Source organism: Musa acuminata, chromosome BXJ2-1 (assembly GCF_036884655.1).
Source record: "Musa acuminata AAA Group cultivar baxijiao chromosome BXJ2-1, Cavendish_Baxijiao_AAA, whole genome shotgun sequence".
Lineage (NCBI taxonomy): Eukaryota > Viridiplantae > Streptophyta > Magnoliopsida > Zingiberales > Musaceae > Musa > Musa acuminata.
In genome coordinates this window covers 31,997,170-32,069,258 of record NC_088338.1, presented here as the reverse complement: position 1 = coordinate 32,069,258, position 72,089 = coordinate 31,997,170, and the positions used below count along the sequence as shown (strand labels likewise).

The 72,089-nt window shown below is 38.1% G+C and overlaps 1 protein-coding gene across 4 annotated transcripts; it reads right to left on the bottom strand.

The window, feature by feature from the left end:
• Nucleotides 1-23,713: 23,713 nt before the first annotated feature.
• LOC135581533 (GCN5-related N-acetyltransferase 9-like) lies at nt 23,714-45,144 on the bottom strand. 4 transcript variants are annotated; one of them, XR_010481832.1, is made up of 8 exons: nt 44,820-45,144; nt 44,639-44,710; nt 38,749-38,836; nt 34,072-34,204; nt 33,932-33,970; nt 33,647-33,704; nt 24,682-24,770; nt 23,714-24,064 (listed from the first exon to the last, which is right to left on the bottom strand). XR_010481832.1 is itself a non-coding variant. In XM_065093843.1 (7 exons), exons 1-6 carry the CDS (start codon nt 45,052-45,054, stop codon nt 33,651-33,653), a joined length of 621 nt encoding a protein of 206 aa, XP_064949915.1. In that variant the 5' UTR covers nt 45,055-45,144; the 3' UTR covers nt 23,714-24,064; nt 33,647-33,650. The 4 variants fall into 4 exon arrangements, 3 of the variants coding, with proteins under 3 accessions (XP_064949915.1, XP_064949914.1, XP_064949916.1); XM_065093843.1 differs by lacking the exon at nt 24,682-24,770; XM_065093844.1 differs by lacking the exons at nt 23,714-24,064; nt 24,682-24,770 and adding an exon at nt 24,795-25,349.
• Between the last annotated feature and the right edge of the window lie 26,945 nt (nt 45,145-72,089).

The window sequence follows — 72,089 nt, the reverse complement described above, 5'->3', positions numbered from 1 at the left end:
CTTCAGATGTATCCAAATCTTCGACCCGAGTCTGATGAGCCAACTGGCCAATAACTCCATTATGGTCCTTCAACCACGGACACGGACCAAAATGCTTAAGCAGGAGTTAACGTAGTATACTCATCATGCCCTTATAAGCTAATCATACACATTGCCCACTTCCGATATGGGACTAATGGGATGTTACAATATCCCCAACTCAATTAGCTTGATGAGGATTAACTCAGTGGTGGCTCCATTGACCATCCACGGGTAGCCCTTTCCTACTCGAGCCCTCCCACCCTGCCCAAATGCTAGGAGCCTGATGGACCCGAGTCTGATGAGCCAACTGGCCAATAACTCCATTATGGTCCTTCAACCACGGACACGGACCAAAATGCTTAAGCAAGAGTTAACGTAGTATACTCATCATGCCCTTATAAGCTAATCATACACATTGCCCACTTCCGATATGGGACTAATGGGATGTTACAATATCCCCAACTCAATTAGCTTGATGAGGATTAACTCAGTGGTGGCTCCATTGACCATCCACGGGTAGCCCTTTCCTACTCGAGCCCTCCCACCCTGCCCAAATGCTAGGAGCCTGATGGGCTAACTAGCCTATCAACTTCGTTTGGTTTAATCCACTGACCAAAATTCTTAAGCTGAAGTTGATAGTAGTACACTCATCAGACCCTTATAAGTCAATCTTAGTCTTGCCCACTTTCGATGTGGGACTAATCAGGGATGTTACAATCACCCCCACTCAAAGACTTGACGTCCTCGTCAAACCCTAACATAACCCAGATCAGGCCCTAGCATAGTGCATGTGAGGCGCAGCTCAGTGGTGGCTTCACGTCGTGACGAGTCCTCTGACTCTGTCTACGGGTAGCCCTTTCTTAAGCTGAAGTTGATAATAGTACACTCATCAGACCCTTATAAGTCAATCTTAGTCTTGCCCACTTTCGATGTGGGACTAATCAGGGATGTTACAAAAGGAGTGCCTTGGCTCACCATCATGACTCTCTAGCCCAAGATCCGATGAAGGTCTATTTCTATATCTTTTAGTAATGAGGCTAGGGTTAAGATCCATGTTGATTTAGGAAGAGAAAAAAATATAAAAATAAATATAATATATGAGTTATGTTCTAATGGATTGAGCAATGGTATTTAAACTTTAAGAAGTTGGTCTTTGCTCTAGTCTTAGTTCCCAAGAAACTATCCTTATTTTTAGGCAAATTTAGGGATAAACCAATCTCTCTACCAAGGTCTCTCAGAGCCATATTCATCTGGATGATTTCTTAAATGGTCAATGGATTTAGAAGAATTCAACATCTTATCATCCCTAAAGCACCATAAAAGTTATGCGTTAGCTGACTTCGTCTTGGAACAAAGTTGTTTGGAAACTACTAAATCGGATTACTAACCATAGATGCTTTATATGGATGGTTCGATAATGGCCACCAAGGGCAAATAAGGATTAATTTTGTAAAGTTTTAAAGGAGAAATACTCTAGTATCTGCTTTAATTTGGATTTTAAGTTGTTGACAATGATGTCAAATATGAAGCCTTATTTATTGGGCTTCGCTACTGGTAAGATTTCTCTATGACCAACCTAGTGGTTTATAGTGATTTAAAATTTGATGGTTAATCAAATCAATAGTAGTTATGAAGTCGAGACTCTACCATGGTGATGTATCTGATAAAAATAATAGAAGATAAGAACAATTATTAAAGAAACTTTATTAAAGAAGTGAAAATGCTTCATTGAAGAAATGAAAAATGCTTCAATACATTAACATATTCCCTCTCCTATTTATACAAATTAGGAGAAAGGATTTCCCTCAACAGAATAGAGAGATTTCCTCATATAGTTGGGGAAATCTTATCTTCTATCATGCCCCCGTAAGATGGTGCTCTTGATAAGGATACCAATCTTGGATCGATGCAAAGAATGGTTTACAAGCGAGAGACTTCATGAGTAGGGCAAGAGCAGATCACTGCTATTGTTGCGATTGTTGTTGCTGTGAGGGCACAAGCGTTCCCTTCGTTCTCCTTAAGTCCGCCCTTTGTTCTCCTTAAGTCCACCGATTGTTGGCAGATCAGCGAAGGCTACCGCGGTGAGGAAGATGAGGATTGACCGTGGAGCCTCTTAGGAATGTGGCTGCAGCGGCATTGGTCGCTGGCCGAAGACAAGGGCAAAGCTTCACTTTTCTCAACGACATTGGTCATTGGCCAAAGGCAAGAGCGAAACTTCACTTTTCTCACTGCTCTAATATCATGAAGAAGATAATAGATGATAAGAACAATTACTGAAGAAGCTTTATTGAAGAAATGAAAAATACTTCAATACATTAACATATTCCCTCTCCTATTTATACAAATTAGGAGAAAGGATTTCCCTCAATAGAATAGAGAGATTTCCTCATATAGTTAGGAAAATCTTATCTTCTATTATACCCCCGCAAGGAGCTTCTGACAAGGATACCAATCTTGGATCGATGCAAAGAATGGTTTACAAGCGAGAGACTTCGTGAGTAGGGCAAGAGCAGATCGCTACTATTGTTGCGATTGCTGTTGCTGTGAGGGCACAAGCGTTCCTTTCGTTCTCCTTAAGTCCACCGACTGTTGGCAGATCAGCGAAGGCTACCGCGGTGAGGAAGATGAGGATTGGTCGTGGAGCCTCTTAGAATGTGGCTGCAGCGGCATTGGTCGCTGGCCGAAGACAAGGGCGAAGCTTTGCTTTTCTCAATGACGTTGGTCGTTGGCCAAAGGCAAGAACGAAACTTCGCTTTTCTCACGTTGATAGAAGATAAGATTTCCCCAACTATACGAGGAAATCTCTCTATTCTGTTGAGGGAAATCCTTTCTCCTAATTTGTATAAATAAGAGAGGGAATATGTTAATGTATTGAAGCATTTTTCATTTCTTCAACGAAGCATTTTCACTTCTTCAATAAAGCTTCTTTAATAATTGTTCTTATCTTCTATTATTTTTATCATGGTATCAGAGCAGTGAGAAAAGTGAAGTTTCGCTCTTGCCTTTGGCCAACGACTAACGTCGTTGAGAAAAGCGAAGCTTCGCCCTTTTCTTCGGCCAGCGACCAATGCCGCTGCAGCCACATTCCTAAGAGGCTCCACGGCCAATCCTCATCTTCCTCACCGCAGTAGCCTTCGCTGATCTGCTAACAGTCGGTGGACTTAAGGAGAATGAAGGGCGGACTTAAGGAGAACGAAGGGAACGCCTGTGCCCTCACAGCAACAGCAATCGTAACAATAGCAGCGATCTGCTCTTGCCCTACTCACGAAGTCTCTCGCTTTTCTTACTGCTCTGATACCATGATGAAAAGAATAGAATATAGTTGGGAAAATCTTATCTTCTATCAGTATCTACTTAAGACCAAGTTGCTAACGGTTGATTTGCCTAAACCTGAAATAATCCAAGTACCTCAAGAAGAAACTCTAAATTGGTTTCAGGAACTTATTTAACCTCCAAAAGCCAAGTAATAGAGAAGAAATTATAATTCCAATGGGTAGATTTGGGAAAAGTGGTCACCCTAGCATTTACTTACATGAACAATATAATCATCTAGTTGAAGATTAGTTTATTTTCGACAAACCTTTTGATAGCTTGAAAGTTCTAGAGGATATAGCATTGGCATAACCTAGTCAATGATCAATTATTCCAAAGATCCTATATTTAATCATGCTTGCAGTGTCTTTGCCTAGATGAATCATAGCTTATTCGAGGTTCATGAGGGAACATCTAGAGAACACATCAATAGTTGATCCATTGCTTACAAAAAAAACCTATAACATAGGTTTTATTGGCTCATTCTTAAGAGAGATGTTGTTGTATATATTCGAAAGTGTGATTGATGTTAATGTAATGCTTGAATCTAAAGACTACTTTCTATAAAACTAACTTCGATTAGTTCTGTCTAGCCTTTCACCAAATAGACAATAAAAATTTTCAATATTCAAAATTGATTATTTCATAAATGGGCCAAAGTGGAGCCCCTAGCTACTCTAATTGAAAAATAAGTTGAATAGTTTGCATCTTAGAATATAATCTCCAAATTCATGGTTTTAAAGGTCTCCCAGTATTGCTTTTTAGTTCTACTTCATCGTACACTTACAAACAAATATATAGATTGAGATTATTAATCAAGCTATTTTAGAAGGACTAAAGAAGAAAGTGATCAGAGCAAAATTAACCAAGGTTAATGAACTCCTAAATATCCTATGGAGTTACCAAACTATGACTCAATCCTCTATAAGAGAATCTCTCTCACACATTATGGATTGAAGTGGTTATTCCCTTTGAGCTTATCATCGTAATAGCCCGAATCATCAACTATAATGAAGAAATATCAAATTAAAGATTGAGAACTAACCTCAACGGATAAGACTTGAGCAAGAAAACATTTAAGAATCCTAAACTACAAGTGTGTTATGATTAAGTGTTATAATTGAAGGTCTAACATGAGCTCCTGAATCTTAGTGACACTTATCGAGATGTAGCGTAACTTACTCTCAGGGAAAGTTTATGTCTATTATATCTCCGAAGAGGTTTGGAATGGACCTTATTGACTTTAGACTCAAAAGTTTATATATTCTCTAAACATAGGGAATAAAATACCTTATAAAGTATTATTCTTGAAGGGAGTCTGGTTATCACATAGTGTTATCATAAAATTATACTCAAATTTATAAAATAAATTACTTTTCAGCAAAAAGGTAAAATAATTACATGATATTAGAGTCCATTATATTTTACCTAAGAAAAAAAGAAGTTTCCAATACAAAAATAAAAAAAGAAACAAAACATGGAAGGTGTCTCTAGGGCATTGGCCGCTTAAATCAGTATGGATTGCACGGATCCATAGGTGCTGCAAGTCCATCTCTTAAGACTTAAGAAATTAAGTGAGTTATAGTCAAAAGAGAAATAGCCATAATTGATGAGAACTTCGTGGTACTCGATGATCCCCTTGGCTTCATATTATGGCCAAAGAAATTCCTCTATGTGGAGTTGGTGGGTTTATTCTTCATTGTGGTAAGCGAGGATGATGTTCTTGAAATGGGCTTGAATAGCTTCTTTAGCCACTCTTTTCTTCTCTTCATGCTCCTCAAATTGAAGTTGATAGACATTGAGTTGCAACTTCAAATCCTTATGCTCCATATGTTGGGTCCAGCACATATGTGGGCTTGGACAATTGGACTTTTGGAGCTCAAATCAATAATTAAGAGAGATAAGGTTTGGTGAAGTATGTGCAGTGCAGCGTGCAAGAGAGTACACAGTGAACGTATGTGGTGGCGTGCAGAGAAAAGAGGAGAGAGAAATAAAGAGTGAAAGTAAGGTTTCTGAGATTTCTGCTTGACGATCGGTGGCCAAACGTTATCAGTTTTGGTCTAAATTTTATGTGGAGAATCCTTGCAGTAAACTCTACAATCCTAATGGTGTTAATCTACAGTTTACCCTCTCTAAGGTACTTTCTTGCTATATCCATTTTGTGAGACCTAGAATTATCTTACGAGGAGATCCACCTTATGCGATGAAGATATGCTATGCTAGAGCCAAGATCTATATTCTTGATGTTATTCTGATCCTCTAGTTATTCTAGAGAAGACCGATTGTAAACCTATTATCATTATTATTGATAGTGGAAGTTTGAGGTGGACTACGATCCCGTGGTTTTTCCCACATTGGGTTTTCCACGTTAAAAATATTTGGTCTCACTGTGTGATTGATTATTTGCTCTATTATTTATGCTGTGCTGGTTGATATTTACATTTGGATATCAAGTTGGTATTTTGATGAGGAACCCATTTTGATACACAAAGAGGGAAAAGAATATTCCGCTTTAACAAGTTTTTTCCCAACAAGTGGTATCAGATCAACAGATTATTTGGTGCTAGTTTTTCTTGTATGATTGAAATGGAGTATGATGGTATGATTAAATTGAACTCATCAAATTATTCCACTTGGAGGCGTCTGATGGAAGATTTGCTCTATTACAAAGATTTGTATAAGCCTATTGAAGGAAGGCCTCTAGTGGACGTTGGTGACCTCATCGAAGAAGGAAGCCAAAAGTGGATGTAGGTTAAGATTGACCGAACCACTCTAAATCTCGATTTGTATTTACATTCTGCTCTTTATCTTAACTGCAAACTACCTCTGTTGCTTTACATCAACTATACTTTCGTTTGCTCTCGAGTTAAAGATCTTTCTGAAATGATTTTCGTACAAAGTCTTTTTTGAACCGATGAAAGTTTTCTGCTGTACTAATTCACCCCCCCCCCCCCCCCCCCCCTCTTAGTGCTCTTGATCCTAACATTTAGTATCAGAGCCTCATGATTTCTCATTTGGATTAACACCCAAGAGAAATAGCTCATTTCGGCTTTCAAGAGGGTCACTCTCTCATTTGTCCTCCCTTTTTCAATGGGACGGACTACACTTATTGGAAAACTCGAATGAGAGTTTTCTTACTTTCATTAAATTTTGATTTATGGTATATAGTCGAAAACAGATTTGAAATGTCTTCTCTTCCAATGAACAATTAGAATGATTTGGAGAAGAAGACGTTTTCTTTAAATGCTAGAGCTATGAATACTCTATTTTGCGCCTTAGATAAAAATAAATTTAATCGGGTTTCTTTGTGCGAAACGGCCTTCGATATTTGGCATATTCTCGAAATCGCACATGAAGGTACGAATAGAGTTAAGGATTCTAAGATTAACCTTTTAATGTATGATTTTGAACTTTTTCATATGAAACCAAGCGAAACCATTGTTGATATGTACACCCGTTTTACGGATGTCGTCAATGGTTTAAAAGCTCTTGGTAAAACTTTTTCGAATTTTGAACTTGTTAGTAAAGTTTTATGCTCACTTTCTAAAACTTGGGATTCAAAAGTAACGGCTTTACAAGAATCAAAAGATTTGAATCATTTTCCTCTCGAAGAACTTATCGGGTCATTGATAACCTATGAAATGACGTGCAATGCATGTGAAGAACTTGAGAACCACCTTCCAAAGAACAGGAAGGATTTCTGACTACGAACAATCGAAGACCACTCGAGCATAAGCTCAAGTGATGGTGTACATGAACATGAACTCACTAAAAAATTTAAAAAGTTAATGAAACAAAAATTAAAGAACAAAAAGAACGGAACTACTTGCTTCGAACGCAAGAAGAAGAACACAAAGTGGGATGAATCGAGCTCCTTCGAAGATGAGGAGAAAATCAACAAAGGCGAGATGGCAAACTACGCCTTAATGGCTTTCAACGATGAGGTAATCGAAACTCTCTTAATTTATTTCAAAATTACATGATGCTTTTCATGATGCTTTTTTTTATTTAGTTTAAAAAAAATTATTTTTTATAAAATTACATGTTTAATAACAAAATAATTTTGGTTTAAAATGCATTATGCTCAATGAAACCATGATTGATGAATATGCTTTATGTTTAATGATTTCTTTGGCTTGTATGAATATTTTGAAAATAAATGAAATCATGTTTGATTTGAAAGAATGCATTAGATCATGCTCAATGAGTTTTCCTTTCAAAATTATGGATGATGAATCTTATGATTTATGGATTATCGATTTTTACCATAATGAAAGTTGCTTATTGATCTTTGTCGTAATAAATCTTGCACTTTCATTTTTAAACAATGATATATATTTTCAATTGGTATAAATGAAAAAAGACATGCTTGAATGAAATAAGTCACATGAATTGAAACAACTAAAAAGAGGAAAGGTTTCTCCTTCAAAAATTTATTTTTCCGACTTTATCAATTTTTTCAAAAAAGGTGATTAATGAAAACATGTATATTATGCTTTTATGAATCCCATGGATTATGTAAATGATTTGAATTTAATGGGTTTTATCAAAATCATGATCTTGATTTCTCATAATTTATAACTTGAAATCATTTATGAAACAAGATCTCCTATTATGGGTTCTTATATCTTCTTATTGAGATTTATCCGTATGAATCATTTTTTTTAATTATAATTTTTATGATTCATAATGAATTGAGAGATTTTATATGCATGAATTAATATCTTGTTCTCCTACAAGATTGAATAAATTATATCTATATCATGATCTTCTAAGAATTCTTTTCGTTATTTATTTAAGAAAAGATTTGTTAAAATGAATTATGCTTTCTCTTGAATTCTCAGAATTTTAATGTGAATTTTTTTTTATTAATCAAGATTATCTATTATAATTCTTTCTTTTCACTATTTGAGGTATTAAAAAAGAATCATAATATGTCTATTGATACTCATGATTTATCTTCACGATCTTTGATATTTTATCTCTCATGATATGTTTTTTATGTACAATTCCTTGTATTCATAAAATATTTATCTTATCATGCAATTAATTCTTCTTGATATTCTTTATGTGATGATATGAATGCATGAAATATTCATGAATTTATTTTGATACATACAAATGATAAAAGAGGGAAAAGTTATGATCATGCATGGTAGGATGCAATTTGACAAATTAATACCATCATGATTTGAAATGTTTATGATTTGGAATGATGCATGCAACACTTATGCTTTTATTGTGATGATATGTGTGATGCATATGATGTGTATCATGATCAAAATGTTGATAAATGCTTAATGTTTTAGTATCATGTATGATATGCTCATTATGATGAATGATTTATTTTTTGGTATCGTGCATGAAAAATGAAATGTAAGGTTTTGAAATTGTGCATGTTCTAATTTGAAAATATAATGATGCACAAATAAGAACAATTACTTACCTTTGTCATAATCTGATAATTGATATAAAGGGTCTTCCCTTCTTTCTGACAATCACAAAGGGAGAGATAAAAGATGCTAGCTCGCACAATTCAAGAAGAAAGCAAAAAATTATACTTCTCAAAAGAGAAGAAAGAACTTGCTTCTTGAACATCTCAAATTATTAGCTTTCATGTTGTAAAACAATGTAACATTTTGTTAGCTTGCATTTTTGCAAAGGAAGCAAAAATAATGGCACTTCTCAAAAGAAAAGAAAGAGCTTGTTATCTTGAACATCACTAGCTTGCCTATCTTGAGAAGCAAAGAGTTGCTATCTCAAAAGAAGAAAAATTGCTATCTTGCACATCGTAAAGAAAAGCAAATTTGTAAACTTACACAATTCTAAATTATTGCTAGCTTGTATGTTGCAAAACTTGCTTTCTTTTTCAAACACTTGCTAGCTTGAACATTGTAGAACAAATATGCTGAAGTTGCATATCTAGCAAAATTTACAAACTTGTAAAACTCAAAACTTTTGCTAGCTTGCATCATTATAAAACTAGAGATTTATGATGCAATGTATTGAACTTATTCCAAACACATGAATAGTTGGAACTTCTTATTTTTGTTGATGACAAAGAAGGAGAAGTATGGTGATATAATGCATGATTTGATCATGACATGTTGCTTGGATTTTTGAATCCAAGAGTTTCTATCAATACGGCATATTGATAGGGGGAGTTTGTTTAAACTCCGGGAGTTAAGGTTAACTCCATCGTCGATTGGTTGTCATCATAAAAAAGGGGGAGATTGTTGAATCTCGTATTTTGATGATGAAACCAATTGATATTTGTTTATATTTTAATATGTGTTTTGAGTGACGTAGGATGCTTTAATCAGGATGAGATAATTAAAGCAGGAAAAATCATGTTGTGTCGGAGGAAAACATGTCAGGAGATTGGACGTCGGGCCAGTGGATCGGTCAACGTATTGACAGAAGGCTTCGGGACATGGATTCGAGCATTGGGCCAAGAAGAGCTGATATTGCGCCAAGGATATCAAAGTTGCGGAGTCAACTGGCCGATTGGGCAATAAGCCGCAAGAGAGGACGATGCACCGAAGAATCAGACGAAGCGTCGAGGGACCAATGACATGTTGGACAATATGATTATTGCTTAGTATTAATTGTCTAGATCGAAGTGTGTTTTACATGTGTAGGATTAACTATAATGGCAAGGCATGGAGCAAAATGAAGTCCCGGAGTCAAGGATGCAATCACATTAGGAGTTCGAGAGTTCGTTGGAAGTCCGGACATTCATCGAAAGTTCTGGAGGAACCAGCCGAGAAGTCTCGGGGCTTGCTAGAGAAGCTCATCGGAACTCGCCAAGAAGATCGTTGTGAAATCCAAGAGCTTGCCAAGAGTCCACCGGAACATTGCCGAGAGATCATCGGAAGTTCACCGGAAGATCGCCGGAAGCTCGCTAGAAGAATAGACTTACGGACTTTGTTTAGCTTAGAATATGTCTTAGGAATCATAGTTAGCACGTAATTGGGATTAGATTTGGGCCAACCTAATTAGGGGCGAGCTAGGCCCATGTAAGAACTGTGTTGGGCCCAATAAGAAGCCCAAACAGTGCCCCAAGAAATCTCATCGTCATGACACAGTCTTTGAGGGTGTGTCAAACGGTGGTACCGCCCCTAGTAGGGTGCCAAGCGGTGGTATCGCCAGTTTGGACAGTGGTACCACCCAGCACTATACCCCAGGCAGTGGTATCGCCTAGGGCAGTGTTAGTCAGACTAACACTGGGCGGTGGTACCGCTCGTGCCCGGGGAACTCGGGATGGGAAAGTTTTAGGCTCCAAGTTTGAATCAACTTAAAGCCTATAAATACCCCTCTCATCCCTGGTTAAAGCATACAAGCACAAAGTATCTAAGAGCAAAGAAATGCTACTGCAATCTCTTTAGAATTCCCTTCTCTACTTTAAGCGTTAGATTTCTGTAAGAGATGAGTGTGAGTGCTTGTAAGGGTTATCTCCTAAACCCAGTAAAAGGAGAAGAGGGGTGTAAAAGGTGATTGGCCTTCGCCTATTAAAAGAAGGCCTATAGTGGACATCGGTGACCTCATCGGAGGAGGAAGCCAATAGTGGATGTAGGTCAAGATTTACCGAACCACTCTAAATCTCAGTTTGCATTTATATTCTGCTCTTTATCTTAACTGCAAACTGCCTCCATTGCTTTACATCAACTATACTTTCGTTTGCTCTCAAGTTAAAGATCTTTCCGAAATGGTTTTTGTATGAAGTCTTTTTTGAACCAATGAAAGTTTTCCACCGCACTAATTCACCCCCCCCCCCCCCCCCCCCCCTCTCTTAGTGCTCTTGATCCTAATATGTACATGTCAACAACGGTTTTACTTGGCTTCATTCGAAAAAGTTCAAAATCATGCATTAAAAAGTTGATTTTCAAATCTTTAACTTTGCTAGTGCCTTCATGTGTGATTTCGAGAGTGTGCCATATATCAAAAGTCGTTTCGCAAGTAGAAATCCAATTAAATTCAGTTTTATCCAAAGCGCAAAACAAAGCATTCATAGCTTTCACATTTAAAGAAAAAGTTTTCTTCTCCAAATCATTTCATTCTTTCATTGGAGTAGAAGACTTTTGAAATCCGTTTTCAATGATATTCCATAAATTCAAATCCAACGAAAGTAAGAAAACTCTCATTTGAGTTTTTCAATATGTGTAGTTCGTCCCATTAAACAAGGAAGAACGAATGAGAGAGTGACCCTCTTAAAAGCCGAAATGAGCCATTTCTCTTGGGTTTTAAAACAAATAAGAAATACGAGGCTCTAATACCAATTGTTAGGAACGAATTGACACTAAAAGGGGGGGGGGGTGAATTAGTGTAGTGGTAAAACTATCGATTTAATAAAAACTCTTCGTATGATTAAAATCGATTTCGGAAATATGCTTAGATTGAAAGCGTGTTCGTAAACATATTGAAGGCAGTTTGCAGTTAATATAAATTGCAAGAAGTAAATGCAAACCAGATTTTATAGTGGTTCGATCATCGTGACCTACATCCACTCTGTCGATTCCTCTTCCGTCAAGGCCACCGGCATCCACTATTGGTCTTCCTTCAATAGGCGAGACCAACCACCTTTTATAACTCAATTCTCCTTTATCGGGTTTAGGAGATAACCCTTACACCCCCACTAACTCCTCTCTCAAACTATTCTAACACTTAGAACTTTGAGAGGAGTTCACACATGATTATAATAACGTTTCTTTCTTTTTCACTCTCTAAGTCTTGTGTTTATTTACTAGGGATGAGAGGGATGTTTATAAGCCTCAAGTTGATTCAAACTTGAAGTCTAAAAATATCTTATCCTGGTTTCTGGGATAGGGTTTACCATCAATTAAAAATTATGTAAGGTTATCTTTGTTAGGAAGGAAGGGAAAAACTTGAAATAAAAGAAAATTCTTAAGGATTAACACTATAATAACATATCAAAAAATTGATTGAAAATTTAACATAATTCGATGGCTCCTTACTTATGTCTAAGTTACAATGTTCTCATGTAGACTTAGAAAAACTTCACTCAATCCTCTTTAGAAATCTTAGAGAGCACTCTCTCTAGTCACTCTCAAGATAAATCATAGAGCACTCAAAGCATATATTTTTTTTATATGTTTTTCTCTCATAAAGACCTTGAGACTCAAAATGTATTTATAGAAACAAATCATAAATCTCTAGTTCTACTCTTACTAATTAAAATATTAATTTAAATTTTAGTTCTAATCCATCAATGAGTTTAAATTTAATTAGGACTCCTTCAAATAGTTTGAATACAATTGAGATTTCTAAAATACATTTCATTCCTAATAATCTCCATCTTAGTGAGTATTTTTTCATTTTGTATCTCCTACATAAATTAAATAATTGACTTAAAAGAATTCACCATAAATATACAAATCGAATCAATTTATGGTCGAACACTTAATTCCAATAAACCCATTAATGCATCCTGTGTAGTTGGAACTAAATCAATGATGCTACTTGATTCCGGAGAGAAATCTCTATCTCATCGTTAATAGGATTTTTTTCCTCAACCGTCTACATGCTAAAAATCATAAATATCACACTTTGTTTTTTATACTGTGAATGAAGCTTGGTGTCATATATACATATCATCTCATGCACGTGCAAAATGTTTCTAACTTGGTGTCATATATACCTATCACATTTTGAGGTCTTTATTGATATAATATTCTTTTCATGAAGTTCATGCAACCCTGAGTAACTTTTAGAATCCACCTCTAACTTTGTAGTTATAACCATAGCAATTTGAAAGACTCAAAGAAATTAGATATTTCGGTATCTTCAGAACATAAATCATATCCTCTAAAGCTGAATCTATTAACATGTTCCCTCTCCTATTTATACAGATTAGGACGAAGGATTTCCCTCAACAGAATAAACAGAATAGAGAGATTTCCTCGTATAATTGGGGAAATCTTATCCTCTATCAAGTTGGGAAAATCTTATCTTCTATCATGCCCCCGCAAGATGGTGCTCATAACAAGAATACCAATCTTGGATCGATGCAAAGAATGGTTTAAAGCAAGAGGCTTCGTGAGTAGGGCAAGAGCAGATCGATGTTGCTGTTGCGATTGCTGTTGCTGTAAGGGCACAGGCGTTCCCTTCGTTCTCCTTACATCCGCCCTTTGTTCTCCTTAAGTCCGTCGACTGTTGGCAGATCAGCGAAGACTACCGCGGTGAGGAAGATGAGGATTTGCCGTGAAGCCTCTCAGGAATGTGGCTGCAGCGGCGTTGGTCGCTGGCCGAAGACAAGGGCGAAGCTTCGCTTTTCTCAGTGGCGTTGGTCGCTGGCCAAAGGCAAGAGCGAAGCTTCGCTTTTCTCACTGCTCTGATACCATGATAGAAATAATAGAAGATAAGAACAATAATTGAAGAAGCTTTATTGTAGAAATGAAATAGCTTTAGCTTGAATCTATTAACATGTTACCTCTCCTATTTATACAGATTAGGAGAAGGATTTCCCTAAACAGAATAAACAGAATAGAGAGATTTCCTCATATAATTGGGGAAATCTTATCCTCTATCAAGTTGGGAAAATCTTATCTTCTATCACGCTTTACTAACACCCATGACCTCTGCCTTCAAATCATTACTTAGACTCAACTTACTAGACAACTTATCATTTAATGAATCAAAATAATTCTTTTGAGTATAAATATCAACTCTTCTTTCAAGATACATTATTATATTTGTAGATTATGAGAACATCTCTAGCATCATCTATAACAAGAGAGTATTCACTGATCTCTTCTTCATTATTTTTCATGGATAATTTTGCTTGATATGTTTATACTCTTTATATCTATAACATTGAACAATATCTAAGGAGCTAACTTTTTATCTTGACCCACCATGCTGATATCTTGTTAGAAAATTATCCTCATCATCCTTCACCTTAAGCAGCTAATGTTTCATTATTTATATTTTTATATTTATTCATTTTTCTTGTAGCATGAGATACTAAAACCTTTTAACTTATTCTAGAGTTATCATATCTCTCGGAGATAGTATCATCTCCACAAAGTTATCATACGAGTTAGACAAGCAATATAAGCAGCAATAACATGTTATTTTCTTCGTCAATCATCACAACAACTTTCTTCCATCAGTATAATATTCATTTGAATATTTTTAGATGCTCTATCAATTCCCCACCTTTCTCCATCCTCAGCCAATATAAATTCTTCTCCAGATATAACTTGTTACTTAAATTGTTAGCCAGATAAAGCTTTTCTAATTTATCCCAAATAACTATGACAAAATCATCATTATTAATGATAGAGCTAGTCCCAGAAAATTTACCAAAAGGTAATTTTGGCAATCCAACAAAGACAATAAAGTGAAAAAAATAAAAGCGATAAGAACACCAGATTTACGTGGTTCGGTCAATTGACCTATATCCACGGACGAAGGAGGAGCAAATCACTACTATAAAAGATGGACTATTACAAATGCCTTAGGAAGATGTTCCTAGGCCATAAAACACCCGAATCTATTAAACAAGAAAAACCTAAACTATAAGCCCAAACTATTTAACTGAGTGTGGACTTAAACCCAAAGCAAACACTTAAGTTTTTCTTGTGGTGCATCTGACTTCAAAGCCCAGACCCTTATTTATAGTTCCAATAGGAGATAATAAGCCTGATTTTCCCAATGTGGGACTATGGGACTTGCCAAACTAATAAATTTCCACCTTGGCATGTCCCAACAAAATTTGCTCCACCTTTTTCACAAAAGCCCCAATGGGCAATCACTAATAATGAACACCAACCAAGTCCAAGCACTGCTTGAACTTATAAAGTGGAAGAGGCTTCGTAAGCATATCAGCTGGATTGTCCTTCGTATGAATTTTCTGAACAAGGACTTTTCCCTCAGCAATAGTATCCCATTTGCATCCAATAATTTTCTTACCCGAAAGCGGCTTCACAAGATCCCAAGTTCTATTTTGATGGAGAGATTATATTTCTTCATTCATCACAATCAACCACTTAGCGAAATTATCACAAGAAACTACATCTGAGTAGGTAGTAGGCTCACCAACTTCACTTGTTTCTTCTGCAACAGACAAAGCATATGCAACTAAATTTGCATATCTTTGTGGTGGTCGAATATCTCTCCGTGGTCTATTCTTGGCTATGGAATATTGCTCTTCCTCTAGATCATCTTTGTCAGTAGATTCGGGACCATCTACTGGCATTCTTTGAGTAGAAGAGTTCAACTTAAAAGAATCTGAACTACCAATCTCAAGCTCCACCTACTTCTACGCACTATCATTTGTACCACTAATAGATTCCTCTTTTGAAGATAACATAAACAATTCATCAAAAGTAACATCTCTACTGATTACGAATTTTGGGGATTTGGGATCAAAACACCATAATCTGTATCCTTTCACCCTAGAAGCATACCCAAGGAAAATGTACTTTTTCGCTCGAGGTTCTAATTTTCCTTCATTTACATGCATATATGCTGGACACCCAAAAATTTTTAAATCAAAGTAATCAGCAGGAGTACCTGACCAAACTTCCTCCGGAGTTTTAAAGTTAAGTGCTTCATACGTTCGGCCACACCATTTTGTTGAGGCGTCATCCTAATAGTGCGATGTCGAACGATTCCTTCATTTTTGCAGAATTCATCAAAGTCACCTTCACAAAATTCCATGCCATTATTTGTTTGAAACCGCTTAATCTATTTACCTGTTTGCTTCTCAATCAAAGCCTTCCATTGTTTAAAGGTTAGAAAAACATCAGTTTTATGCTTCAAAAAATAAACCCAAACTTTCCTAGAATAATTGTCAATGAAAGTCAACATATTCCTAGCACCACCCTTAGACTGACCATGAGCTGGACCCCAAAGGTCTGAATGAATATAGTCAAGAGTATCTTTTATTTTGTGAACTACCGGAGAATTGAAGCTGACTCTTTTCTGCTTTCCAAAAATGCAATGTTCATAAAAATCCAGTGACCCAATACTCTGTCCGCAAAGTAGACCCCTTTTGCTCAATATGCTCAAACCTTTTTTCACTCATATGACCCAAACGTATATGTCATAATTTGGTGATGTTAGAATCAGACAATGATGATGAGGAGACTGTAACCGAGCCTATGACAGTAGTTCCCTGCAAAATATATAAGCTACCAGACCTACAAGCTTTCATAACAACAAGAGCACTTCTAGAAACTTTCATAACTCCACCTTCAACTGTGTATTTACACCCAAGGGCCTCTAGGGTGCCTAAAGAGATGAGATTCTTTTTTAAATCAGGAACATGTCTAACATTAGTGAGCGTCCTCATAATACCATCATGCATTTTAATTCGGATTGTTCCTCTACCAACAATATCACATGCTGCATTATTGCCCATCAAAACAATTCCACCTTATAAGATTCATATGTAGAAAACAAATCTCTATTATGACACATGTGATAAGAACAATCCGAATCTAAAATCCATTTATTTTTAGATCTCGTCCTGTCATCAGTAGCAAAGAAAATATTTTCATCATTCTTATCAGCTACTACACTAGCTTCAGCAAACTCAGTAGTTTTCTCAACAATTTTTTCCTTTTGCTTTAATTTATTTTTTAATTTAAAGCAATCAACCTTAATGTGCCCTATTTTATGACAATATCTGCATTCCAAATTTCTATGTCTGGATTTAGATCTACTACTGTCAAATTCTCTTTTATCCATTCTACCCCTGACAACCAGACCCTTAGTCTGATTCCCTCTACTTTCCCCAGTGATATCTTTGTCTATCTGCTCCTTAGATTTTAGTGCAGATTTAATTTCCTGATACGAAATTGTTTCTTTTCCATAAATCATAGTATCACGGAAATGCTTAAAAGATTGAGAAAGAGAACACAAAAGTAACATGGCCTTATTCTCATCATCAATTTTTTCATATATATTCTCCAAATCCATAACCAAGGAATCAAATTTATCAAGATGTGAGATTATAGATATACCTTCAGTCATCCGAAGCATATACAAACTCTGCTTTAAGTAGAGACGATTCTCTACTGTCCTCTTCATATATAAGGCTTTAAGCTTGTCCCACATGCTCTTAGCCGTAGTCTCCGTAGCTACCTCCCGTAAAACCTCGTCAAAGAGATTTAGAATAATGCTGGATCAGGCCTTCTTATCCATACCCGCAAGACCTTCCTTTGACGTATCATCTGGAATTTTCTCAGCTCCTTGTAGTGCCAAATCAACTCTGTCTTGAACCAGAATGACCTCCATCTTAAGTTGCCACATTCCGAAGTTGACATTTCTGTCGAATTTCTCGACAACGATCTTTGTTATTGTCATTGTTGCCAAAAGATCCCGAAACCAGGCTCTGATACCAGTTTGTTAGAGCTAGCCCCAGGAAATTTACCAAAGGATAATTTTGACAATCCAACAAAGACAATAAAGCGAAAAAAATAAAAATGACAAGAACACCATATTTACGTGGTTCGGTCAATTGACCTGTATCTACGGACGAAGGAGGAGCAAATCACTACTATAAAAGAGGGACAATTACAAATGCCTTAGGAAGATGTTCCTAGGCCATAAAACATCCGAATCTATTAAACAAGAAAAACTCAAACTATAAGCCCAAACTATTTAACTGAGTGTGGACTTAAACCCAAAGCAAACACTTAAGTTTTTCTTGTGGTGCGTTTGACTTTAAAGCCCAGACCCTTATTTATAGTTCTAATAGGAGATAACAAATCTGATTTTCTCGATATGGGACTATGAAACTTGTCAAACTAACACTAAATATCCTTTATTAATAAGGTGCCAAGTGATGACCATATAACGGTGATATGTCAGGTATCATCTCTCACATTATTTGCCCACCATCATACTTCAACACGTAGAATAGTGTTGGAGTACCATGTGATCTTTTTGGTTAACGAACCTATACATGTGAAGAGAGAGCTTGTAGCTGATGTACCTAGTGATAGAGGACACTTTTGGGTGATTTGGACATGCTGTCACCAAAGTGGCATAGGCGATTTTGGCCATGCTGTTATTAAATGTAGTGCTTCGAACTGTATCGACTACATTATATTTGAAGATAGTATTTTGGATTATTTTAATCATACTAGCATTAAAGGTAGAGTTTTAAGCTGACTTGACCGTACTATCATTAAATATTATACTTTAAATTATTTCAGTCATGTTGTTGTAAAAAATAACAGTTTGGGTTTATTCAATTACGTTATCATCGAAGGTATTTAAATATCTAGGGCCATTTCAACTATGCTATCATGGAAGATAACATTTTAGGTTGATTCGATCATGTTGTCATTGAAGATAGTGCTTCAGATTGATTAAATCACACTATCATTGAAGATAGAGCGTTGGGTCAATTTGATTATATTATCGTCGAAGATAATATTTTTTTGTTAATTTGTTCCAGGATAACCAATGATATCTTTCCCTAATAACAAACAATGTTTTGCATGAAAATTTGATAAGCCTCTTCACAACTATTGTTTTGCATCAGAAAATCCTGCCCGGCTATAGATAAGCCTCTTCACAACCAATGTTTTGCATGAAAAAACTTCACAAGACCCTTCACAACCATTGTTTTACATGAAAGAATTCATTAGCCTCTTAACAACCATTGTCTTGAGTGTAAAAATTCAGAAAAACTACAATAAATTTATAAAACAAACAAAGAAGAGAAGAAAAAAAAGATTATTAATTTTTTTACTTATTTATCTAATTTTTATTTTATTTAATTAAAATTTTTATTTTTATTTGTTTTAGATGTCGAGTAGTATAGAGCATGCTAGCTACAAATACCTCTTCACAACCAAGTTTCCAAGAGAGATATCGCCAAGTATTCAAGACTTGGAGAGGGAGGAATTTTTTGAAAGGCGAAAAAGCACCTATAAGCCTCTTTTCCTACACTTCGAGGGATGCCTGTCTTATCTTTATTCAGAAAACTCCTCCAAAAGAAGGTATTATGTGTCGGTGAGCATTTAAAGCTCATAAGTGCTGGTATAGTTTATTTTCGAATAAACACACATTATGATTATCATTCGTGTAACCATTTGTTTAACGAGGAAATGTTCCTTTTAAATGCCTAGAAGCTACTTCATTACCTTTGATAGCTGATATAGTGTGTTGAATAAGTATTTGTTCAATCTCCTATTTTCTATTTTGATGATAAAACTAATTGATAAGTGATTATGATTTGATCTATGTTTTGAGTGATGCAGGATGCTTCGATCATTGAGAGATAATTAAAGCAGGGAAAATCATGTTGGGTCGAAGGTAAACATGTTAGAAGATTGAATGTCGAGCCGGAGGATCGATCGACGTATCGACAAAAGGCTTAGGACCATAGATTCGGGCATTGGGCCAAGAAGAGCGGATATTGTGCTAAGAATATTAGAGTTGCGGAGTCAACTAGCTGATTGGGCAATGGGTTGCAAGAGAGGACGATGCGCCGAAGAATCGGACGAAGCGTCGATGGACCAATGACATGCCGGACAATATGATTCAAGCTTAGTAATAATTATCTAGATCGAAGTGCGTTTTACATGTGCATGATTAACTGCGATAGTAAGGCATAAAGCAAAATAAAGTCCCGGAGTCAAGGACTTAATTTCGTTACGAGTTTGAGAGTTCATCGGAAGTCCAGACGTTCGTCAGAAGTTCTATAGGAACCAACCGAGAAGTCCAGGAGCTTGCCAAAGAAGCTCGTCGGAACTCACCAAGAAGATCGTTGTGAAGTTTAGGAGCTTGCCAGGAGTCCACTGGAACATTGCCAAGAGATTATCTGAAGTTCGCCGGAAGATCGCCGGAAGCTCGCTGGAAGAAACTAGACTTACGAACTTGTTTAGCTTAGAATATGTCTTAGGAATCGTAGTTTGCACGTAATTGGGTTTGGATTTGGGCTAACCCAATTAGGAGCCAGTTGGGTCCATGTAAGAACTGTGTTGGGCCCAATAAAAAGGCCTAAATAGTGCTCCAAGAGATGACACCGTCGTGGCACAATCTCCGAGACTATGTCAGGCGGTGGTACCGTCGGTTTGGGTGGTGGTACTGCTCAGACATAGCCTCCGAGAGGCTGCAGGCGGTGGTACCGCCCAGTGTCAGGAGGTGGTACCACCAATCTAGGCTGTGGTACTGCCCAACGCAGGCGGTGGTACCGCTCGTGCCCGGGAAACCCAAGATGAGATGTTTTTAGGCTCCAAGTTTGAATCAACTTGAAGCCTATAAATACCCCTCTCATCTTGGTTAAAACACACAAGCACAGAGAATTTAAAGAGGGTAAAACGCTGTTGTAATCTCATGTGAGAATCCTCCTCTTCTAGTCTAAGTGTTAGAATAGTTTGAGAGAGGAGTGAGTGCTTGTAAGAGTTGTCTCCTAAACCCGGTAAAAGGAGAAGAGGGGTGTAAGAAGGAGGTTGATCTTCTCCTATTAAAGGAAGATCGATAGTGGATGCCGGTGGCCTTGACGGAAGAGGAATCGGCGGAGTGGATGTAGGTCACGACGACCGAACCACTATAAAATTAGTGTGTTCTCTATTTTTTATTTTCTTCCTGCCATTTACATACTGCAAACTGAATCTTTACTTGCCTACTGTGTTCACTTCGTAAACGTATGCTTTCAAAGTTATTACCTTTACAAAACGATTTTTCGTCGGAAACGGATTTAATCGAAACGAAGTTTTAAACCGACGTTATTTTACCGCTGCACTAATTCACCCCCCTCTCTTAGTGCCGACTCTTTTTCTAACAATTGGTATCAGAGCCTCGTATTTCTTATTTAATTTAACACCCAAGAGAAATGACTCATTTCGGCTTTCAAGAGGGACTTTCTCTCATTCGTCCTCCCTTTTTCAATGGGACAAACTATAGTTATTGGAAAACTCGAATAAGAGTTTTCTTGCTTCCGATTGATTTAAATTTATGGAATATGGTCGAAAACAGATTTCAAATATCTTCTCTTCCAATGAACGATTGGAATGATTTGGAGAAGAAGATATTTTCTCTAAATGCTAGAGCTATGAATGCTCTATTTTGTGTTTTAGACAAAAACAAATTCAATCGGGTTTCTTTGTGCGAAACAACTTTCGATATTTGACACATTCTTGAAACCGCACACGAAGGCACTAGTAAATTAAAAGTTTCGAAGATTAATCTTTTAATACATGATTTCGAATTGTTTCATATGAAACCAAGTGAAACCGTTGTTAACATGTACACCCGTTTTACAGATGTCGTCAATGGTTTAAAATCACTTGGTAAAATTTTTCGGATTTTGAACTTGTAAACAAAATTTTACATTCTCTTTCTAAAGATTGGGATTCAAAAATAACTATCATACAAGAGGCTAAAAACCTAAACAACCTTCCACTCGAAGAACTAATTAGGTCTTTAATGACCTATGAAATTAACAATGAGGCAAAAAAGGAACTCGAGAACAATTTTCCAAAGAACAGAAAGGATTTCGGATTTAGAACAATTGAAGATCACTCGAGCATAAGCTCAAGTGATGGTGAACATGAACTCCTCACTATGAAATTTAAAAGGTTCATGAAACAAGAATTAAAGAACAAAAATAAACTTAAAAAGAACGCAACTATTTGCTATGAAAGCAAGAAGAAGGAAGCTCTTTGAGACGAATCAAGCTCCTCCGAAGACGAGGAGAAAATCAACAAAGGTGAGGTGGCAAACTACACCTTAACGGCTTTCTATAATGAGGTAAACAACTCAAACGAAACTCCTTTAATTTATTTCGAAATTACATGATACTTTTACTGAGTTATTTTTACTTTACTTTAATTATTTTTCTTGAAATTTACATGTTAATGATGTAATAAAAAATACAAAAATAAAATAGGATCATGCTTATCATATTAGTAATTTTGAAAATGATAATAAAAATTACATGTTTTATGTTAAAGGAATAAAATATTAGATTTAAATCTAATGATAATCCCATGTATGTTTTTCAAGATGGAATAATGTATATCTTGATGATTTTCGTATTGATTTTTGATTTTGTTTGAAAATACTTTATGCTTAATGAAACCATGATTGATAATATGCTTTATGTTTTCTTTGGCTTGATGAATGTTTTGAAAATAAATATTTGCATCATACTTGATGAATTTTATGTATGTGGACTTGAAGTAATGATTTGAAATTATATGTTTTGGAATTATGTGTTACACTTTTTAATCTTGATGATTTTTTATCTTTCCGTTTTAAATGTTGATGTATGGTTTTCATATGAAAAACTTGAGTATGCTTATATGAAATCAATCACTTAAAATGAAACACATAAAAAGACAAATATATTATCATTGGAATTAAAATGATAAATCAAATCTCTTATTTAAAAAAGCCTTATGTTTAATATATTATACTTTTTTTTGTCTTGATGGGTTTTATGATGAAATTTACCTTTCGATCCTAAACGTTGATGCATGTTTTTATTTAGCAAAAATGAAAAAAGACATGCTTCTATGAAATCAATCTTATGAATTGAATCACTAAAAAGAAAAAAGCTTTCTCTTTAAAAAATTTTTTTAACTTTACCGACTTTTAAAAAAGGAGAGACTAATGAACCTATCTTTATTCTTAGAATATCTTAAAAAGATTTTAATTATTTAAATTTGAATAAATTTTTACCTATATCACGATTTTGATTCCTCGAAATTACTTGAGATTTGAATTTGAATCACACATGAATTAAATTATTTTTCTCCTATGTTTCCTTTTACGATTTACTAAAAAAAAACCATACATGGGATCATCATTAGATTGGCCATATGCCTGATAGATATTATTCAAAGGAGAGGTAGTTGAAGGTGTTTTATTCCTATTCTCTTTTTATCAAGAACAGGTAAAATTTACAGAAAATATAATCAATATCTTGGGCCAATTATGCCATGTAAACATGGGCTTGAGGCAAAAACATTCTTTCAAGTATTCTTTATTCAAAGATTATTCTTCTCATTATTAAAAAAAATAATTTAAAATATGAATCAGTATCGACCTGACCCGTTCACCATTTTAGGAATATCCTGTACTAACTTAAATGCGAGAGTAACCACGCTTGCAAGACATTTAGAAGGTGAAACAAATCTACTCAACTCCGATAGATGATCAATTTTGATACTAACAATATCTGCATGCTATCTCATGTTTCAATTCTAATCTGAATCAAGCATATAAATCTAATTTTTTTCTATCAACTAGCACGGTCCTGCTCCATCTTAATACAACCAAACATCGATTAACTTGCACGAATACAAACAAAATATCAATAGAAGCAATACCAACTTTAGCAGGATCACTGTCAAAAACAGCAACCTTTGCATCTCATCAACAGAAGTAATCATTTGGCAAACACACAGAAGAGCTTGATCATGTAGAATGACGGTCAACTATCAAAAACCCAAGTAACATAAGAATCAATTGCTTCTAATTTTCCTCGTTACTAAAGCTACAGACGTACCATGAGAGAAGGTTATCTACTTGCAATTATGACAGTTATTGTTGGCCTCATCTGCTCATAATGTTAGGGCAGATAATCCACTGCTGGCCAATCTTGAAGAGCTCGTCTTTTTATCTTCATGATCAAATTACACCCACAAATTTGTCAAAGCAAACCTGTATTCCAAGATTTTTTTGATATTATTTCTAAATACGAGTATTCCCTTCCACCAGCCATTGCTTGCCTTATCAGTTCCTGTAACATCAACAGCCATTAAATTTTCTTGCAATATATATATATATATATATATATATATATATATATATATATATATATATATATATATATATATATATATATATATATATATATATATATATATACATATAGCTTTATGAGATAAAAAAGAGGATATGCAGGCTACCATAAGAACAAAGACCAAATGCTTCCAGTTCTCATAATGTATGACTAGCAAGAAACAAAACCTTTGGATGTTGAAGAACAGAATGGTGCATCCATTTGTTTAGGTCATGGCATGCTTACCCAGCTTAATGAAGAAAGCATCATCTTTAATGCCAGTATGTCAGAAATGTCTCAATTATGAAGCTTAATGAAGAAAACATCATTGTTTAATACTAACAACTGTATGTCAGCAATGTTTCAATTATGATCACACTCAAAGCAAGGGGGAGTTTCAGATGTGATGTCTTATATAGCACCAGGGAGGAAGAGAGAAGGGTATTAGCAAAAAGACAGCTACAAGTGTCAAAACTTAAAAGAAAAATTATCAATTTAGAACCGTATGTGGGCTTACTGCCCAACTAACAAACTTAAAAGAAAATTGATTAATTTAGTATCGTATTGTCACGCACTTAGTTGGTTTTGCTTAAGTCGTGCGGCACCCTTGCGTGTTCGTCCGCAAAGGTTAACCTCTCCGAAACTTCCTATGATCCCTTAGAACCTGTAAAAGGGAAAACGAGTTAAAGAAAGCATTTCACTATGGATCCACAAGCGATCATTTTAACAAACACTTCGTAGCCAATGCAAATTACAAACATACTTCACAAGTTCTGAACGGTTGCACAATAAAGGGTCCAAAATGGTTCACTACAGATCGTAATTCTAACAAGTGCCCACATGACACAACCTTTGTTTACAAACCTAAGACGGGCACCAAAACCAAAGAAAATAGGGCTGCTAAGCCTACTATCAGCCCTTTACTTACAGTACAAAAAATGAACAAAACCGAAAGACACAAACATACATGAGCATTACATCAAACACCCCGTTTACAGTTTTGTCCGTGACATTCTTCCCCACTTATTCCTTCGACGTCCTCATCGAAGCCTTTGCGGATGCTGCATCTCCTTGCCTTTGCTGAGTTTTCAATCTTCTGCTCCAGTTGCAATGCGCCTTTTGGCTCCCAACTAAACTCAACCACTGTTGTTGAGTAGTCGAATCTTGATCGACCATGCTGCTTCAACTCGCCAATGAGACTCTAGTGTGGGGTCGACTGAATTGTGCTGATCCCTGTTGTTTCCTGCAGATCTCTCGAATAAAAGAAAAGAACATCCTTAGTATGCGCTAGTCTCTCAAATGCCTCATGCCGCTTGAACTAGGTGGATGCTTGTTGGAGCTTTAACGAGCATCGCCTCGTAGACTTTAAAGTTTTTGGGTCCTTCCTCTGTAAAATTTGCCCATCGATTCTTCTTCCACTTAGTCGTCACCTCCAAGTAAGTTCGCATCACTTCCACTTTCGATTGGTATTCGGTTAGGAAATGAAGCGGATAATCCACTCTCAGTAGCACTGATCACCAATGTTAAAGATTTGACAACTATTGTCTTCCACTAGGTTTCTTCGAAGGGTCTTTGAACCTGTGCAGAGCTCCTATGCTAGATAGATAAGAGAATTGGGGTACTCGGTTTTGCCCATTCTCTTAAGAGTTGAGAAGGCAAAGGTTACTTAACTTCGCCCGCCTCCTCAAGGGTTGTACTTCATGCATCGAGCTGGTTACTAGCCTTCGCCCACTCTTTTGCTCACACTTCTGAAGCACTCGAAGTGTTTACACTCCTTACGTTGAGTTAGCTACTGTGATTCACTTTTTCAATGTCATCGAACTTCTGGAATGCAAGAAGTTTTCACCCCAACGTGAAGCAAGTCTTTAAGAGTTTTGGTCACCTTTGGGATTGTACCATCTTCTTCGTCATCTTTGTCACCTACTCCTTTGAGTCACAAAGGTACAACACTGCATATTGCCTACTTCGTTCCTTGATCGAGCACTCTTACATCAACCCAAAGTCCTCTACTTTCTACTATCTTAATGAGAAGCTCATTGACACCGATCTTACGAAGTTCCCTGGCCTCTGCCCTTCAGCCTTGTCTCGGTACTTGGAGTTTGCCTCTGCATTCTCCACCTCCTCAGCCTTTTCCACGACCAAGCACTCTCCCTCCATGAGAACATGGGATCGATGACTTCACAGAAGTCCCGCCTCTACGATACCATAGCGCTGCCATGCCCATGGCCCTACTATCCGTCGTCTCGTATCTGCGTCCCTTTCTTCACGATCGGTAGATCTGCCTCTATGGCACTCCTCCGAGTCCACCTTCATTCTAACCGATGCTTAGTTTTAGGTAGCTAAGTCCCTTTGGACTCGTCGTCGCTTCCTCGCTCCTTTCAACCCCTTGCTTCAACACCTCTATATTCTTCGAACAATTACTCTTGGTCGATGGAAAGACAGATTGCAACTCCCATACATGGCCTCCACCATCATGTTGTAGGGTTCGCACCGATTCTGTTCTCCTTAGCTTCCTTAGTAGCAACGTTCGCTTACTTGGCCTTGCCCTCTAACTTGCCGAGCTCCCTTAAGCGAATATGAGCTCTTGACCAGTCCAACTCTCCAACCGCTCCGATCATACCTCTGCATGATCAAGTCCACCCCCATGGAACTCAGTAGTACTTGCATTCGAAATTCTCCCTCGGTGGTACACAGCCTCCATATGCTTATAACCAAGGCTTTTATCCGATGCAAAATTCGATGCACGCACGGAAGACCTGCTTCTGCGATACCATGGCATTCACTCCTTGAATCCATAGCCTTTTTTGTCGTCGTGTTATTCACTAAAATGGAGCTTCCAGTAGCTCCCGATCATTCCTTCGTATGATATAATCCCTCGCGAGACTAGTTTCGTGTGTATCACATTGCCACGAACTGTTCCACCACGATCCGCTGCACCATATTGCCTCCTGGTGACATCTTCATTTCATTCTGATCATTATGGAATGAACTCGGATTGTGATCCCTCTATGTGTGGCCTCTGCCAAACACATCAAAGGGCCTCTTCTACCTTCGATTGTGTTCGCTCCTTTGGAAATTGACCTTCGTCCACCCGCTCTCGGGTCACACCCAAACAAAGCACAACTCTAGGATAGTCCATCGCCTAGTAACTCCCGAAGTCCATCGACTTCGTTTAAATTGGTGCACCATTGTCTAGATCTTGGGCCTCTACCCCCACCAACACAATCTCTGTTGTGCACCGCTTTCTTCATGGCAACTCGAATGGTAGCACTATAGCGTATTCTTCAAGAGTACCCGCCTACGCGTCCTCTTGCCCCGTGTCAAGGCCTTCTAAACCCAATTTCACCTCCGCAAGTTAAGTCGCCTTGGTTCCTCCGTCAAATGTTTCTCCGAGATACGGTGCAGGTGCCTTGAAGCTCCCTTTATCTTTGGCACCATTCAAAATAAGTCCGCTCCATCAGAATGAGGGACCCATTGTCACGGACTTAGCTGGTTTTGCCTAAGTCGTGCGGCACCCTTGCGTGTCCGTCCGCAAAGGTCAGCCTCCCCGAAGCCTCCCATTGTCCCTTAGGACCAACAAAAGAGAGAACGGGTTAGAGAGAACGCCTCAATCGGGATCCACAAGCAAACATCTCTGAAAAACACTTCATAGACAATGCAAATTACAAACAGACTTTACAAGCTCTGAACAGTTGCACAACAAAGGGTAAAATGGTCCATTACAGACCGAAAATCTCTCGCACGTGTCCACATGACACAACCTTTATTTACAAGCCTAAAGAGGCCACCAACCCAACTAAAATGGGACTATTACGCCTTCGGCCGTCCCTCTACATGTTGTACAAGGCATGAACATACCAAAAGACACGGACATACATAAGCATTACATCAAACATCCTGTTTAGAAGTTTGTCCGTGACATTCTCCCCCACTTATTCCTTCGACGTCCTCGTTGAAGCCTTTGTCGACACTGCAACTCCTCGCTTTTGCTGAGTCTTCAATCTTCTGCTCCAACTACAATGCGCCTCTTGGCTCCTAGCTGCTCTCCGCTGCTGTTTTTGAGTAGTCGAACCTTTGATCCGCCATGCTGCTTCAACTCACCAATGATTCTGACTCTGGTGTGGGGTTGGCTGAGTTGTGTTAATCCTTGTTGATTCCTGCGGATCCCCCAGATGAAGGAAAATACTATACTTACTGCGCTAGTCTCTCAAATTCCTCATGCTACTTGAACTAGTTGGATGCTTGTTGGAGCTTTAACGAGCATCGTCTCGAAAACTTTTGAAGTTTTGGGTCCTTCCTCCACCAAATTTGCTTATTGACTCTTCTTTCACTTAGTTGTCACATCCAAGTAGGTTCGCATCACTTCCGCTTTCGATTAGCATTTCGTTGGGAAATGAAGCGGACAATCTACTCTCAGTAACACTGATCACCGTTGGTGAGGATTTGACAACTATTGTCTTCCATTATCTTCGAAGGGTCTTTGAACATATGCAGAGCTCCTCTGCTGGATAGATAAGAGAATTGGGGTACTCGGTTTCGCTCATTCTCTTAAGAGTTGAGAAGGCAAAGGTTACTTGACTTCGCCCGCCTCCTCAAGGTTGTACTTCATGCATCGAGCTGGTTACTAGCCTTCGCCTGCTCTTTGCTCACACTTCTGAAGCACTTGAAGTGTTTACACTCCTTGCATTGAGTTAGCTACTGTGATTCACCTTCTTAATGCCATCGAACTTCTGGAATGCAGGAAGTTTTCACCCAAACTTGGAGTAATTCTCTCATAGGTTTGGTCACCTCTGGGATTGTACCGTCTTCTCCATCAACCCTGCCGCCTACTCCACTGAGTAGCAAAGGTACAGCACCGCGTACTGCCTGCTTCGTTCCTTGGTTATGCACTCTTGCATGACCCGAAGTCCTTCACTTTCGGCTATCTTGATGAGAAGCTCATTGAGACCGGTCTTACGAAGTTCCTCGGCCTTTGCCCTTCAGCCTTGTCTCGGTACTTGGAGATTGCCTCTGCATGCTCCACCCCCTCGGCCCCTTTCACGACCAAGCGCTCTCCCTCCATGAGAGCAAGGGATCAATGACTTTCACGGAAGTCCCGCCTCTGCGGTACCATGGCGCTGCCATGCCCATGGCACTACTATCCGTCGCCTTGCATCTGCATCCCTTTTCTTCACAATCAGTAGATATGCCTCTGTGGCACTCCTCCGAGTCCACCTCCATTCTAACTAATGCTTAATTTTGGGTAGCTAAGTCCCTCTGGACTCGTCGTCACTTCCTCGCCCCTTTCGACCCCCTGCTTCAACACCTCTGTGTTCTCCAAGCAGTCTGTTTGGTCGATGGAAAGACATACTGCAACTCCCATGCATGGCCTCTGCCATCGCATTATAGGGTTTACACCGATTCTGTTCTCCTTAGCTTCCTTAGTAGCAACGTTCGCTTACTCGGCCTTGTCCTCTGACTTGCCGGGCTCCCTTAAGCGAATATGAGCTCTGGAGCAGTCCAACTCTCCAGTTGCTTCGATCATACCTCTGCATGATTAAGTCCCTCCCATGGAACTCACTGGTACTTGCATTCGAACTTTTCCCTTGGTGGAACACAGCCCCCATATGCTGATGACCAAGGTTTTCATCCGATGCAAAATTCGATGCACGCACGGAAGACCCGCCTTTGCGGTACCATGGCCTTCACTCCTTGAATCCATAGCCCTTCTTGTCGTCGTGTTGTTCACCGAAGTGGAGCTTCCAGTAGCTCCCGATCATACCTCTGTATGATCTAGTCCCTCACGGGACTAGATTGTGTGTATCGCATTGCCACGAACTGTTCCACCACGATCCGCTGCACCATGTCGCCTCCTGGTGACATCTCCATTGCATTCTGATCCTTGTGGAATAAACTCGAATTGTGAACCCTCCATGTGTGGCCTCTGCCAATACATCGCAGGGTCTCTTCCACCTTCGATTTTGTTCGCTCCTTTGGCAATCGACCTTCATCCACCTACTCTTGGGTCACATCTAGATGAAGCACCGCTCTAGGACAGTCCGTCGCCTAGTAGCTCCCGAAGTCCCCCGACTTCGCTGCAATTAGTGCACCATTGTCTGGATCCTGGACCTCTACCCCTACCAGCACAATCTTCGCTGTGCATCGCTTCCTTCATAGCAACTTGAATGACAACACTGTGGTATATTCTTCAAGAGTACCCACCTCTGAGTCCTCTTGCCCCGTGCTAAGGCCTTCTGAACCCAATTTCGCCTCCACAAATTGAGTCGCCTTAGTTCCTCCATCAAATGCTTCTCCGAGATAAGGTGCATGTGCCCAGAAGCTCCCTTCGTCTTCGGCACCATGCAAGATGAGTTCGCTCCGTCAGAATGAAGGACCCACGGAACAACATGATCCTACTCTTGCCTCTGCAAGAGTTCATGTCCTTGACCTCTGTCTAAGGAAAGCACTGTACCTCTGCTCCATGTTCCAACTTCTATGTTGGCTCCCTTCATGCGGCTTGGGTACTTCGCCAAGTTACACCCAAGTTGCTCCGCTCCTCGTTTTTGCATTGAGTCGATGGTGGCCCTCGCGCCCACCATTCCACGGGTCAGCCCTCCCTTGAGTCCGATCTCCACATCGACTCCAAGTGTGCCTTCATTTGTGTTTGCTTTGGGTCGCTCCCCCACTTAATCTCGCAATGCATCCACCAACGCATTCTCTCAAGCGAGATCATGCGACGACTCCTCGCCGCCTGCTCAATCCATTGAGCTTCGTGGAGTTGTTGTTTGTTGAGGTACTCCTTAACATGTGAGGTCCGTCCCACATGATTCTCCCTCTGGAGAGCCGAGACTTATCCCTCCAGGATAACTGTCCCGTTGGAGCAACATCTCTCTTCGTTTCGGAGACCACCATCCCCTTGGACTACTCCGATCTGCTGAACAAACTGTGCATTGTTCTGCCTCCTGCAAACGCACTTGCTAGATTGCGACTCCACGTCAATACAGCCCCCGCTGCACCACTTAAGGCCTAGCAACATGCTGAACTCGTTGCACACTTCAGCCTCCTATGGACAGATCCTTCACATGCCGAAGAGAAAGTTTCGATGCTCCATGGCGCCGAGTTTCGATCGCCTTGGGATGGCCGCGAACATTCCATCGTCCGCATACAAGCCCATGCATGAGTACCAAATTCTTTGAGTTAGCAATTCCCCTCACCTCTGTGAGCTTTGCACAACTCTTTCGATCGCTGAGCAACTCATTCCACCTTGCATGGTCTCATCCTTTACCAAGCGCCTCGCCTGCCTTGAGCACCATCAAGTATGGTTGTCAACGTTGAGCCGTAGCTCAAACTCAACCATCCCAACCTTTGTGCGCTCCGCATTCTTCCAAGCTTGCCTGTTCTCGTGGTGCCTCTTACGCGAAGGGTTGGCCATTCCTCTGAATGCCAATGTCAGATGCCCGCTCCTCCGAGCGACTCCTTTTCCCTACATCTCCATGCCTGTTTTCCCCCAAACGATCGCGCGTGTGCTGACTGCCCTCAACTCAACCTCGCTAGGTCCCCCACGTTTGCATGCTAAGTGTTTCTATGAGTGCTTGTCCCGCTCTGATACCATCTGTCACGGACTTAGCTAGTTTTGCCTAAGTCGTGCGGCACCCTTGCGTGTCCGTCCGCAAAGGTCAGCCTCCCCGAAGCCTCCCATTGTCCCTTAGGACCAACAAAAGAGAGAACGGGTTAGAGAGAACGCCTCAATCGGGATCCACAAGCAAACATCTCTGAAAAACACTTCATAGACAATGCAAATTGCAAACAGACTTTACAATCTCTGAACAGTTGCACAACAAAGGGTAAAATGGTCCATTACATACCGAAAATCTCTCGCACGTGTCCACATGACACAACCTTTATTTACAAGCCTAAAGAGGCCACCAACCCAACTAAAATGGGACTATTACGCCTTCGGCCGTCCCTCTACATGTTGTACAAGGCATGAACATACCAAAAGACACGGACATACATAAGCATTATATCAAACATCCTGTTTAGAAGTTTGTCCGTGACACCATGGAACGACATGATCTTGCTCTTGCCGCTACAAGAGTTCATGTCCTTGACCTCTGTCTAAGGAAAGCTTTATGCTTTCATTCCATATTTCATCTTCTATGCCGACTCCCTTCATGCGGCTTAAGTACTTCACCAAGTTACACCCAAGTTGCTTCGCTCCTCTATTTGCATTGAGTTGATGGTGGCTCTCGCGCCCACTATTGCACGGGTCAACCCTCCGTTGAGTTCAATCTCTATATCGACTCAAAGTGTGCCTTCATTTTGTGTTGTCTTGGGTCGCTCCCTCACTTAATCTCACAGTGCATCCACCAATGCATTACCTCATGAGAGATCATGCGATGACTCCTCGCCACTCGCTCGGTCTGTTGAGCTTTGTGGGGTTGTTATGTTGAGGTACTCCTCAACATGTGTGATTTGTTGCACATGATTCTCCCTCTGGAGAATCGAGACTTATCCCTCCAAGGTATCTATCTCGTTGGAGCAACTTCTCTCTTCGCATCCTTCCCTCTGGAAGTTTCGAAGACCACCATCCCCTTGGACTACTCCGCCTTGCCGAACAAATTGTGCATTGTTTTGCCCCTACAAATGCACTTGGTAGATTGGGACTCCTCGCCAATACAACCCCTGTTGCACCCCTCAAGGCCTAGCAACATGCTAAACTCACTGCACACTTCAGCCTCCTACGGACGTATCCTTCTCATGCCGAAGAGAAAGTTTCGATGCTCAATGGCATCGAGTTTTGATCGCCTTAGGATGGCCACGAACATTCTATCATCCGCATACAAGCCCTTGCTTGAGTACCGAATTCTTCGAGTTAGCAATTCCCCTCATCTCTGTGAACTTTGTACAACTCTTTCGGTCGCTGAACAACCAATTCCACTTTGCACAGTCTCATCGTTTACCAAGCGTCTCGCTTACCTTGAGCACCATCAAGTATGGTTGCCAACGTCGAGCCGTAGTTGGAACTCAATCATTCCAACCTTTGTGCGTTATGCATTCTTCCCAACTTGCTTGTCCTCGTGATGCCTCTTGCGCGAAGGGTTGGCCATTCCTCTGAATACCAATCTCAGATGCCCGCTCCTCTGAGCGACTCCTTTTCCTATCTCCATGCCTGTTTCCCCCAAACGATCGCGATTGCTGACTGCCCTCAATGCAACCCCGCTAGGTCCCCCACGTTTGCATGTCAAGTGTTTCTATGTATACTTGTCCCGCTCTAATACCATATCACACACTTAGCTGGTTTTGCCTAAGTCGTGCGGCACCCTTGCGTATCCCTCCGCAAAGGTCACTCTCCCCAAAATCTCCTATGGTCCCTTAGGACCTACAAAAGAGAAAACGGGTTAAAGAGAGCATTTCACTCGGGATCCACAAGCAATCATTTCAGCTAAGAAACTTCAAACCAAACACATTAAGTTTCTAAATGGTGAACATATTTTGGTTTTGGTCAGTACAGTGTGTCCAGTATTAATGAGCATAAGATGCCATTAGAGGGTCATTTACCTTGTTATGTCTCTGGACCTTTAATTGAAAGCTCTCTTACAGGCACCTCCAGAGTAACCTGTCGATTGATATTAGCACATATTGATTCAAGAATCAAGAAGTACAACAAAGAAAATGGCAACTAATATAACTCTGGCCCACCAATATGGCAATAGGTGGTCAAACGCTGTAGATGTTAGAATTGTCGAAGTTATGTCTCTACGTGATTCAACTACATCCAGATCTACGATTATTGAAAAGTCACTAGTAGGTGACTTGAAAATAGGAGGAACAGCAATGCTTTACCTCCTTAAAGACTTCACTATAAGAAGCATCAACATATCCCTGCACCCATAAACAGCCATCATTACAAAAATAACTTGTAACTGTTACTACTGGCAACAAATGCATGTATGCATATCAACAATGACGTGTGGTGAGAATACCAATTTCCTAAAAAGATTAATTGATGCTGCATTTGATTCTGCGATTTTGGCACGAAAAGTATGAATTCCATATCTCTCAACTGCAAAAGCCATCATCATCAAGATAGATTCTTTTCCAAGCCCCTTCTGGCGACTGCAACAGAGAAACTATGGGATAGGTACAGCCTCAAACTGCATGTAGCTTAGAAAAGGTAATTTTCAAATGATTATAATGGTTGAGTCTCGTAGATACAAATATATGTTACAGGAGAATTGAACCTCGCATCCCAAGGAAAACCTTGACAACAATTCTTCCTGATTAAGCTCCACAAAATAGCTTGCTTTTAATCATCTCTCACAAATAGTTTTAGAAGAAATAGAAGCATCATGCATGAGGGTCAGGAACCTCAGAAATTTTCACAAAATACCACAAGTACACTGAACATACCATATTTATATAGTACAGGAGACCATACTAGTTCAGTAGTTCCTACCGGCATATTAAACAATCTTAGTATCGTTATATCGATGTATGTTTCAACAAATAGCTTGCTTTTAGTCATCTCTCACAAAATTGGTCTTAAAAGCAATAAAAGTGTAATGCATGAGAATCTGGAACCTTCACAACTCCTACAGAATACCATAGTACACTGACCATACCATATTTATACAGTACAGGTGACCCTACTAGTTCCTACCAACATATTAAACAAATTTAGTATTCTTTTATTGATGTACCAAGGTATATCATACTGCTCAGCACATACAGATAGGATTCCAGAATGAGTCTCAATACCAATTTATTAAAACCTTATTTTCCAGTAACTTTTGTTGACATATCAAAGCTTATCATGCTGTACCAATTTGTATACAATGGTACAATAAGATTCTTATATGGTTACTGGTTCTCATGTTAAAGCCTTGCCTGTAGCAATGATAAATTCTGTTGATATTAGATTTACTTTAGCAGGAAATTTTACAATCCATGGTTGAAGAATCCAGTTTGACATTTTCTAAGCTACTGATGAGTTCAGGCCACTGATATTTTTTTTAAAATGCAATAGTTTCACATGAGAAATCCAAATGCTTACTTATGCTCTAGCCATTATGAACATCTTATAAAATACAAATTTAACAAACTAGAGAAGAGAGAATAAAGTAGAGATCAAACTATCAGGCCTTTTCCTTAATATCAGGATTAATGCAAAGAGGAGCACCATCCATTGGTTTACAAGGAATTGATAGAGCCATATGTAATAGATGATGCTTTTCTCTTTATCTCTTCTAGATATCAAATATCAGCAAGGGATTAAAGAAACATTCAAATGGGAAAGGCAATAATCTGCTTTTTAACAGGGTTTCACATTAAGAATAGCCAAGAAGAGTAAACATTAGAAGGAAAAGACACAATAAGCAAGAACCAGGTAGTAAGGTAACCTTTAAAGGAAGAGCCAATTTTTCGTTGATCTAAATCAATTTTGATCCAAACCCTTTTCTCAAGCCAATTACTATTTGTGATCCTAAAGAAGAAAAATATAGTTACTGGTTTTTCTGTACAAAGTAAACCAGCCAAGAACTTTATTATTGTAGAGTTTAAGATGAGCCCTTCCAGAAGGACTATCAAAACTTTTAGATGCCTAAATCTCTCCTAATTATACAAATAAACACCATAGCCATGCAAAAAACAACTATTCAGGAGTTTTTTCTCTTGAGAAAAAATTCTCATCAGTTAGGCAATTACTTAAACAAGTTAGCAAAATCATATAGCATTAAGAAACTTGCCCAGCACTAAGAGTCACTTCTCCATCTAGAAAATAATTATAATACAACTCGATAACTAAACAAACTGGTTATGCAGACTGTATCCTTATTACTCTCAAATTGACCAAACCGTAGGACTAAGCTAACATTATCCTGCATCAGTAACAATCAGGCTTCTGAGACAAGTCAGCATTTTGAATTTTGAATAAACTGACATGTCTTTGTCATATTGACATCCAATGTATAGCTGGGACAGAGAGAAAGTAAAGAGCTGATATTTGTCAAAATAAATGCCTGATGATACTGCAGAAAACGAAGCACATGATAATCCATTGTATCATGTGCAAAGACAGAAACCAGTGGATGCCAAAATGAGCATTCAACAAATTTAGAGAATACTTCATGGAAATATGAAAATTTAAGAGAGACAGACTAGCTAGAGAAAGACCTACAGATTCCTCATCAGAATGGAGCAAGCACATGAGATTGGTCTTTCTCAGTCATTGTCCCACTAGATAAATATGAGTAGCAAAACAGATTTATATTACTACTAACCAAGGTATGCAATACCGTACCGTACCAGTGTTTCGAGGTTGGCTCGGTACAGTACGGTACCGGCATACCGAGCGATACACCAGGGCGTACCGAATGGTACACCAGGGCTTACCGAGCGATTTCCTCTTACTGTAGCACTGTAGTGCTGCTACAGTATTACACAGTAGCACTGTATCACGGTCCGTCAGGTAGCGGGTGGTCCGCGTACCGGTATGCTGTCGGACCGGTACATACTGTCCGACCATTCGAAATTGCATACCATGCTACTAACTATAAAAGAAACTAGTCACTTTACTGTTCATGCAGATAGAAATAAGAATATTAAATGTTCCATTTTTATCATGGACATTAGGCATAGGAGATGCAATCGTAATTATGAATCCCAAAATATTTCTGAATTTCCCAAATACTAAGAATCTAGCAAGTTTACCAAATGCTTCATCTAATTGATTCCTGATTTGCAGAAACATTGCCAAATCACTATTTTTGCTATGAAGCAAGCACACTACAGAATCATATAAGCTCTTGGGTCAATGATTCCAGTCCACTATGTTCCCTTCTGCTTTAGTTGCTGAGAGATAATCAGCTCTCATTACATGGATATTTTGCAACTTTTCCGAGATCCTCGACTTTCTTGCTGATTTAAATATCCATGACGGATTTCAAGAACTTGAAGCTCTTTTATTTAATCTTGGTACAGCCTCTTCAATAGACCAATCAATACTATTTTAGAACTTAGCATAGCCTCTTGCAACCACCTTATGTTAAGACACACACTGTCACACCTAGATTCCATATTAACAAGCATTTTTTAATCATGCATGCTACTTTTTGTCCTTTCTTTCAATTTTGTTCCAAATAGTTAAACCATCTCAGGTTGAACTGACCTCATGATGAATTAGCAGTCATCATCACATGATATCCTATACGTTCCCGTCAGTTGTGGGATCTCTGGCTTGTTGGTGTTGTCAACTAAATTATATACTCCATACTTGTTCTGTACGTATTTACAAAAAATATTAGTGGAATTGACCTCTGTTTTCACACTGTTAATGTGGGTCCAATTAATTTGCAGCAAACAGGAATATGACCATTAATGCCTCAGCATCGCAAGCATGATAGAATTAAACTATGTTGACAAATAAACATATTTTTTTGTGCTTAGCAAATTCGTCACATTTGATAATAAAAAGACTGATTAAATGAATATCCTCTCTAGTCTCTGCATAGGAGTGAAAGATCTGTGCATTAAATATTTTTATTCTGTTTCAACCAAGAAGGTTCACTTTGATTGCTGCCTGCAGCTGCATGCATCAGATATGGACATTAGACAATGAACTTAAACATATTTTTTAAATTCAACTAATGAGTAGATATAGTAATTATTTCTACAGAAGTTAAATGTTATTGATGACTAATATTTGTTGGGCAGCTAAACATGCATATTGAGTATTACATGAACTGAAGAGTTCTTTAATTTAGTGCAATCACAACCAAACGGTTTTAGGTAGGATCAAATAGTTCAAACTAAACTAAATCTATGGACGCACCGCTTAACCTGTATAAGATCAAATATTTTTCGTTCAAATGATAGAACATAACGGATAAAAGAAAAACATTGTTGCTTGTGCTCATTCAGCAAGTTGAGATATTTGTATAATCGATCTTAATAACGCCGTTCTGACAACAAAATACCAAATTGCTTGAAAAATCTTTACTCTGGGCATAACAATCTTACATGTAACTCTCACCGTTTGTCCAAATAAACAAATTTAAACCTTCATATCACATGTATATCACTAGTAATAAGAGCAGTAGTCAGTTTCACAAAGCCAGATCACATGTCACCCAATTAGAAATCCAAACTCAGTCACCAGATCAGTGTTTCTCATTTCAAAAGCTAAAGTAAAAGCATCATCAAGTCCAAACACTTTGTAACATGTCCTAGACCAGTAAAGCAGAATCCTTGCACAATCTTCAAATTTTATAATGTTCTCCATATGTATGACTTGTTCAAGTTAAAATAGTAATTGAAAGAAAATCAAACAATTTCTTTACATAAGCAAAGTAAGTGGGTCACATATTTCAAGATGTTATGATAAAAATTTGTGGCACTATCTATTTTAGATAGATTCAAATATACACTGTTTTTATTCAAGGATTGGCCATATTATAAATTGATAGATTAAACCCACTTATCTTATAAACTCAATCCTAATTTTCAGCATTTGACAGCACTTTAAGAACATAAGAAATAAACGGTCCCTGCAAAATGCATGTCATATTTACAACATGTTAGTGTACTTAAAGAACATAAGAATTATATGCAACAAGAAGAATACATGTGAAATTTAGAAGTATGCAATAATAGAGTATCACTACCTTGTCAGTTCAGCAATCATAATCTCTATTTCTGCAATATGCAAGTCATCAGGATCATTCATGTATATATTCACATCACCAACCATAGCTGAAGAGATGAGTGAAGCAGTGAGATAATCTCATAGTCAACAAACTATACAGTCTAATGTGGAAGAATAATTAAAAAGGTCAGTGCAATTTAGTCATGTTTTTCCTACTAGGCAATAACTAACTTCAGTATCACTTTCTCATAGTTAAATAATATCATTTATTCTTCCTCATATTAACCTCAACTAGTTGGTACTAGATTTCGCATACCAGTAAAATTAGTCTACAACAAAATCTTACAAACTTAATAATCCCATTTCATGCACATTGACTATCTTTGCAATTCCATAATCCAAATGGATAGATCAGCTGTTCGACAAAGTTAAGTTCTTTTCTACATTGTTATCAATCAATAAATGCTAAAATGGTCTGCACCCTTATTTACTCATTGAACTGGAAAAATCTCACAAAGAATGGAAGCAATATGCAGGAGAAATAAAACAATAACATACTATAAAAAAATTGCAAATTCAGTGAAAACTGTAAAGAGCACTAACTAGAAACACAGAATTTAGAAATGTTTAGTGACAAATATTAATGAACATGCACACTAGTGCTATCATTATTCACAGACTACATATGGACACGCAATGCATGAACCTGGCTGTGCTCTTAAGTTTATAAAAAGTGACGGCATAATGAGATCCTGTGATTTGAATTTAGAAAATGAATTATGCAGATAAGACAGGATTTTGAAACAGTGATTTAAAAAGGTGCTCGGGCGCTCATCTAGGCGCTCAGGCGAGGCCCGAGCACCTCATTTAAGGGCTAGACGGCGCGCTTCAAAGAGGCGCCGCCTGGGCGCTTACCCGAGCCCAGGCGTCGGGCACTTCGGGCATGCACCCAGGTGATATAAGGCGATTGAACCATACTTTTAATTCTGGTTTGGTTAAATTTGTGTTAGTTGGTTCAATTGAACTAATTAACGAACGCAGTTATATCAACGCGCGACCCCGACTCTAAACCATACGCACGCTTCTCTCATTGTTTCCGCCATCGAAGATTTCTCCCTCTGCATTCGCCGTCGACGATTTCTCCCTCTACCTCCGTCGCCGATGGTTTCTCCCACTACCTTCGAGTCTTCCTTTGTCGCTGACCGAGTCTCCTTAGATTCCGCTGTTGTCCACTGCCTGCTGTTGTCCACGACACGACTCCACTGCCACTACTACTGTCCACTACCTCCTGCTGTCCGTGACTCCACAGCTTCCACTGTTGTCTGCTGCCTCCTACTATCCACAACTCTGCTACCTCCTGTTGTTTGCGACTCTGCTACCTCTTGTTGTTTGCGACTCAGCTTCTCACATGCAACTTCTCACCGCGACTTCTCACTGTCGGTCTCTACTCATCCCGACTACAATTAACAATATGTTAACAATAAATTATTAATTATTGTCAAAATAATCTTTATTTATTAGATTAATAATATACTATTTATATTTTAACACTACTAATCTTTGTTTATTTGAAATTATTATTAGGGTTTCAAGATAAATGACAAGTGTACAAAGTAATTCAATAGATTCTTCAATGAATTCAAAAAAAGATCCTGCATAAAAATATAATTATCTAAAGGATCCTAATGCAGTTACTTGCATCTTTTGTGATAAGACTACTAAATATGGTATTTTTCGGACAAAGCAGCATCTAGTAAGAAATTTCAAGAATGCAACAGCCAGCAAGAAGTATCCACCTAAGGTAAAAGAAGAGCTGCTGGCTTATATGAATTAAAAAAGATGCAAAAGAATAAATCTTATGGAATTTTATCAAAGAATAATGTTGAACATATCAGGGATGATGATGATGATGAAGATTATTCTAAAAGTGTCAACCTAAGTGAGAAAAAAATACAAGACAGAAAAGGAAAATAAGCTATGGTTACTAAGAAGGGTAAAAGGAGACCGATGAACCTATATATGTATCAAGGATCATAGAAGCAATAAGGGCAAACAAGATGCTCAAAATTAAGACAAACAAATATAAGTGATGCTTGTGATAAAGAAATAAGGGGAAGAACAATTCAGCACATTGCTCGCTTTTTCTATCAGGTTGGCCTTCCCCTTAGTACAACTCATTTAAACAATTTTAAGGAGATGATTGAAGCTATTAGAAGATATGGTGCGGGATTAAAACCTCCAAGTTATTATGAGATATGAGTTCCACTATTGAAAAAAGAGTTGAATTATACAAGTAACTTACTAAAATGCCACAAAGAATCATGAGTAAAACATGGTTGCTCTATTATGTCAAATGCTTGGATCGACAAGAGATGCAGGAGTATAATTAATTTTATGGTTCACTGTTCTTTAGGAACTATGTTTGTGAAGTCAATAGATGCATCATCTTTTGTGAAATCTGAAGAAAAAATATATGATTTGCTTAACAAGTTCGTGGAAGAAATTGGTGAACAAAATATCATCCAAGTTATTACCTATAATGGAAGCAACTATGTATTAGCTAGTAAGATTTCATCTTTTGAATTTTTTAATTTTTTTAATTAACTTATCTTCAATTAAATAGAAGATGTATTAAACTTCTAAGTTTTATCATTTTTGTTATCCTTTGTCTCAGGTCAATTACTTGAAACAAAAAGAAAACACTTATATTGGACTCCATATGCGGCACATCGTATTGATTTAATGTTGATAAATATTAGAAAGATCCCTGAAATCAAGAAAACTTTATAAAGGGCAATCTTTGTTGTTGGATTTCTTTATAATTATTCTGTGGCTTTGAATATGATGAGAGAATTCATAGGCAATAAGAAATTTGTGAGATATGATATCACCCAATTTGCTACTTCCTTCTTAACATTACAGAGCGTGCATCGTCAAAAACATAACCTACGAAACATGTTTACCTCGGAGAAATGGATGACAAACAAATGAGCAAAAGAAGCGAAAGGCAAGAGGGCCAGTGATATCATCTTAATGTCATCTTTTCGAAATCTTATAGTTTATATATTAAAGATAATGGACCCTCTTGTTCGAGTTCTTTGGTTGGCGGATAATGAAAATAAACTTGCAATAGGATATATTTATGAGGCTATAGATAGGACAAAGGAGACGATTCAAAAGTTTTTTAATGAAAATAAAAAAATATATATAAGAAAATATTTGCAATCATTGACGAAAGATAGAATTATCAACTTTATTGTCCCTTACATGTAGCAGGATATTATTTAAACCCAGAATTCTTTTATAAGATCACATCTGTTGGGTTTGATAGAGAAGTTCAGAATAGGTTATATCAGTGCATTGCAAGATTTGTTCTAAGCCTTGAGGTGCAAGATAAGATTATTCATGAATTATCTTTTTATAAGAATGTTGATAGCCTTTTTGGAATTTCAATGGCAGTTCGATCCAAGACAATTACATCCCTAGGTATTAATAATTTAATATAATTAATTTCATCTATAGTATGTTACTATGTTATTATTAATAATAAATAAATTTTGCAGTTGAATGGTGGAGTCTATTTGGAAATTCCATCCCGAACTTGCAGCAATTTGCTATCAAAATACTTAGTTTGACATATAGTGCTGCGGGTAGTGAGCGAAACTGGAGTGTTTTTTAGCATGTAAGGATCACAGAATATTTTAATTTACTTTTTTATATAGATGAATTACTATATTTTCAAATTATATAACATGATAGATTCACTCAAAGAGAAGAAATTGGTTGGAGCATCAATTATTACACGATCTTGTTTATATAAAGTATAATCAAGCTTTGAAGGCTCGTCATGATTTGCGAAATAGAATTGATCTGATCTCATTACAAGATATTGATGATTCAAATGAGTGGTTGTTGAGAGAAATGGGTACGAACTTGCAAGATCCGAAGACGAGCTTGTATTTGAAGATAATAGCTTGACATGGGAAGATGTGGCAAGAGCTTCAAGTGTGGAGAATTACAAGCATATACAAGATAGATGACGAAGAGAAGAATAAGTGCAACAACATCAAGCTCAGCTCTTGTTATTGTTGAAGAGAATGAAATATATTTTGATGAAAAAGGACCAAAGGAAGAGAATGAACTCAATGAAGATGAATTGTTTGAAAATGATAACGATGTTAATTATCATGATGAATGACTTTGATGTAAAACTTTATTGTTTTGAATTTTGAGTCTTTTGACATTTTTGCTATTAGGAGATAGATAATGTGACTTGGTACTTTAGATTTTTTTAATTTAATATCATATTTTTATTTAAATAATCATATTTATTAATTATATTATATATTTTTATTTTAATATTTTAGAGCGCCTCGCTTCGCTCGGGTGAGCGCCTAGCGCTTTTTAAATCACCGTTTTGAAATGAAATTCTCTTGTTCACTACGAAAAAGGCCCATGTAAAATAAGTTTCAAAAAGAAAGTTTGGAAGTAGGTAACTATAAAAGAAAGGACAAGACAGCCATGTCATTAACTGTTGCAGATCCCTTTTGTGTTAGTAATCTAGTGGAAGACTAAAGATATACTCAAAAATGACACCTATTAGCCACAGATATCCAATCAGCAAAAAAAAGTAATAACTAATGTAATTCACTTTAAGTTTTATTCAAAAAAACGTAAAGAAACCACAATTAACACCTAAGAAAAAAGATCTAGCCCCTATAAAGCTTCCCAAAACACTATGAAAGCAAAGCAACATATAACTATTTCCAATTGAAGGAAAAAGGTATTGATACCATAAAAGTAGAGAGATGAGAGATGGTTGCAAAAGCAGCCATGCCTTGTAAACTAACATGTCGCAAACTAGAAAGAAAATCTAAAAAGAACACACTAAACAGTCAACAAGGTGGAGAAGCATGATGAGACAGTTGCTCAATGATACCAGGAAAATGGAAATAATGTGTTTCTTTCATTTGAAAGCTAAGGGGAAAATCATCTGATGTGGTACTGACTATGGAAAAAAGATATGAATAAGAAAGAAGAATCAATCCAGGTTTAAGTAATCGAAAGAGGGTGATGAAAACAAAAGGAAGTTTGGTCAAAGACTAAAACTATAGTGTCAACATCATTCTCCTCATGTTAAACTTATACATATTTCATTTCCATAGCAAAGCTAAATGGTCAGGGAGAAAACACAAAGCCTGACTCAAGATCTAGAAATAACAATTTGTGTTGCATAAGACTATGAGATCACTCAGCAAATGCACAGCATATATATCAAAAAATGGGCATCAATAGAGGTCTGAAAGATCAAAATTAAAATTAGGATTAACTAGGAATAATACAATAAAGATAAAGAAATCAGTAGAATCTAATATGTGTGTTCAGAATCAATAGAGAAATAATATAGAACCATTAACATAGCTACACACCATAAAATTCAAAAATAAAATTTGAGTTTTTAAAACTACATTGCTAAAATGATCTTTTTACCACCAAAAAATCATACAAAAATAATATTATAACTACAAAAGTTATATTATCAACATTTACAAAAAAAAACTACAAAACTAATACAAATGATAAATTGTGTGAAAACAACAAAAAATTCACTAAAATAACCATATTATACATTTAATAAAAATAAATACTAATAACATCCTACAAAAATAATATTATAAAAACATCTATCCAAAAGCGAACTGCTCCAATTCCTCAAAAGACTAGATCGTCAAATGCGGCACCTATAATTGAGCTATTTCTAGCTAAAACCAAATTCACAAAACCAACTCAATGCGACAAAAACATAAATTGCTTCATCAGGCAAGACAAGCACAGACTACTCAATTTACGATGAATGATGCGATTGAGATGGAAAGAGAACAGAAAGAAGCCAGGTCTAGAGGAAGAACCTTCGACGTGGGGGTCCCCAGGGACAAAACCACCCTGGATCAGCTGCTTGTCTAGCAATATAAAAGTATGCTCTGCGACAACAACAAACCATCGATCGATCCCATGGATCAGTTCTCAAGAGCAAAGTGATTCGTCAAAGAGGAAAGAAAGAAGGGGGAAAGGGGAATTAGGGTCGATTACTGAGGGGATCCTGGGTCCAGGAGCCGTGCATCTGGTACTCCTGGTGGAGGGTGAGGGGCTCGGAGGCGGTGGCGGCGAGGAGGGCGGGGTCCTGCATCCACCTGTGGTACGTGGGCACGTGCTCCCTCATGTAGGGCACCAGAATCACCTTCTCCCCTTGCAAGCTCCTCCCCACCGGCACCATTCCTCCCACTTCCTCCCATTCCCTCTCCCCGTCGCCCGCAAGTTTAGACATCTCCGGCTGGCGATGGAGAAACGGGGAGCGGAGAGAAGCGGAGGGACTCCCGAGTATGTTATGATTTCTACGGCATACACTCTTCTCGGAATCGATTTCGCGTACGATGCCACTTAAAACGAGATGGGCTCTCGACAAAGGGCGTTAATTTTTGGGCTAATTTTCGAAAAAAGAAATCACTGGTTTTTTTACTTTTTTTTTCGTTTTCATTTTTTTTTCTTCACCGAGTCTTTACTTTCTAAAATTCAAACGTTATTCCTCCTCACTTTTCCTTTCATCTTTTGCAACCGATTCTTTGTTTCTAAGGCATTTTATCCACACAAAAAAAATATTACTATTGATATTTTATCGAATGATATCCTCGTATTTATTTTTGCTTATGCTTTGTTTTCTATTTGAACGAAAATACTCTGGATTTTTTACTAAAATAAATTGATCATATATTCTATTTTAGAAATCGATTATTAATTATTATAAAATTTTTAAAATTAAAATAATAATACTAATCATCTCAGAATCACTAGAATATGATGTTAAGATAATAAAATACCCAATTTTTATTTTTAAAAAAATTTATGATATTTAATTATCAAAATTAATTTTTTTTAATAACATCTATGATCAAATAGTATCTATTATATTCAAAGTTTTTTAGTTAATTTTTTGCTCGTTTTAATATTTCCATATATTGTATGCTGAATATTGGACTAAAAAAGTATTAAAATATTGTTTAAGAATAAACTGTCTAAAATTTATGTTGAAATGTGTTGATATATAATTTAAGTTATTTTATAAACTTTTAATAATTTTATGTTACAGTTTGAATCTTATTTCTCAAGTTTTCCATCCTACAATAGTATCTTAAATTATCTGACTAATATTTTTGATGCAGTTTCAAATTTATTTGGATCGGTTTAGAATTTATTAAATCAAATCTGACCCAAAAAATATTAAAAACTGAAAAGGTAAGAAAAGAAAAGGACTCCTCATCCAAAATATAATAATTTACGATGGACTTCGTAGAATCCGAATAACAACATGACATGATATCCAATATAACCCATCCATAGTTTTGAAAGAATATTCATATTTACAGGATATATATATATATATATATATATATATATATATATATATATATATATATAGTAGCTATTATAATGAGATATGTTGTTGTTTGTAAGCATTCATATATATCAACATGATGATCTTCCTACCTGCATTGAATTAAAACACATTTGTTCGAGTGTAAATGTTGGACGTTGAAAGAGTCGTAGCTTAGAACGGCAGTGATACGTCGTCGCCGGTAATACCTTCCGAGAAGAGGCACATTTAATGAGCTTACAGCAGGAGACTCGACTTTCATGTTCTTGGATGACCAGATCGATCGTTTTAAGATGTTTGAGCCTTCAGATGATGATATCAACAAAGTCACCAAAAGGTAGCCCATCAACTGAGACCGCAGCCTTTGCCACTGAGAGAACGGCAATCAATCTCCATGTACTTTTTTCATCTCTTCCTTTGTCCCTTCATGACCAAAGGCCGATCCGTCATCACCATAGATCAGCCTTTAGCCTACTCACCTCGTCTTGTGCTGCCATGACCGTGCAGACCATCGAGAACTGTCGAGATCACGCCCTCTGCAAGATGAAATGCGTGCAGAACTTTACTAGTCTCCCACTCAAGTTTCATGAATCTATTTGAATGTTCAAGCATCTAATGGAACCATAATTCTTACCATTGTCTGTGCCTCAAACACTCCTTTACTTCAAGTTTTGTTAGACAAAGTCTGCAGAACGTTACATTTCGGTTCTGACCCCTAAACTTCCACTTGGAATAATAAATAACCATGCCAGGAGTTACTTACAAAAATTATTGACTCGAGTCCACTAGGCTAAACATAAATCACATATATTGAAACTAGACGCATCATTCTAAGATATCTTCAAATATAGAATCACTTCTGTCCAGAGAAAAAGATGTTGATATAAGAAAATACTAATTTAGAGAATGAACCAACAAACATAAACTCCAAAAAATTGTATCAGGTATATTTATATTGTTTAACATTTCTTCCACGAGAACATTCTGAATTTAAATAATTTTTTTTATTGGGTTAATTCAAACCCCTCTAAGACTCCTTTTACATATTCTTACATAAATCTATCAAGAAAACTCTGAAGTGCTCAAGGTATTTTTTTATACCTCTTCCTCATTAAGCTGTTCAAATACATAAAATATTTATATAGTAATCCAACTTTAATAGCTAAGGTTTTCTTTCTAAATTCCTTATCCTCTTATCATGGTTATCCCACTAATTTGTACTCTTTTTCATCCGAGTAATCTCACACCATTCTTAATGTATTCACGCTATTGCGCAATTCTGTGACTCTTCCCCTTTTATCGGTTTTATCGGTTGTCTATATTAGTACAATCGGTAATCTATCAAATTCGTTTCTCTCTTGGTTTTAATGACGTACCATTGTGTATTATTGGCGATTTCAACAATACTTTAGATGCTTGTGACAAGCGAGGCAAATGGAGTTTCTTGGTAACTCCATCTGTTCATTGTTTTAGGGATTTTGTGATAGTAATGGTTCTCAGGATATCAAATTTTACGGACCTAGTAGGTTCACCTTATCAAACATAAGGTTCTGCAAAAGTCTTGGTTCAGCTGGATCACACTTCTCCAAATGTGTCTTGCTTGAACCTGATTGGAAATTCTTCCATTTGTCATCTTACAAGATCTTGCTCCAACCACTATCCTCTTTTGTTTCGGATTCTTCATTTAAACCCTTCTCACAAACATTAATTTAAACCCTTCTCACAAACATTAATTCTATTTTTTTTAATTTTTGATCAACCATAGGGAGTTTCATAAAGTAATTAGGAATAATTGGTTTTGGCCTATCAACAACATGCAACCCAATTTTGCAACTAATCTTAGTTACCTTTGTGGGTATTTGTCCCATCGGATCTAAAATTGTTTGGATTGCCTTGAGGATGTTGAAAAACTTTGGATAGTATCACATATGCGGAAAGTAAAAACAAAAATTAGTTTCTCAAAATAATTTTATTAGATCATCGTGTGAAGATCGGGAGCGTAAAGCTCAAGGCACCAAAAACTGCATAAAGGATAGGAGTCGTTCTCACATAGGGGAACTCGTATATCCTCTAAGATCATAGATTCTAGTCCATAGATGAAGAAACTTTCACAAACGCCTCTCTAATAGTGATCCACATGATGGACGTAACAACAACACACCTCCTCGTGCAATACATTCTTTTCTCACGATCGTACACCACCATGCAATTACAAATAAGGAGGGACCAATCCCTTTTGCTATCCTCTCACACTAGAGGGGGCAATCAGTTGGAGAAAGAAATGGGGAGAAGATAAGGAGGGTGGTTAGGGGTCTAGCCTATAACCATTTTAGTCTTAACTCCTATTTATAGAGAGCCTCCCTTGACTAACCCTAATGGATCCTTCTTAGTGGGTATTGGATTCTCATCCAATAATCATTGACTTAATGGATATTGGATCCTCATCCAATAACTACTCTAAGTTCTACTAGATTTCTCCTAAAGATCCATTAAAATATGGGCTTATTTGATATCTCATATCTAAACTCTTCTATTTATTCATCATATGTGTATGACCCTCTAGGCCCAATACCAAGTTGGCTGTAAGTTACACCTATCAAAACTCTTTCTAACTCAGAACTCATTCTAACTTAGTGAATTATTGTTCCCATAATAATTCACTTAACTTATCAACTATAAACGTACTAGGCCAGTACACCTAATCCCGATAAGGGGGATCTAATCAATTGGACATGTTTGCCCTAAGTTATCATGTATCTATAGTCTATCATCCATCTAATATCTCAAAGATTGTATACCAAATATGGTGCTATCAGGCCTATGCGAAATCTTCAGAGTCTCACTCTAATCAGATTCTCTCGAAGAATTCCTTCTCTCTTAATCTGAATCTCATGCTTATCGGATTCATCATGATCTGATTGACCCTGGCTAGGGATTTGCATAAGTAAAAATATACGAGATATTCCTCTTATGATACTAAGAGTTGATGATCCTTTATTGACACTCAATTACCTTCGTAAGGTTGGCTACCATTTTGTTATAATCCCTTTTATTTTCTGAACTTTGAATAATATTTCATTAAGTTTATCTAGTCCAGTAAGAGTCACATATGGGCTTATTTGATATTTATTTATTTATTTATTAGAAGTCTAAGTCTTGATAGACTCAAGGGTAGAACTCTATAAATATGGATGTACCTATTTCTTTTCACCATCAATGAAATATTATTTCAGTCTTTTGACAAACCCTAGGAGGCCGATCCCCTCGAAGTGATCATCCCTTTTCTTCCTCTTCTATGATAAAACCAACTATAGGGTGCTTATTATTTGGTATCAGAGCAGTGATCCTCGGCATTCTCACTATAATTTCTCATGTCATTCATCGTCGCAACCATCATCATCTCAAAGAAAAAAAACAAAAAGGTTAAAGCTAGCAACATGCCCAACTAGCCACACCCTATCTTCCTCATGTGAGAAAGGGTCATCGTCGTTGTTTCCTGACCAGTGGACCACCCTCCTCATCGCTCCTAGCCTCAACGACCCTTCGTTGCTCTCAGCCCTCGACGACCTTGCTCCTAGCCATGCCACCATTATTGCCTCTTGACCTCGACAGCAACCTTCCCTCATCGCAGTGACTAAAACAAGGAAACTCCCTATGCCATCACCGTTGTTTCTTCCTCTTCTCCACCGGCATCGACAACAACTCCCCCAGCCTCAATCCCTGGCCGCTCATGATCCCTTGGCACTCTCTTCCCACGCAGTGATAAAAATAGGGCAGCAACCTTCCCTCCTCGTAAGGACCGAAACAAGGCAACTCCCTATGCCCATCACCATTATTTTCTTCCTCTTCTCCACCAGCATCAATAATAGCCCCCGCAGCCTTAGCCCCGACTACTTGCAATCTATTAGTGCTCTCACCCCACGCAGCGATAGAAATAAGACAACAAAAAAACACCCCCCACTGCCTCCTCACACCTTCTGCTATAACCACCAATTGTTGTTGCTTCCTTTCATAGTGAAATCTAGGGGTGACATCACATACATAGTAGAAAAACAAAAAGAAAAATCTTAGATTTTTATAAAAAGGTTTCATCGTCATGCGAAGATTGGTACATAAAAAACCCATGAAAATGAAAACTATGTGTGAGATAATTGTGTTACCTAGAGATATTGTATATCCTTGAATTCCTATAGATTTGTGGGAGATGATGAAGGAGGTCAACTATCCTCCTCTCTAGTAGATCCATATGGTAGGAGCTGCGAAGATACTCCTTGAATCATTGGCCAAATCTACACACCCTCCAAATAGGGGTTGCTTGCTTAGAAGGAGAAGGGGAGAGGAGAATATGAGGTGGTAGCCAAAAAGGCTTAGCCCATGGCCCTTTAGTTCTCTCCTATTTAGAGAGGTCCCTTATTAATTTAACCATAATGGATCCTACCCTATTGGGTATTGGATCTCCATCTAACTATCAAAACCTCTTAGATTAGTGGATCTCTACCTAATAATCTCTCATTAGTTCTTATTAGATCTCATCCATAGGATCCAATAATTCAAGGGCTTATTAGATGTCCAATAAAATAGGAGCTCCAATGGATATCTCATATCTGAATATTTACAAGTCGCAATATCTATCATATATGTGTGACGACCCTCTAGGCCTAATATCGAGCTGGTCGTGAGTCCTATTTATCAGAACTTTTTTTGGCTCAATAAATTATTATATTCATAATAATTTACTTGATTCATCGACTATAGACGTACTAGGCCACTACGCTGCAGTCCCCAAATAATATAGGGGAATCCAAACTTTTGGACCTATCTGTCCTTAATTATCGTGTACCTATAGTCCACTAGTCGGCGCAATAGTTCCACTCGTGGGCGCCTACGATCATACTTCAAAATCCATTAGTCGGTGATCTTAACGTCAAACCTGCTGCAATTCTCGATAGGCAAGGCCATCCGGACAGCAACCTTACTATTTAGGAAGTTATTATTAATGCCCGTGTCGATGAGAATAGTGATCGGTTATTGTTTGAGAAGGCCTCCAACTTTCATCGTTTGTGGGTTTGAGTAGCCGGCTAGTGCATGTACCGTAACTTTGGTCGATTGTAGCTCTTTTTCTGCATATTCTTCTTCATGTTCAAGACTCTCTTCTGGATGTTCAATGACCTTTTTTTCTATTGGTTCAATCATAAGAAGTCTCCTTTTACTACAACGATGCTCACGGCTCCATGGCTCGTCGCAATACCAACATAACCCCTTCGCATATCGCTCCCGAAGCTCTTCTCTTGTTAACCTCTTTGGTGTAGGGACTCTGTCGATAATAGGGGAGGGCTGAGGGCTTCAATATTGCTAGTCGAGGAGCAACCCTAGTCCTCCGAGCTTCATGGTTTAATTGCTCCTCTTGATGTCGTGCGAAAGAAATGGCTGCCATAAGCATGTACGGTTGTCGCACTTTAACTTCTCGGATCTCCGGCTTTAAGCCCTCAATGAAGGTCCCCAATAGCTGTTTTTGAGATTAATCATGAGTTTAATTAGATAACATTTCAAACCTAGTTTGGTACTCCTGAATGGTGGAGGTTTGTCGGATCTTTGCTAGTTGTCCGTCAATGTTCTCGTAATCGGTTGGCCTGAAGTGGATCAACAGTTCTTCTTTGAATTGTCAGCATGAGAGGACTCCATGAGTGTTTTCAAACCAGTCAAACCATTGTATAGCATCCCCTTCAAGATGTATAACCATAATTTTCACCATAGATGCGTCTGCGATTTTGTGGTACCAAAAATATCGCTCCGCACACGAGATCCAACCAATCGGGTCTTCTTCTTCCCATCTAGGGAAGTCTACTCTCATGCGTGGATAGTTAGGGTCGGTCATAGAGCCTCCCCTCCCTTGGAAGTCATCTCTTTGGGCTTGGTGTGATTGTTTAGAGCTCTCTCCTTGATGTGATTTCTTCGGGCTTAGTGGTCGGTCCAAACCGAGTTCAGTAAAGAGAGTCCGAATTTTATCCTTCATTCGCGCTTCCAAGGCTTCGAATTTAGCATTGATTATCTCCTTAGATACCATAGTATATGCCTCCAAATATGTGATATTAAGATCTCTCTTTTGTCGTTGAGTTAAAAGCATGTATAGGTTGAGAGAAGTGATGGTCGAAAGGGTTGATGGATTGGTGGATGTAGGCTACGGTTTAGGCTTATTTTGTTACTATTTTGGGTGCAGTTTGAAGGTGTGATTTGGTGGAGTTTTAGGGCTATGGATGAAAGTTTTGGATCTGTGGTAGATGGCAGCAAAGGTTTGATAGAAATCAGTGGAAGTTGCTGCAAGTATGTGCTATCTTGTAAGAGCAGAATTATCGTTGAAGAAATAGCGATTTTTCGATAAAATTTTCACCAAAAACTTGAGAGATTTAAGGAGAGAATTGATAGAAAAATCTCAGTTTATATGACAGTAAGGATGTTCAATTTAATCAAGAAATCTTTGGCAATATAATAGCAACAAAATTGGTGCAAGTTGCGATAGCAGAATTCTTATCGAAAAAATTTAATGGTTTGCGACGAAAATTTGTAGCAACACAAAATCATTTTTAGAGATGAATTTATTAATATATCAATACTAGATGGAAGCCAAGATAATCTATAAAGTGTATAAGAAATTTAATTCAAAAAAGATTGTAAATAGATGGGTTAAGGCAATAATATTCAGCTGAAATTTTCTACAGCACAGATTTTCAAGTGTAGCAGATTGGACATAAAAGATTAGTGATTTATATTAAGAATTTTTTGACGAAACCAAAGAAAAATCTACTTCAAGAAGTGTCAAAGCTATCATAAAAATTTCAGAGAGATTTGGATAGAAAAAATATTGTATCAAGATCAAACAAACAGTGCTACGCGGTTGAAATTTTACAATATAGATTTTCAAGTATAGGAGATTAGACGTAAAAGATCAATAATTTATATTGAGAATTTTTTAACAAAACTAAAGGGAAATCTGCTGTTAGCAAGTGTCAAAGATGTCATAAAAATTTCATAGAAATTTGAATTAAAAAAATATAGTAGTATGATCAAACAGATAGTGCTATGCGGTTAGAATTCTGCAATGTATCTTTCGTCGTAGAGATGAAAACTGTGACGAAAAGTTTATGTAGCAATATAGGAACAATTTTTTCGGTATTTTCGAATAAGGATAACTAAATTGTAGTAGCAGTAAGGTAGGAAACCAGAACCTGTTATAATTCACGGGGGGATCAAAGAATGATCTGCGGTGGTGGAGATGATGGTGGAATTTGGCGATGATCTTTTAAGCAATTGTGGGAATTGCTTTGGGCGACTGTGGAAGGGTAGCAAGATTCCAAGAACGCTGCTCTAATACCAGGTGTTAGAACCCTTGCAGATTCTAAACTTGGGGTTGATCTTTTTAGGGGATCGGCCTCCTTGGAATTCTATAGGGGTTCCTCCCTCTAAGTTGCTGCTCAAAGGCTACAGAAAAGATTAATCTATTACTTATAAAAAGAGGAGGAATATATGACTATTTATAGGGCTTCTAAACCCTAACTCCTAATAGGACTCCTACTCAAGACTCCTACTTCTAACCAACTCCTAATAGGACTTCTACTCAAGACTCTTATTCCCTTACAACTCCTAATTCTTCTCTAAAAAACAACCTCCTAACCCTAGTCGGCCTCTTCACCTCTTTAATAGGGGTCAGCTTAGGTAGGTTTTATATGAATGTCCCTCTCAATTAGGACTCTCCTAGCTAGAGTCCTAACAATATCCAAGAGTCTCTTCCACTCCAAGATGACTGAGGGGACACTGAACCATGTCCTAAATATGATTGAGTGGATATAGAAACTCATAGGTCTAGGAATAGTCCTAGAGGATAACTTGTGTTTGGATCCTATGCTTTAGTCCCTAACAGATTCCTTTTCACAGTTCATAATGAATTTTAATATGAATAAGCTTGAGATGACTCTCCATGAGTTCTCAATATGTTGAGGGAGGTAGAGAGTACTATCAAGAAAGAGAATCCAGTTCTCTATACTAATGAGATCATAAAGAAAAGGAAGGTAGAAAAATCCCTTAAGAAGGGCAAGGGTAAATCGGGTAAAGCAAAGTTGCTAAGAAGGACCCAATAAAGGACAAAAGCTAGTACTTCCACTATGGCAAAGATGGACACTAGAATAGGAACTACAAAGAGTACCTTACAAAGAGAGCGAAACAGAAGCTTGGAGAAGCTTCAAGTACATTCATGATTAGTTTCTATTTGTTAGATTCTTATGATAACACATGGGTATTGGATATCGGCAGTGCTTATAATATTTATAATTCATTGCAGACCCTGGTAAGACCTAGGAGATTGACGAGAAGCGAGATGGATCTCAAGATGGGCAATGGAGCAAAAGTTCCTATAGTGGTTGTTGGCGAGGTCACATTACATCTGCTTGGTATTTTATTCTTGCATTGGATGCATGCTATTTTATTCTTTCTATTATCAAAAATATTATTTCCCTTTCATGTTTAACAATTAGTAGATATAAATTAGTTTTAAGAATAGTAGTTGTTCAATATTATTAGATGATAAGATCATCACAAGAGAAACATTACATAATGGTTTATTTATGCTAGACACTACTCTACATATCATAAATATAAATGTGTCCAAGAGGAAATGTGATGAGGTGAACAGTGTATACCTGTGGCATTGTAGGCTAGGTCATATCTATGATAGAAGGATTCAAAAGGTACTAAAGGATGGATACCTAGATCCATTCGACTGTGAGTCATATGTAACTTTCAAGTCTTGCCTTTATGAAAAATTGATCAACTCTCCATTTAGTAGAACTAGAGAGAGAGTCACTGAGTTATTGAAACTCATATGTAGTGATATATGTGGTCTCATATCAACTCATGTCATAGGTGGTTATTCTAACTTCAGTACTTTTACTAACGATTTCTTAAGATATGAATAAATGTACTTAGTGAAGTATAAGTCTAAGGCCTTCAAGAAATTCAGGGAGTATAAGAATGAAGTAGAGAACTAGATTGGAAAGATTATCAAAACTCTTCGATTAGATTGAGGAGGTAAGTGTTGAAACTCAGATTCTAATGATAAAATCAATTGATGAATTAATGATCTAATCCACGTGTTGAGATAAGTGATGCAAGACTAACTACGATCATGAAAAATGTAAAACAATTAAAAAAGAATCGAATGTTGGGTCAGAGTCAATGATCAGGCATCGGGCCGGATGAATCAAGGGGATACACCAAAGGATCGAATAATGTAGTGAAAACTCACCAAGAGTTCGCCGAGAGTTCTCTGAAAGCTCGTCGGAAGATTGCCAAGAGTTCGCCAAAAGTTCACTGAGAGTTCAGTTGAACAATTGACATGTCAAACAACTTAGATTGCTCGTATCGTAATTGTTTTAGCCTTAACTATCATAGTTAGGACTTTAATTTGAGTTAGTTTTGGGAGAAATCTTGTTAACTCAATCAGGGGCCAATTGGACCTAAAACAAGATTGAATTGGGTCAGTTGGATGACCCATTCAGCTACTTGGAGCCACGTCAAGCTGTGGCACCGCTTGAGGCTCAGCCTCCCAAGTGGTCTGCACAGTGTACTACTGGTAGTTAATACTGTTAGGCGATGGTACCACAAAACCCTAGTCTTCGAGACTCTATCAAGTGGTCATACCACCTAGACCAGGTAATGGTACCACCTAATGTTAGTCTGCAGGTGATGGTACCATCCAATAATGGCGATGGTATCATTAGTACCCCGAAAACACGGGATGAGGCATTTTTTTGCTATATTTTTAAAGTCATTGGGGTCTATAAATACCCCACTCTTTCCTACATGAAAGAGCACAAAAGTGTGAACAAAAGTCTTGAGATTTTGGATTGTAAAAGTATTGAAAAATTGTTAAGTATCCTCCTCCTTCTCTTTAGCTTTGTGATCATTCTAAGAGACGTTTGAGGTTTGTAAAGGTTGTCTCTAAAACCTGTGAAAAGGAGAAATTGTAAGAGGGTAGTTGATCTTCGTCCATTGAAGGATGACTATTACTATATGTCGGCAGCCTTGATAGAAGAGGAATTGGGGAGTGTATATAGGTCACGACAAACGAACCACTATAAATTGTAGGGAAATCTAGGGGTGACATCACATGCGCGACATAAGAACATAAAACAAAAATTCTTAAATTTTTCATAAATTATTTCATCATCATGCAAAGATTGGTGTGTAAAATCAAAAATTATGTATATAAAAGATTGTGTTTTACCTAGGGAGATCGTATATCCTTGAATACTTGTAGATCTGTAGAAGAGAATGAAGGAGGTCAAGCGTCCTCCTCTTTAGCGGTGATCCACACAGTAGAGCTGTAACGATGCTCCTTAAATCTCTAGGCCCGCTATCCGAGGAGGAGAATGGGAGAGGAGAATAGGAGATGACAACCAAGAGAAGCTCTAGCCTCCGAACCTTTGGTTCCCTCCTATTTATAGAGGCCCCCTATCAACTTAACCTTAATAGATCTAGCCCTATTGGGTATTGGATCTTCATCCAACTACTCAAGTCTTTTAGATTAGTAGATCGCTATCCAAGAATCTCTCATTAACACTTATTAGATCTTATCCATAGGATCCAATAATTTAGGGGCTTATTGGATATCTAATAAGATAGAGGCATCGATGGATATCTCATATCCAACCTCTACTTATCGCAATGCCTACCATATGTATGTGACCCTCTAGGCCCAATATCGAGCTGGTCGTGAGTCATACCTGTCAGAACTCCTTTTTGTTGAATCTCGTATTTTGATGATGGAAACCAATTGATAATTGTTTATGATTTAATATACATTTTGAGTGACGCAGGATGCTTCTATCAGGATGAGACAATTAAAGCAGGAAGAATTATATTGGGCCGGAGGAACATGTTAGAAGATTGGACGTCGGGTTAGAGGATCGGTCGACATATCGATAGAAGGCTTCGGGCATCGGGCCAAGAAGAGTGGATATTGTGCCAAGGATATCGGAGTTGCGGAGTCAACTAGCCGATTGGGTAATAGGCCACAAGAGAGGACGATGCGCCGAATAATTGGACGAAGCGTCGAGGGACCAATGACATGCCAAACAACATGCTTAATGCTTAGTATTAATTGTCTAGATCAAAGTGTGTTTTTTACATGTACAGGATTAACTACGATAGCAAAGCATGAAGCAAAATGAAGTCCCGAAGTCAAGGACGTGATTTCGTTGGGAGTTCGAGAGTTCGTCGGAAGTCCGAACGTTCGTCGGAAGTTCTGGCAGAACTAGCCAAGAAGTCTCGGAGCTTGCTAGAGAAGCTCATCGGAATTCACCAAGAAGATCATCGTGAAGTCCAGGAGCTTGTCGGGAGTCCGCCGGAACATCACCGAGAGATCGTCAGAAGTTCGTCGGAAGATCGTTGGAAGAAACCAAGACATAGGGACTTGATTAGCTTAGCAAATGTCTTAAGAATCGTAGTTAGCACGTAATTGGGTTTGGATTTGGGCCAACCCAATTAGGGGTCAACTAGGCCAATGTAAGGACTGTGTTGGGCCTAATAAGATGCCCAAATAGTGCCCCAAGAAGTCTCACCATCGTGGCACAATCTTCGAGATTATGTCAAGCTATAGTACCGCCAGTTTAGGCGATTGTACCGCCCTTAGTAGGGTGCCAAGTGGTGGTACCGCTAGTCTGGGCGATGGTACCACCTAGGGCAGTATCATTGTCAAACTGACACTAGGCGGTGGTATCGTCCAGCGTAGGCGATGGTAGCACCCGTGCCCGGGAAACCCGAGATGGAAAAGTTTTAGGCTCCAAGTTTGAATTAATTTGAAGCCTATAAATACCCCTCTCATCCCTGGTTAACAAGCACAAGCACAGAGTATTTCTGTAAGAGGAGAGTGAGTGCTTGTGAGGGTTGTCTCCTAAACCCGAGAAAAGGAGAAGAGGGGTATAAAAGGTGGTTGGTCTTCGCCTATTGAAGGAAGACCTCTAGTGGACACTGATGACCTCGTCGGAGGAGGAAGCCGCAAGTGGATGTAGGTCACATTAACCGAACCACTCTAAAATCTGGTTTGTATTTGTTTGAGCAATTTACTTTAACTACAAACTTCCATACTTGTTCTTTACATCCATTACTCTCTTACGTATGCTTTCAAAGTATTAACTTTACGTAAAGGTTTTACGTTGGAAACGGTTTTAATCGAAATGAAGTTTTTGAAGATGTTATTTTACCACTGCACTAATTCACCCCCCCTCTTAGTGCCGCTCTTGATCCTAGCAATTGGTATCAAAGCCTTGTGATTTCTCAGTTGGTTTAACACCCAAGAGAAATGACTCTTTATGGCTTTCAAGAGGGTCACTCTCTCATTCGTCCTCTCTTTTTCAATGGGATGGACTACACTTATTGGAAAACTCGAATTAGAGTTTTCTTGCTTTCTTTGGATTTGAACTTATGGAACATTATCGAATCCGATTTTAAAAGGTCTTTTCTTTCGATGAAAGATTGGAATGATTTGGAGAAGAAGATGTTTTCTTTAAATGCTAGAGCTATGAATGCTTTATTTTGCACTTTAGATAAAACTGAGTTTAATCAAATTTCTATGTGCAAAATGGCTTTTGACATATAACACACTCTCAAAATCACACATGAAGGCACTAGCAAAGTTAAGAATTCTAAAGTTAATTTTTTAATACATGATTTTGAACTTTTTTGAATGAAACCAAGTGAGACTATTGGAGACATGAACACCCATTTTACGGATGTCGTCAATAGTCTAAAAGGACTTGATAAAAGTTTTTCGAATTTTGAACTTGTTAATAAGATTTTAAGATCCCTTCCAAAAAGTTGGGATCCAAAAGTAACGGTAATACAAGAGGCTAAAAACCTAAACAATCTATCACTTGAAGAACTAATTGGGTCTTTGATGACCTATGAAATGATTAATGTAGCACATGATGAACATGATGAACAAAACCACCTTCCAAAGAATATGAAGGATTTGATACTTAGAATATTTGAAGACCACTCAAGCATAAGCTCAAGTGATGGTGAACATGAACTTGAACTCACAAAGAAATTTTAAAAATTAATAAAATAAAAATTAAAGAACAAAAAGAACATAACTACTTACTTTGAACACAAGAAGAACACAAATTTGGATGAATCGAGCTCCTCCGAAGATGAGGAGAAAATCAACAAAGGCAAGGTGGTAAACTACGCCTTAACGGCTTTCAACGATGAGGTAATTGAAACTCTCTTAATTTATTTCGAAATTACATGATAATTTTAATGATGTATTTTCTTTTTTTATTTATTTATTTTAAAAAAAATTATTTTTTGAAAATTATATGTTTAATAATGATATAAAAATACAAAAAATTAGGAATCATGTTTATCATGCTAGTAATTTTGAAAATAATCATGAAAATTGCTTGTGTTATGTTAAATGAACAAAATGTTAGATTTAAATCTAATGATCCTATGCATGTTTTTTCAAGAATAAATTATGTGTATCTTGATGATTTCTGAATTTGAATGAAATCATGCTTGATATCTTAATGAAAATATTATAAAGTTTGATATCATGTTTAATGATGATGCATGACTTTTGTATAGAAAACTAAGCATGAAAAGTTGATTTACCTAAAAAGAAAAATGCTTTATGAAATCAATTTTGATGATGCATAATGATGTAATTATGTACTAAAAATATGAAATATTTTGAAACCATGTTTTGATGTCATGCATAATAATCATGCATAATAAATTTTAAAATTATGCATGATGATTTTTAAGTAATATATGGTTTATTGATCTTGATGGATTTTATGACGAAATTTATTTTTTTTTTGGCATAAAAAGGACAAAGGCATGCTTATATGAAACAAACTAAAAAGAGGAAAGCTTTATCTTAGAAAATTTTCTTTACTTTATCAATTTTTCCAAAAAGGAGATTAATGAATCCATTTGTATCATTTTTACGAATCTCTTGGACTTTGAAAATGATTTTGATGATTTAAATTTGAATAATTTTTTATCAAAATCATGATCTTGATTTTTCGTGATTTATAACTTGAAATTGTTTATGAATCAAGATCTTTTTTTTTTTGAACTCCCATGTTTCTTTTTGTCATTTACAAAAGAGAAAAATTATCCAAATGAATCATGGATGTTCTTTCGGTATTCATGAATTGATTATAACTTGAAAGATTTGTTATGAATTAATATTTTTTATTAATCGTTCTCGTACGATTATACTTGTTATCTTCTTAAGAGGAGATTTTCTAAATGAATCTTGATTTTTTCTTATGAGTTCTTGGATTTATTACTTGAGATTTTTTTTTAATCAAGATCTCTTCTTTGTACACCTATGATTTTTTCTTGGTATTTTATTTAAAGAAGAGATTTACTATATGAATCATGTCTTTTGGTATTTAATTGGTCTTATCCTTAATGATATGATTTCCTTGTATTTATGGCTTGTATGCCTTGAAATGATTGAAATATTTTACACCATCATGTTCTTCCCTTCTTCTTTCTTGTTTACAATGATAAAATGGGGAGAAGTTTTGATCATGCATGGTAGGATGTAATTTGACAAAATTAATATCATCATGATTTGAAATGCTATGATTTGTTACCAAAATGATATATCATGAATGCTTTAAATGATGAATGTTTGGTATCATGATCAAAATATTGATAAATGTTTAAAAACTTTAATTTTTAGTATCATGTATAATATGCTCATAATGATGATTGATTTATTTTTCGATATCATACATGAAAAATGAAATGTATGATTTTAAAATTATGCATGTTTTAATTTGAATATATAATAATGCACAAATAAGATTAATATTTATCTTTGTCATGATTTAGAAATTGTTGAAAAGGGAAAATAATTACAACATTGTATTCTTCCCTTCTGGTTGACAATGACAAAGGGGGAGCAAAACATGCTAGAAAGCAAATTAGCTAGTTTGCACAAGTCAAGAAAGTGCAAAAACTTGCTTATTTTCTTGCACATCGAAAGAGAAGATGCAAACGTAACACTTGCTAAATTATTTGCTTGTTTCATGTAAAACATTATATATTGCTAGCCTGCATATTGTAAAATAATGTAAAATTTTGCTAGCTTGCACTTTGCAAAAGAAGCAAAAATGACACTTCTCAAAAGAGAAGAAAGAGCTTGCTGTCTTGAACATCACTAGCTTGCCTATCTCAAGAAGCAAAACTCGCAACTTGCACATTGCTAAAGGAAGCAAGAATGGCTAGCTTGCACACTTCAACAAGAAATGCTATCTTGCGATCTCAACCAAAAGTGCTATCTTGTCTATCTCAAGAAGCAAAATATGCTAACTTGCACATCTAGCAAAATTGACAAATTTGTATATTTCAAGAAGCAAGAGTTGTCTTCTTGAACATCTCAAAACTACTAGCTTGCATGTTCTAAAATATTGTAAAATTTGCTAGCTTGTATGTTATAGAACTTGCTATCTTGCTACCTTGCATATCTATGATGATAGCAAAATTGCATAATGATAAAATTGGATATTATATTTATCATGCAATGAGTTGAACTTGTATTTCCAAACATTATCTTACTACTTAGCTATTAGCGAGGTCACCTACATTTGCTTGGTAGAGCTATTATTGAGAGGGGAGGTCACCTTACAGCATACCTTCTTAATAGAGTCCCAACTAAGTCAATAGTATCCACACCATATGAGATATAGAAAGGGAAGAAGCCTGATCTTAAGGTTGTTAAGATTTAGGACTGCCCTGCCTACATTAAAAGACAAAACCCCGATAAGTTGGAATCGACAACGGAGTAGTGCAAGTTCATGGGATACCCAAGGAAACTTATGGGTATTATTTCTATCATCCTTAGGACCAAAAAATCTTTATATCCAACAGAGCAGTGTTCCTTGAGAAGGAACACATTCTTAGCAAAGACAGTAAGTGCATGAGAGAGTTGAGTGAGGTTGGAGAATCTAGCTCAAGTACTACTCCACAACCTGAGTCTATTCAGGTACCTAACACACAAGTTCCAATTTTACGTAGGTCCGGTAGAGTATTCCATCCTCTTGAGAGATATGTGAGATATATTAGAGGAGAGGATGTTGAGGATATTGATCCTCAGACATACGAGGAGGCTATTATGAGTATATACTACCGAAGCAAGAAGCCATAAATTCTGAGATGAATTTTATGTACTCTAATAAGGTTTGCAACTTAGTTTATGCACTCGAGGGTATTACACCCATTGGTTGCAAGTGGATCTTTAAGAAGAAGATCAGAGTAGATGGAAAGGTAGAGACCTATAAAGCAAGACTAGTGGCTAAAGGTTATCATCAAAGGCAAGCTGTTAACTATAACAAAACATTCTCACCCGTAGCCATGCTAAAATCTATCTGAATTCTATTAGTTATTGCAGCACACTATGATTATGAGATCCGGCAAATGGACGTGAAAACTACGTTCCTCAATAGCAACCTCGAGGAGGATGTGTATATGATACAACCGAAGGGATTCATGTCCAAGGATAGTCCAGATAAGATGTGTGTTGAATCTCATATTTTCATGATGAAATCAATTAATAAATTATTTAATCTAATCCATATGTTGAGATAAGTGTACAAAATTAACTACGATAGTAGTAAGGTATAAAGCAAATGTTGAGTTGGAGTCAAGATCGAGATTTTGTTGGGAGTTCGAGAGTTCGTTGGACGTTCGAAAGTTCTAGCGGAATTAACCGAGAAGTCTAGGAGCTTGCCAAAGAAGCTCCTCGGAACATGCCAAGAAGATCGTCATAAAGTCCAGGAGCTTGCCGAGAGTTCGCTGGAACATTGCCGAGAGATCATCGGAAGTTTATCGAAAAATCGTCGAAAGCTCACCAGAAGAACAATTGACATACCGAACCAAGATTGCTTAGCTAATGTCTTAAATTATTATATTTAGACTTTAAGTTAAGTTAGGATTGGGAGGTAATCCCACTAACTCAGTTAGGGGCCAACTAGGCCCTTAACAGGGTTAAATTGGGTCAGTTGAATAGCTCATTCAGCACCTGAAGTCACGACCGATGATGGCACCGCCAGGACCAACGATGGCACCGCCTTGTCACGGACAAACTTTGAAACAGGATGTTTGATGTAATGCTTATATCTGTCCGTGTCTGTTGGCATGTTCATGCCTTGTAAAACATGTAGAGGGGCAGCCGAAGGCTTATAAGTCCCATTTTAGTTGGGTTGGTGGCCTCTTTAGGCTTGTAAATAAAGGTTGTGTCATGTGGACACGTGCGAGAGCTTTTCGGTCTGTAATGGACCATTTTACCCTTTGTTGTGCCACTGTTCAGAGCTTGTAAAGTCTGTTTGTAATTTGCATTGTCTATGAAGTGTTTTTCGGACATGTTTGCTTGTGGATCCCGTTTGAGGCGTTCTCTCTAACCCGTTCTCTCTTTTGATGGTCCTAAGGGACAATGGGAGGCTTCGGGGAGGCTGACCTTTGCGGACGGACACGCAAGGGTGCCGCACGACTTAGGCAAAACCAGCTAAGTCCGTGTCATATGGTATCAGAGCGGGACAAGCACTCATAGAAACACTTAGCATGCAAACGTGGGGGACCTAGCGGGGCTGCGTTGAGGGCAGTCAGCACACGCGCGACCGTTTGGGGGAAAACGGGCATGGAGATGTAGGGAAAAGAGTCGCTTAGAGGAGCGGGCATCTGAGATTGGCATTCACAGGAATGGCCAACCCTTCGCGCAAGAGGCACCACGAGAACAGGCAAGCTTGGAAGAATTTGGAGCGCACAAAGGTTGGGATGGCTGAGTTTGAGCTACGGCTCAACGTTGACAACTATACTTGATGGTGCTCTAGGCAAGCGAGGCGCTTGGCAAGAATGAGACCATCCAAGGTGGAATGAGTTGCTCAACGACCAAAAGAGTTAGGCCAAAGCTCACAGAGGTGAGAGGAATTGCTAACTCGAAGAATTTGGTACTCATGCAGGGGCTTGTATGCGGACGATGGAATGTCCGTGGCCATCCCAAGGCGGCCGAGACTCGGCGCCATGGAGCATTGAAACTTTCTCTTTGGCATGCGAAGGATACGTCCGGAGGAGGTTGAAGTGTGCAACGAGTTCAGCATGTTGCTAGACCTTGAGGGGTGCAGTGGGGGCTGTATTGACGGGGAGTCGCAATCTAGCAAGTGCGTTTGCAGGAGGCAGAACAATGCACAGTTTGTTCAGCAGATCGGAGTAGTCCAAGGGGATGGGGGTCTCCGAAACGAAGAGAGATGTTGCTCCAACGGGATAGTTATCCAGGAGGGATAAGTCTCGGCACTCCAGAGGGAGAATCATGTGAGACGGACTTCACATGTTGAGGAGGAGTACCTCACAAACAACAACTCCACGAAGCTCGATGGACTGAGCAAGCGGCGAGGAGTCGTCGCATGATCTCGCTCGAGAGAATGCATTGGTGGATGCATTGCGAGATCAAGTGGGGGAGCGACCTGAAGCAACTTAAATGAAGGCACACTTGGAGTCGATGTGGAGATCGGACTCAAGGGAGGGCTGACCCGTGGAATGGTGGGCGCGAGGGCCACCATCGACTCAATGCAGAAACGAGGAGCGGAGCAACTTGGGTGTAACTTGGCGAAGTACCCAAGCCGTATGAAGGGAGCCAGCAGAGAAGTTGGAACATGGAGCAGAGGCACAGTGCTTTTCTTAGACAGAGGTCAAGGACATGAGCTCTTGCAGAGGCAAGAGCAGGATCATGTTGTTCCATGGGTCCTTCATTCTGACGGAGTGGACTCATCTTGCATGGTGCCAAAGACGAAGGGAGCTTCGGGGCACATGCACCTTATCTCGGAGGAGCATTTGATGAAGGAACTAAGGCGACTCAATTTGCGGAGGCGAAGTTGAGTTCAGAAGGCCTTAGCACGGGGCAAGAGGACGCAGAGGCGGGTACTCTTGAAGAATATGCCACAGTGTTGCCATTCGAGTTGCTAGGAAGGAAGCGGTGCGCAGCAGAGATTGTGCTGGTAGGGGCAGAGGCCCAGGATCCAGGCAATAGTGCACAAATTACAGCGAAGTCGGCGGACTTCGGGAGCTACTAGGCGACGGACTGTCCTAGAGCGGTGCTTCATCTAGGTGTGACCCAAGAGTGGGTGGATGAAGATCGATTGCCAAAGGAGCGAACAAAATCGAAGGTGGAGGAGACCCTGCGATGTATTGGCAGAGGCCACACAGCGGAGGGTTCACAATTCGAGTTTATTCCACAAGGATCAGAATGCAATGGAGATGTCACCAGGAGGCGACATGGTGCAGCGGATCGTGGTGGAACAGTTCGATGGCAATGCGATACACACGACCTTGTCCCGTGAGGGATGAGATCATATGGAGGTATGATCGGGAGCTACTGGGAGCTCCGCTTTGGTGAACAACACGACGGCAAGAAGGGCTATGGATTCAAGGAGTGAAGGCCATGGTACCGCAGAGGCGGGTCTTCCGGGCGTGCACCGAATTTTGCATCGGATGAAAACCTTGGTCATCAGCATATGGGGGCTGGGTTCCACCAAGGGAAAAGTTCGTATGCAAGTACCAGGGAGTCCCATGGGAGGGACTTGATCATGCAGAGGTATGATCGAAGCAGCTGGAGAGTTGGACTGCTCCAGAGCTCATATTCGCTTAAGGGAGCCCGGCAAGTCAGAGGACAAGGCCGAGTAAGCGAACGTTGCTACCAAGGAAGCTATGGAGAACAGAATCGGTGCAAACCCTACAATGCGATGGCAGAGGCCATGCATGGGAGTTGCAGTCTGTCTTTCCATCGACCAAACAGACTGCTTGGAGAACACAGAGGTGTTGAAGCAGGGGGTCGAAAGGGGCGAGGAAGCGACGATGAGTCCAGAGGGACTTAGCTACCCAAAGTCAAGCAATCAGTTAGAATGGAGGTGGACTCAGAGGAGTGCCACGGAGACATCTCTACTGATCGTGAAGAAAAGGGATGCAGATGCGAGGTGACGGATAGTAGGGCCATGGGCATGGCAGCGCCATGGTACCGCAGAGGCGGGACTTCCGTCAAAGTCATTGATCCCTTGCTCTCACGGAGGGAGAGCGCTTGGTCGTGAAAGGGGCCGAGGAGGTGGAGCATGCAGAGGCAATCTCCAAGTACCGGGACAAGGCTGAAGGGCAGAGGCCGAGGAACTTCGTAAGACCGGTGTCAGTGTGCTTCTCATCAAGATAGCCGTAAGTGAAGGACTTCGGGTCATGCAAGAGTGCACGACCAAGGAACGAAGTAAGCAGTACGCGGTGCTGTACCTTTGCTACTCAGTGAGTAGGCGGCAGGGTTGATGGAGAAGACGGTACAATCCCAGAGGCGACCTCATCTATCAGAGAATTACTCCAAGTTGGGGTGAAAACTTCCCGCATTCCAGAAGTTCGATGGCATTGAGAAGGTGAATCACAGTAGCTAACTCAACGCAAGGAGTGCAAACACTTCAAGTGCTTCAGAAGTGTGAGCAAAGAGCAGGCGAAGGCCAGTAACCAGCTCGATGCATGAAGTACAACCTCGAGGAGGCGAGCGAAGTCAAGTAACCTTTGCCTTCTCAACTCTTAAGAGAATGGGCGAAACCGAGTACCCCAATTCTCTTATCCATCCAGCAGAGGAGCTCTGCACAAGTTCAAAGACCCTTCGAAGATAATGGAAGACAATAGTTGTCAAATCCTCACCAACGGTGATCAGTGCTACTGAGAGTAGATTGTCCGCTTCATTTCCCAACGAAATGCCAATCGAAAGCGGAAGTGATGCGAACCTACTTGGATGTGACAACTAACTGAAAGAAGAGTCAATGAGTAGATTTTGTGGAGGAAGGACCCAAAACTTTAGAAGTTTGCGAGGCGATGCTCGTTAAAGCTCCAACAAGCATCCACCCAGTTCAAGCAGCATGTGGAAATTCTGAGAAACTGGCGCAGTAAGGATGGTCTTTTCCTTCATTTGGTGGATCCGCAGGAATCAACGAGGATCAACACAACTCAGCCAACCCCACACCAGAGTCAGAGTCATTGGCGAGTTGAAGCAGCATGGCGGATCAAAGGTTCGACTACTCAAAAATAGCAGCGGAGAGCAGCTGGGAGCCAGGAGGCGCATTGCAGCTGGAGCGGAAGATTGAAGACTCAGCAAAGGTGAAGAGTTGCAGTGTTCACAAAGGCTTCGACGAGGACGTCGAAGGGATAAGTGGGGGAGAATGTCACGGACAAACTTTGAAACAGGATGTTTGATGTAATGCTTATATCTGTCCGTGTCTGTTGGCATGTTCATGCCTTGTAAAACATGTAGAGGGGCAGCCGAAGGCTTATAAGTCCCATTTTAGTTGGGTTGGTGGCCTCTTTAGGCTTGTAAATAAAGGTTGTGTCATGTGGACACGTGCGAGAGCTTTTCGGTCTGTAATGGACCATTTTACCCTTTGTTGTGCCACTGTTCAGAGCTTGTAAAGTCTGTTTGTAATTTGCATTGTCTATGAAGTGTTTTTCGGACATGTTTGCTTGTGGATCACGTTTGAGGCGTTCTCTCTAACCCGTTCTCTCTTTTGATGGTCCTAAGGGACAATGGGAGGCTTCGGGGAGGCTGACCTTTGCGGACGGACACGCAAGGGTGCCGCACGACTTAGGCAAAACCAGCTAAGTCCGTGTCAGCCTGGGACTCAATCTCCCAGGTGCTTTGGGTGATGGTACCGCCTAAGCTAGGCGATGATACCGCTGGTAGTTAATATTGTCAGATGGTGGTACCGTCAAAGCTCGATCTCCGAGCTCTGTCAAGCAGTCGTACCGCCCAGACTAAGTGATGATACCTCCTAGTGTCAGTCTGCAGGCGATAGTACCACCGAATAATAGCGATGGTACCGCTAGTACCCTGAAATCCAAGGATGTGATAATTTTTTGCTCCAATTCTAAAGCTATTAGGGCCTATAAATACCCCACCCTTTTTTGCATGAAAGGGCACGAAAGTGTGAACAATATCTTGAAATCTTTAAGTGTTAAAAGTATTGAAAAAGTGTAAAAAGTCCTCCTCCTCCCTTTTTAGTATTATGATCATTCAAGAGAGGTGTGAGGCTCGTAAGGGTTATCTCCTAAACCCATGAAAAGGAGAAAGCACTGTAAAGAGGTGGTTGGTCTTCATCTATTGAAGGAAGACCATTAGTAGATGCCAGTGACCTCAACGGAGGAGGAATCAGAAGTAGATGTAGGTCACAATGACCGAACCACTATAAATTATAGTTTGCATTACTATTATTGTCATTTACTTACTTTGCAATTGCTTCACTTCCTCCTTACTTAGCTTTCACTACCCTTACGAATAAACATGCTTTTAAGTTATCTTCTGATATCGGTTTTTAACATATGAAGATTTTTAAACTAACGTTTTTATCCGCTATACTAATTCACCCCCCCACCCCCCCCCTCCCTTCTTAGTGCCGACTAGATCCTAACAATTGGTATCAGAGTATGGTTACCCTCGATTTAGTTTAAAACCCAAGAGAGATGACTTTTGCCGACAAATCAAGAGGGTCATTCTATCACTCATCCTCCCATGTTCAATGGGACGAATTATATATATTGAAAAACTAGGATGAAGATCTTCTTAATTTCTATGGATTTCGAGTTGTGGAATATCATTAAAAATATTTTTCAAAAGTCTTATCTTCCAATGAGCGAATAGAATGAATTAGAAAAGAAAACTTTCTCTTTGAATGCCAAAGCTATAAATGCTTTGGATAAAAATGAATTCAATCAAGTTTCTATTTGCGAAACGACTTATAACATTTGGCATACACTTGAATCACACACGAAGGCACAAGTAGAGTTAAGGAGTAAAAAATTAATCTTTTGGTTCATAGTTATGAATTATTCTGCATGAAACTAAGTGAGACTATTAGAGATATGTACACCCGATTTACGAATGTCATCAACAGTCTAAAAGCCTTTGGTAAAAGTTTTTCTAATGTTAAACTTATTAACAAGATACTAAGATCCCTTCCAAAGAGTTGGGATCCTAAAGTACCTGCTATTCAAGAAGCAAACGATTTGAACAACTTTCCACTCGAATAACTTATCAGATCCTTGATGACCTACGAGATGTTATGTAATGCACATGAAGAACATGAGAACAAACTTCCAAAGAACATGAAGGATTTGGCATTTAGAACTCAAGAAGATCATTTGAAAGAAAACTCAAGTGACGATGATGATGACGACTTAGCACTTCTAACAAGAAAATTCAAAAAATTCATAAGAAGAAATAAAACTAAAAACAAAAATAAACTAAAAAAGGATCAAATCATTTGCTACGAATGCAAGAAGTCAGGACACTTCAAAAGTGAATGTCCCCAAGTGAAGAAGAAGCAACCAAAAAGAAAGAAAGCGCTTAATACAACTTGGGATGACTCAAATGCATCCGAAGAAGAGGAGCCAACTAACAAAGAGCAAGTTGCTAACTATGCATTGATGGCATATAACGACGTGGTAAGTAACTCGATCGAAGCTTATTTATCTTTTGATGAATTATTAAGTGCTTTTCATAATTTATTTGATGAATATAAATTAGTTAATAAAAAGTATAAACTATTAAAAAAGGAGCATGCTTCTCTTGTTAGTGATTTTGATAGATTAAAAATTGAGCATGATGATAATTTAGCTCCTTGCACAAAATGTGATGAATTAGAAACGCTTAAAAAGGATAATTTACAACTACATGAAACCTTAGAAAAATTTGAAATATGTAGCAAATCTCTAAACATGATCCTTGCAAGTAAGAATCATGTTCATAGAAGAGATGGAATCGACTTTGTGAGTAACACTTATAAAACCCAACTATCTTTGTTAAAGGCCCAACTTTGCATGTTTCACCCCAAAACAAATACAACTTTTGTTACAAATTTAGACATGTTACTTATAAATGTCCGTTTAAGAGATATAGTCTACACAAATTGATTTGGATTCCTAAAGGAACTGTAAAGAACTCCATGCAAAATAATAAGTTGAGTCGATCGATTTTTGAGGCACCCAAGATCAAATTGGTACCTAAAAATCATTTTTTTTTGTAGAAACATTTACCATCACAAGCTAGGAGTAAGAGATGCTACCTTGATAATGGATGCTCAATGCACATGACCGAAGATCCATCTTATTTCTCTAAGCTCATTAGCCTAGATGAAGGGTATGTCACCTTCGGAGGCAACAACAAAGGTAAAATCATTGGCAACAGAACTATAGGTAACAAATCTAACTTTTTGATTAAAGATATGTTATTGGTTGATGGTTTAAAGTATAATCTTTTGAGCATTAGTCAATTATGTGATAAAGGATATGTGATTAAATTTGAATCCAATGCTTGCATTATTGAATAACCACACAAAAACATCTCTACGATTATCCTAAAATAAAATAATATATATATTAATGACATTGATGATCTTTGTAATGAAATATATTTTTTGATTTTGAATGATGATGCTTGGCTTTGGCATAGGAGATTAGGTCATGCTAGCATGAAACTAATCTCTCAAATCTCATCCAAAGAACTTGTAAGAGGTATTCCTAACATTAGGTTTGTTAAAAATAGTGCGTGATGCTTGTCAACTAGGAAAACAAATAAAAGATAGTTTCAAACCAAAGAATCATATAAGCACCTTTAGACCATTGCAATTGATCCACATGGATTTGTTTTGACCAATTGATACATCAAGCCTAGGAGGTAGCAAATACTCCTTTGCTTTAGGTATTTTCTAAGTTTTATAAACTTGTTCAAAATGAAAAAGGCTTTATGATTTCATCAATTCAGAGTGATCACGGTGGTGAATTTCAAAATCATGATTTTAAAAAATTTTATGAATCTAATAGGTATAACCATAATTTCTCTACTCCGAGAAATCTTCAACAAAATGAAGTAATATAAAGGAAAAATATAAATTATAAGAAATGACAAGAACTATGTTAAACGAACATAGCCTACCCAAATATTTTTGGGTCGAAGCCAATAATATGGCATGCTATGTCATGAATAGGATTCTAGTAAGACCATTATTTTTCAAAACTTCTTATGAATTATGAAATAAAAAAAACCCAATGTTTCATATTTTAAAGTTTTCAATTATAAATGTTTTATCTTGAATAAAAAAGATGCGTTAGGAAAGTTTGATACAAAATCCGATGAAGGTATTTTTCTTGATTATTCTTCTATTTCTAAAGTCTTTTGTATCTTTAACAAAAGAACTTTAGTTATAGAAGAGTCTATTCATGTTGTCTTTAATGAAGTTTTTAAATTTAAGAAAAATAATTTTGATGATGATCTTAATTTTGATACTTTGAATTTAAATGAAACCCTTCCTCCAACTAGCAACTTGGGTGTATATTCTTCCGTAACATCGTTACCCAAGAAATGAAAGTACGTAGATGCTAATCCTAAGGAGCTAATTGTAGGAGACACATTAAAAGGAGTTCAAACTCGTTCTTTTCTTAAGAATTTTTGTGCTAACGCTGCTTTTCTTTCTCAAATTGAACCTAAATGCATTAACGAGGCCTTGAAAGATGATTCATGGGTTATCGCGATGCAAGAAGAGTTGAACCAATTTTAGAGAAATGAGATATAGGAGCTTGTTCCGAGACCTTGTGACCATTTAGTTATTGGTACTAAATAGGTCTTTAGAAACAAGTAAGATAAATTTGTTATCGTGGTTAGAAACAAGGCTAGATTAGTGGCCAAGGGTTTCAACCAAGAAGAATGTATCGATTATGAAGAAACCTTCACTCTTGTGACAAGATTAGAAGCCATAGGATGCTCCTTGCCTATGCTAGTTGTAATAACTTTAAGTTATTTTAAATGGATGTTAAAAGTGTTTTTCTTAATGGCTTTATTT

Coding starts and splice junctions, on each gene's coding strand:
- LOC135581533 (XM_065093842.1), bottom strand. CDS start 45,054: ATGTCTAAACTTGCGGGCGACGGGGAGAGGGAATGGGAGGAAGTGGGA. Junction 44,711..44,819: donor CTGGACCCAGGATCCCCTCA/GTAATCGACCCT, acceptor TTGTTGTCGCAG/AGCATACTTTTATATTGCTA. Junction 38,837..44,638: donor TGGGGACCCCCACGTCGAAG/GTTCTTCCTCTA, acceptor TCATCTCTTCAG/CTATGGTTGGTGATGTGAAT.